At 38.7% G+C, this 71,175-nt stretch overlaps 6 protein-coding genes, 1 long non-coding RNA gene and 2 other non-coding genes across 14 annotated transcripts; 5 read left to right on the top strand and 4 right to left on the bottom strand.

Moving 5' to 3' along the window:
• Nucleotides 1-2,586: 2,586 nt before the first annotated feature.
• On the top strand, nt 2,587-5,422 carry LOC103421381 (actin-depolymerizing factor 1). Its single transcript, XM_008359406.4, has 3 exons — nt 2,587-2,800; nt 4,576-4,841; nt 4,916-5,422. Exons 1-3 carry the CDS (start codon nt 2,798-2,800, stop codon nt 5,064-5,066), a joined length of 420 nt encoding a protein of 139 aa, XP_008357628.1. The 5' UTR covers nt 2,587-2,797; the 3' UTR covers nt 5,067-5,422.
• Nucleotides 5,423-12,653: 7,231 nt separating this feature from the next.
• On the bottom strand, nt 12,654-12,989 carry LOC139194635 (putative glycine-rich cell wall structural protein 1). Its single transcript, XM_070819523.1, has one exon. The coding sequence runs from the start codon at nt 12,987-12,989 to the stop codon at nt 12,654-12,656; it is 336 nt and encodes a 111-aa protein (XP_070675624.1).
• A 31,104-nt stretch (nt 12,990-44,093) lies between these two features.
• LOC103407739 (probable histone H2B.1) lies at nt 44,094-44,805 on the top strand. The gene has a single exon (XM_008346621.4). The coding sequence runs from the start codon at nt 44,186-44,188 to the stop codon at nt 44,630-44,632; it is 447 nt and encodes a 148-aa protein (XP_008344843.1). The 5' UTR covers nt 44,094-44,185; the 3' UTR covers nt 44,633-44,805.
• Nucleotides 44,806-45,544: 739 nt separating this feature from the next.
• On the top strand, nt 45,545-47,520 carry LOC139194055 (uncharacterized). The gene is made up of 3 exons (XR_011578769.1): nt 45,545-45,665; nt 45,814-45,985; nt 46,181-47,520. It is a non-coding gene; the product is annotated as an uncharacterized lncRNA (long non-coding RNA).
• A 531-nt stretch (nt 47,521-48,051) lies between these two features.
• Nucleotides 48,052-48,123, top strand: TRNAC-GCA (transfer RNA cysteine (anticodon GCA)). The gene has a single exon. It is a non-coding gene; the product is annotated as a tRNA-Cys (tRNA).
• A 4,347-nt stretch (nt 48,124-52,470) lies between these two features.
• Nucleotides 52,471-52,544, bottom strand: TRNAV-AAC (transfer RNA valine (anticodon AAC)). Its single transcript has one exon. It is a non-coding gene; the product is annotated as a tRNA-Val (tRNA).
• Nucleotides 52,545-52,617: 73 nt separating this feature from the next.
• On the top strand, nt 52,618-55,448 carry LOC103407737 (THO complex subunit 4A-like). The gene is made up of 5 exons (XM_008346619.4): nt 52,618-52,932; nt 53,024-53,173; nt 53,689-53,757; nt 53,844-54,037; nt 54,646-55,448. The coding sequence occupies exons 1-5, from the start codon at nt 52,762-52,764 to the stop codon at nt 54,881-54,883; spliced, it is 822 nt and encodes a 273-aa protein (XP_008344841.1). The 5' UTR covers nt 52,618-52,761; the 3' UTR covers nt 54,884-55,448.
• Nucleotides 55,449-61,659: 6,211 nt separating this feature from the next.
• Nucleotides 61,660-66,876, bottom strand: LOC114823925 (uncharacterized). 6 transcript variants are annotated; one of them, XR_011578768.1, is made up of 13 exons: nt 66,198-66,514; nt 65,646-65,730; nt 64,918-65,114; nt 64,421-64,503; nt 63,541-63,586; nt 63,383-63,439; nt 63,180-63,234; nt 63,001-63,101; nt 62,823-62,886; nt 62,583-62,716; nt 62,324-62,425; nt 62,125-62,218; nt 61,660-62,018 (listed from the first exon to the last, which is right to left on the bottom strand). XR_011578768.1 is itself a non-coding variant. In XM_029099735.2 (12 exons), the coding sequence occupies exons 1-11, from the start codon at nt 66,276-66,278 to the stop codon at nt 62,126-62,128; spliced, it is 996 nt and encodes a 331-aa protein (XP_028955568.1). In that variant the 5' UTR covers nt 66,279-66,514; the 3' UTR covers nt 61,660-62,018; nt 62,125. The 6 variants fall into 6 exon arrangements, 3 of the variants coding, with proteins under 3 accessions (XP_028955568.1, XP_028955567.1, XP_028955569.1); XR_011578767.1 differs by having other exon boundaries at nt 62,125-62,204; XR_003771994.2 differs by lacking the exon at nt 62,324-62,425 and having other exon boundaries at nt 62,125-62,204; nt 66,198-66,652.
• Nucleotides 66,877-67,757: 881 nt separating this feature from the next.
• LOC114823924 (histone H4-like) lies at nt 67,758-68,293 on the bottom strand. The gene has a single exon (XM_029099733.2). The coding sequence runs from the start codon at nt 68,207-68,209 to the stop codon at nt 67,898-67,900; it is 312 nt and encodes a 103-aa protein (XP_028955566.1). The 5' UTR covers nt 68,210-68,293; the 3' UTR covers nt 67,758-67,897.
• Nucleotides 68,294-71,175: the final 2,882 nt, after the last annotated feature.

Raw genomic sequence — 71,175 nt, 5'->3', positions numbered from 1 at the left:
GTGCTTCCAAGAATGATTATGCAAAGTATATGGAAGAACTTGCTCGCCAAGGTGAATTGACTTTGGCGCGAGAAATGGCTAAATTTAAGGCTAATAAGGCTAGAGAGGAGGCAAAAGCTACAGCTGCTGTGAGAGAATTTCAAGCTAATGAGAGAGAAAGAGAGCTACTTAGGCAAGACAGGGAAGAGATTAGAGAATAAGGGCTCAATGAGATTGTGACATTATGAACACACCTTTAGAAGGGAAGTCTCCGAATTCTAAATATTTTTGGAATTCAGAGAAAGCAGACTTGGTGCAAAGGAGGCGTGCAAGAGAAGCAAGAGCAAGAGGAGATGGTCATAGCACCACATGAGAAGATGATCCTAGCACCACAAATTGGTTAGGTGATGATTTTCCATTCACGAGCCCATAATTTTCCCATCACTTTGTTTGTAATCAGAGCCCATAATTTTCCAATCACTTTGGATTGTAATTTCTTATTTATTTAATATAGTACTTTATTTAAACTAAGAGTATATTTATTTAATTTGGTAATTTATTTAAACTAAGACAATCTTTATTCAAAGGACATAAACACACCAAATAAAATTACATAAACATACTAAATAATTAAAAACTCACTAAATGAACTTAAAAAACACACCAAATAAAAACAAACACACTAAATGAACTTAAGTATCTTGAACTTATTTCAATTTCCACTGGTGCTCTATCAAGTCAATTTGTCGGGCATTGTGCATATATGGCCTTTGAAGTACAGTATATCGTTGAATGAGCATTTAATTGTAACGTCCATCCCTTTCTAATGGCTCATGCTGCATGGGTTATTCGGTAACGTCATGAGCACAATATATTTGTGTTCTGGAATTGTTCATCGTGTCTGGCTCATATTCATCAATGGCATCATAATCATACTCATCTTCCACAATCATGTTGTGGAGAATGATGCACGTCATCATGATGGATCGAAGTGACTCTAAATCAAACATTTTGGTGAAGAATGAAGCAGAAACTATGAATAATGATAGAGATCTTGAGAAAATTGGTGTGAGATTTCTAAGGATTGATGGTGGATTATATGGAGGATTTAGAAAGAATTAGGTTGTAGATAATGTCACGTGGCATGCCATCATTCGTTAAAAATCTGATCGAAATCTATTCTCAAAGATCGTAAACAGATTGTGATACGTGGCGCGACATATTTGGTTAAAAATCTTATCGGAAATCTATCCTCAACGATTTTAAAAAGGTAACGGCACGTGGCACGATGACATTGGATACAAATCTTATCAAAATTCATCACCAATAATTGTCTTTTTGGATAATGACACGTGGCACAACGAGAACGATTAAAATTTTTATTCGAAATTACAAATAAAATTATTTTGTATTATTTTATTGCATATTGTGATGGCTATTCAGTGTAGGGGTAGAGATGCAAAAGACGGTTACTGTTGATTAAGGCAGTTACTGTTTACTTGATGGATTAAATAATGAATAGTCCTAGGGGCCTTTGCAATGGTGGAGTTGCTCTAACAAAATTGGCATTTGAAAATGACCATTTTTGAGGGGAGAGAGAGTGAAACGTCGGATGCGAGGCTTTTTGTTTTTAGTTTTTTTTTTTTTTAAAGAAAAACTATTAAGAAATGGTACGTCTATTTTGGATATTTTACCAAAGGAGATGTCAAATTTTAAACCTAAAATTTAAATTTGAAGGCTTACGTGACACTTTGACATCTTTTAAACTTTTGATCTCCAATTGATAAGTCAAATTTTAAACATAAAATAATAATTTATATGTATTTTCTTTGCATTGGGAATGGAAAGAAACAAAAGGATAATGATTTAAACCAATAAAAAAAATGAATAAAAAGCATTTAATAATTAATTAAAAAAATTTGAAGGTGCTGTTAAATTTGGCAGCAAGGGGGAGATATATCAATCCATGTCATGCCATATCATATTTGGCTTCTCGATTGAAAAACATTAATGCTCTATTTGTTACCGTTATTGCTGATTTGGACATTTTGACATCTCCTTTGGAGATGTCCTCAGCTAGTACGACATTGCACCGAATGGTTCATTATTTTTATCTTACTTAGTCCAAGTCAAGCTAATATAACTTAGTCCCTAAAACAAACCCAATCTAAGATAGTTCGGCGCAACAAATACATCTTTTATTTTATTTTTTCTTTTCTCTCTAAGGTACTAAAAAAACATTATTAATTATTTTTATACTTTTCTACGGTCTCATTTATTCAATTAGGATAATGCTAGAGAGATCAAATTTCTAAACTAAATTTGCAAATCAAATTAGATGTCACCAATAAAATAATAACTATATTAACTAATACTTAATTAATAATCTAATCATCAATAATTACATTACAATTTAATTTAAAATTTTAATCTTCTTAACATTACAGATTCAATAAACTTCCATTTCAGTACGGCAATAAAAAAGCCCCTCCAATTGCCAACTGGATGGGCGAGTGGGAAGAAACGCCACATAAACCAAGGGCCTATCAGTCTTTTCGCAACCTCCCTCACACGCGTCAAGCCACGATAGGGACAGACCTACTTTTTCTTTTCCCCGTTGTCACGCATGGCATGCCCTCCATGATGATATTTACTATTTAGAGAGAAGTGGGAGGCGGATGAAAGAGAAGCCTCAGCCACCACCGTCTCCGTAGCAGAAGCTCTCCAGCTCCGAAGCACACACAAAACACCGGAAGAGCACTCAGTCCTCCATTGTCTGCCATAGTCGAAGCAACTCAGCTCATTGTCTGCAACAGCAATGGTCAGCATCTCTCTCCTGCTTCCCTTTCCCTGCCCATTGCTTTTGTTTTTATTTTTATTTTTTTTTTAATTTTTAATGTGTTTTGGGTTATGATCTTTGATCTCTGGGTTATCATCTGTGATGGGTTTTAGATGCACTTGTTTCAATCGATTGTAATTTGTTGTGGATCTGAATTTGGGTTTTTGTATCATTTTAATTTTGCAGTAGCTGAAGATATTTGCTTAAAGTTTTAAAATTTTCTTTTGATTTTTGGTTCATAAAATAATTTTGATCACATTCATATATATTCTTCGTTTGTTGAGTTTTGATTATTTTTTATTTTTGGTTCTTTGTGGTGGGTTTGTGTGTTGTTTTGTGTTTGATATTTTGGTAATCTGATTGTGTTGGTGTTGGTGGCAAACTGGCAATGCTGTCATGTTGATTGTGAAATTTGAACATAGTTGCGTTGTACCGATTCCATTAGTCTAACAGTTGATGTGGGTGTCAATATTTAGATGCATTGAGATTTAAATCTGATTAGAAAGCTGTTAATTGATCGAGAGTTGGGATTCAAGTGCTCGGTATTGGAATAGTGTCAACCAGCTGATCACTGATCAGAACTAATTGCGGGGGTCCAATTTGATTCCGTACGGATGTTGCGATGCTGAATTGTATTTGATCTTATTCTTGCAAGTATAGCACTAGTGCATAGTGTATGGAATTGGGATTTGACAGTGTGTAACTTGGACGCATCACAGAGGAGACTGTGGTCTACGGTTGAAGCTAAACTAAAGAAGAAATGTACCTCAAGTAGTCTTATTCCTTTTTTGGCCATTTGTTATGCTAAAACTGGCACATTCTTGGTTTCTCGGTTTCAGATTGCTGGTCCATTCCTGTTTAGTTTAGATATCTAATCTATAGCCCAACCTGCATGGTACATGCTTAAATTGAAAGATTCAAGTTGAATCCTGTATCATTACGCACTACTCTTTAAGAAATTGGGTGAGACAGAACGTCTACAATCGGAGAGAAAGAGGGAGAGAAAAAAGAGAAGGAAGGATGGGAGGGAAGGAGGTTTCAGACTTTGAAATTCTTTTCAAAATCAGTCTGCCTATTTTAATTGCCTGACCAAACCTCAAGGATCGGAAATGAAATAAGTATCTAGAATAGTCTCTTGGGATCTCCATCGGATGTTTTATAATGATCATTGCATCTAAGTTGTCTTCCTTTTGTGACCAGAAAAATTGCAGCCTTTGTTGCCCGTTTGATAACCATTTCGTTTTTAGTTCTTAGTTGTCATTTTTTGTGCTAAAGTAGAGGGAGAGTATACGGGAGAAATAAGGAATGTAAAGGATGAAGGGAGGTGGTGGGAGGGGTGATGGGAGGGGGAGAAATGAAGGAGATTATATGAAAACAAAACTAGAAAGCGAAAACAACTTCAAAATTGTTTTCAGTTTCCATTGTGTGCCATTACACATTTGTTCCACTATCCCTTGTTCACCCTTGCTCCTCCTTTCTCCCTCATACTTCTCTATCTATAGAATTAAAATTGGTTATTAAACGGGCCCTTACATTCAAGGAGAGGCACCGTGGCATTTTAATATCTGATTCCGTTGTTTGATTACTTTGGCACAACATTGCAGATTAATTGTTTTCTTGAGAATTTCTGAGCTTAATTTTTTTGGCTGAGTAGGAGAGTGAATACATGTTTATTGTTTCAAAACCAGTGTGTGTTGGGTTTGTGGAAATAAGTTGCATAAGAATAACATCTATCTTCTGTTTCATCATATGATCAGGCTAATGCAGCATCCGGATTTGCTGTGAATGATGACTGCAAGCTGAAGTTTCTGGAATTGAAGGCTAAGAGAACATATCGCTTCATAGTGTTCAAGATTGACGAGAAGAAAAATGAGGTGATTGTGGAGAAACTCGGTGAGCCAGCTGAAAGCTATGAAGACTTTACTGCAAACCTTCCTGATAATGAATGCAGATATGCTGTCTATGATTTTGACTTTGTGACTGTAGAGAACTGTCAGAAAAGCAGGATTTTCTTCGTCGGATGGTACTATTATAACCCAAAAACGCGTCTCTTTTTTTTCCCGTCATTTTTGCTTATGTTCTTTACCATATTCATAGGTCTCCCGACACAGCAAGGGTGAGAAACAAGATGATTTATGCAAGCTCCAAGGACAGGTTCAAGAGAGAATTGGACGGCATACAAGTCGAGCTGCAGGCCACTGATCCATCTGAGATAGGTCTCGATGTTATCAAAAGTCGTGCAAACTAAGAAGCTTGGTCTTGTTATGCCCGTTTTTCTCAAGCTCTGCTTTACTTTTATGTGATATGTTCATAGTTTGTGGGGTTGTGAGCTTTGACTAGATTATAATTCTCGGTTTGAATTTACCTTACAGTCTTTCTTCATTTTGAACGAGTCCTGCGATCTCGGTTTTAGACGAGGTGAAGGAACTTATGCAGTGTGTGTCCTTATGGTTACATCTAGAAGCTAAGTTGTGTCATCTCCTGAAGGAAGAAAAACTGGGTTTGTTCTGTTAAACCTCAAACGCGTCTTACTCTTTTTAACCATGTAGAAAAAGAGCTGTTATGCTGTTAGTTTTGGTTCGGAAATGAGTTTGTTTTTCGTTCTTTTTGTGTGCCTGCATTACCATTTTGGTTCTTGCTATTCAGACACGGGATTAATAGGTATGACTCTCTCTGAACGGATAGCCGCCGGTTTTTTTGCCAAAAACCTAGTGTTGCATGAGCGCATTGTGTAACTCCGTCACTGTTTATTGAGAGATCCACCTGCATGTTGAGCTCATATATTGTCGACTAGATTATAAACTCGCTGGTGGCTCTGATACCTTCTCCAACCGAGAAGTTTTCCTCACTCGGAAAATTAAGGGAACACTACCTCAACCTACATGCTCCACTCACAAAGCTTCAACATACAAGCTTCAACAAAAGAAAATTCAAAGAACTTAGCGAAGAAGGCTTTGGTGTATTTAACACAATACGTTGAAATGAAGGAAAGCTTATTTATTGATATCCCCGATAAGTTACAAATATGTACATATACTTGAGTCAAAATAAATAAACAAGAAGGAGCATTCACAAAGGTTGCTTAGGAGAAGTCTCAGCAGTCGGTAGAGCCCCAGAAAGAGAAGGCACCGGAGGGGGATCATTCGGAGCCTCAGTACTGGACAAAACCCTAGAAGGAGGAGGCATCAGAGGTTGATCATTTGGAGCTTCATTACGCGGTACAGCCCCAGAAGACGAAGGCAATAAATGCCTTTGGAACAAACCCACAAATATCTGATGATCAAGTAAAACCTGACCATCAGATTCCTTCATCTGGTCAAGCTTCCTCTTCATGTTTGTAGCATAGTCATGTGCGAGCCGGTGCAACTGTTTATTCTCATGCTTGAGCCCTCTAATCTCCTGTTTGAGACTCATCACTTCAGCTGCCAATGATTCAACTTGGCGGGTTCGAGCAAATAGGCGTTGGGCCATATTAGACACAGAACCTGTACACTGAACACTGAGAGCCAGAGAATCCTTAACAGCCAACTCATCAGACCGTTTGGAAAGTAGTTTGTTATCTTTGGGAGTGAGAAGGTTCCTGGCCACTACCGCAGCGGTCATATCATTCTTCATCACGGAATCCCCAACGGTACGAGGACCAGTAGGGGAGACGAAGGATGGGCGCCATATGTTGTCTGGAGAAGGCGGGGCTGCCTCTTCAACAAGGTTCAAGTCAAAACGACGGTCGGAGGGGCCAGACATTTTCAAAGGTGTTGAAGAGAGAAGAGGTCGGACAAATCAAGATCTTAGAAGTGCAAGAATGGAGCTTTTACTGGTGGATATTCAAGTGTGCTTTGGAACTTAATGTCAGCCCTTATAAAAATCTGCACTCGACGAAGCTTCAGAAATCGAAGAGGCGCCTGCTCAGAAATCGAAGAGGCGTTTGCTTTCTCAAAAGCAAGGCTGCTCAGAGACCACGAGGGTCGATCTCAGAAACCGAAGAGGCGTTTGCTTTCTCAAAAGCTGGGCTGCTCAAAGACCACGAAGGCCGATCTCAGAAATCGAAGAGGCTTGCTTTCTCAAAAGCTGGGCTGCTAAGAAACCACGAGGGCCGATCTCAGAAATCGAAGAGGCACCTACTTTTCCAGCCTTGTCAGCACCTGTCACACGCACACTCAGCTTTGCGGAAATTATGGGCATTCTGTCGAAGATTTCTGGCGAAGTAGAAAGCACATGAATCGTACTGTTCAATCACCCACTTCCCACACGCAACAATAACTCATGGGTACCACAGATAACTTTGCCAAAGTTCTCTGACAAAGTTGAGACACGTGAAGCTTGCAGCTTCCGCTACATCGCTCTGACCAAGAAGGGTAAAAGAATTGCAAAGAAACAACACTAACAAAGTTTAGACACATAAATTTTGAAGGTCTAGCTACTATATTATTACCCACAAGGGTAAAGGAACAGTACCACTGCTGGATAATTGGAAAGTCCCGGTGTGTCAACCTCTGTGCTTCGTGGCAAGGTAGACTAGCAAACATGCCCAACCTTTACTCACATTCGAGAAAACACTCCCAACAGGATTGCTTGCTCCAAAATCGAAGAGGCACCGCCCTCCGAATCTCGAGAGCCAGACTCCCAACATGATTACTTTCTCAAAAATCGAAGAGAGGGTAAAGGAACAGTACCACTGCTGGATAATTGGAAAGTCCCTGTGTGTCAACCTCTGTGCTTCGTGGCAAGGTAGACTAGCAAACATGCCCAACCTTTACTCACATTCGAGAAAACACTCCCAACAAGATTGCTTGCTCCAAAATCGAAGAGGCACCGCCCTCCGAATCTCGAGAGCCAGACTCCCAACATGATTACTTTCTCAAAAATCGAAGAGACACCGCTCTCCGAATCTCGAGAGCCAGACCCCCAGCAAGATTGTTTTCTCAAAAATCGAAGAGGCATCGTTCTCCGAATCTCGAGAGCCAGATCCCCGACATGATTGCTTGTTCGAAAACCGAAGAGGCACCACTTTCCCAACTTCAAGAGCTGGATCTCCTTGGATAAAGCTTGTCTGTAATCTTCACACGCAACATCAGCTTTCCAGATACCACAGACCACTTTTTCAAAGTGCTCTGACAGAGTTAAAACATGTAAAGCTGGCAGCTCCCACTACCGTGCTATGACCAAGTAGGGTAAAGGAATAACATTATTACTTGATGTTAGGGAGACTCCTATATATGTCGACCTCCATCCCTAACGGACAGGCAGACCTGCAAAAATGCTCAACCCTTTCTCTTATCTGAGAGGGCACTCCCAACGAAGCCTTTCGAAATATTCAGCTTTCTTTCCCCCCGATAATACCTCTGTAAACAAGCTATACTAGAGCAAGAATATCTCATATCATCAGGGTTAAAAGCAAGAGTATCCCATATCATGCTTTTTCCCTGTCTTTTCCTTTAGCCTTGTTCTTACCTGCAAGACAAGGAGAAAGAGAGCAATCAGTCAGCACTTGGAATCAAGCTTCCAGCCAGGAACTGACTGCCTGGAACCCCTTACCTGATTACTTACCTGGCATTGCTCTCGAGTACTCATCTTCAACATCTTATGCTTCCAGGGAAGATACCGCATCTGCCTGAGGAACAGATAGGGCAAGTGAGAAGGATACAAGGAAGCATGTGGAGACAAGCGTAACAGCACACGTGCCGATACATCCACTACTCTGTCAAAAGAAAAAGTATCCCATATCAGCAGGGTCAAACGTACTCTAGATTTGATGGACTTGTTTTGACCCTCAAATTCTTCAGTCGGCCTTTTACTCTGGAGGAAACCAGAAAACCCTCCAGCCCGGTTCAAGAATAAGCCTGTGGAAAGTTACTTCTTCAAAAGCAAAAGTATCCCATATCATCTCTTCTCATTTTTCTTCTCTTTATCCTTCATGCTGCCTGCAAGATAGGGAGAATGTGAACAATCAGCCGGAGCTCTGATTGCTTACCTTGTCTATCACCTCTTTCAGCAGATCCCCTAGCCCGGCGACTTGGGGGACTCCTACTACATGGTTTGTATCGCGCTTGACCAAGCCTGAAACTACAAGTAAGCTTCAAGTGAAATTGATACATTACCTTGTGCATCTCCACCAGTTACAGATACCACCCCTGGATGGAGGAAGAGTACTTCCAGAGAAGATGCCACATCTACCTATGAGACAGATAAGGCAAGTCAAGACGATACCACACTCCGGTACTTAGAAGTTTCGTGGTTACGAGATCATTATCCCACAATATTTTCTAATGTCATTTGTACTAAATCATTCACTTGTACTCACTAAAGGAGAGCTTGAACCTATGTACTTGTGTAAACCCTTCACAATTAATGAGAACTCCTCTATTCCGTGGACGTAGCCAATCTGGGTGAACCACGTACATCTTGTGTTTGCTTTCCTATCTCTATCCATTTATATACTTATCCACACTAATGACCGGAGCAATCTAGCGAAGATCACAAAAAGTGACCGTTTTCGCTACCTAGGATCTATCTTGCAAGAGAACGGAGAATTAGATGGAGATCTCAACCATAGAATACAAGCTGGATGGATGAAGTGTAAGAGTGCATCCGGCGTGTTGTGTGACCATCGTAGGCCACTGAAGTTCAAGGGAAAATTTTATAGGACGGCAATAAGGCCAGCGATGTTGTATGGCACATAATGTTGGGCGGTGAAGCATCAACACGTACACAAAATGGGTGTAGCGGAGATGAGGATGCTTCGTGGGATGTATGGGCACACGATAAAGGATAAGATTGGGAATGAGATATCCGAGGTAAAGTAGGAGTAGCCAAAATTGAAGGAAATATGAGAGAAAATCGGTTCCGGTGGTTTGGACATGTGCAAAGAAGGCCTACTGACGCTCCGGTTCGAAAATGTGACTACGGGACAGAGGTTCAGGGCCGAAGGGGTAGAGGAAGACCTAGGAAAACTTTGGAAGAGACCCTAAGAAAAGACTTGAGTACTTGGATCTAACGGAGGACATGACACAAAACCGAGCGCAATGACATTCTAGGATTCATATAGCCGACCCCACTTAGTGGGAAAATGCTTTGTTGTTGTTGTTGTTGTTGTGGTGGTGGCTTTGATACCTTGAGTTTGGCAAGAACAATACTTTGTTAAAGTTGACTAGGGACTCCTACTCAAAATTTTTCAAAATTGTTTGTTGTCAATTTATGGAACTTCGTGTTTATAATTAGAACTGTTCATATTATAAATCATCATATAAAGATCGCATTTGCAAAAAATCAATTAAAACTAAGGTCATTTGGTCATCAAACTATTTAAAAACAAATGAACGGTAGTGGTAAAAGTATTATGAACCGTTTATGTATCTGCTACAATACATTGACTAAACGGTCTTATTTTTAATTTAATATTTGCAGAGATAATCTTTACAATGTGATTCATAGTATCAACGATTCTGATCATAAACACAAAGCTTCGCGATTAAAACACTAAGAATTTTGAGTAGGAGTTCATACTCATCTTTCAGTAAATTGTGCGTTTGGCAAAGACCAGGGCCATTCCCGGGTAGTTGTTTGTTCCTGTTGTTAGCCTCTCCGCCGTTGTACCGGAAAATAAATATTTTAAAGTTGCGGGACATAAGGAAAAATATGTGCAAGTGCAACTTAGAGTCTCAGTTCACCTTCTCTTAACTAGCTAACCAACCAAATTTCTAGAAAAAGCAGCGTCTGGCAGATCGGAGTGTTGGAAATTTTGAGAAGAAATTTCATTGTCCCACATTGGTCACTACCAAAAGGTTCTCTCACTTTATAAGGCTTTGTTCTTTATAGATAGTGATTGAAGTGATGAACCATGGATAATGAAATTGGGATCAACCTTGGAGTTAGACTTTGTGGTGTACTAATTAATATATATAATCAAAAGATGGGTCTTGAGCCTTGGGGCTCTAAAAATTAAATTCTTTAATTAATTAATTTTTTTTATCAACAAACTTCATTTGAAAGTGATGAAAGAATGCTGAGCAAAGCACACATTTGGGAAAGATATCTTCCAACAGACGCACCCCATTCTCATACCTATTGCGAACATGTATAAACCTACTATATATACATTCATCTGCATGACATTTTGAACACAAAAAAAATCAAATTCTTCTTCTACAATCCCAAACATCCTTACTGAGAGAACCACAAAGAAATTCGCCAGAAGTCAAGTTTTCCGGTGCTGGAATTTTGACTTAGATCGTTGAATCCTGGTGAAGTCGACGTCTGTAGAACTACAAGCACTGAGAAGGGACGAAATTTTTTTTTCAAGGACATTGTGGTACGCAAGCCTCGATCTTCAAGTTGTCTGTTTAATATTTTTGTTTTGTTCATACTCTGTTAATTTATCTATTCGCATTTATTATTTATTAGCATATATAATTTATTATTGATTGTTGATATTTATCCAACACGGAGATCATATACATGACACAAACATCGAGTGTGGCCAAATCAAAGAGATGCAACTAAAGGAAAGGGATCCTTTCCGTATCCCTTCCACCTAAGCCAACTGAGCAAAAAAACCGGACTCTTAAAATTTGATTTAACGGCTAAATTTATTATAACTTTTAATGGGACCTTCTGTTTTAGGACGTTGGATCAAATTTCGAGAGCCCGGATTTCGTGCTCAGTGTCTCAGGTGGAAGGGATTCAGAGGATCCCTTTACCCAACTAAATTCCAGGTAAATCTTGTTAGACATTAAATGTATGTAAAACATGACAACAATAACTTACATCCCCAAGAGAAGACACGTTTTTACAGGCTTAGTTCGCGTTGCTGAACACAATCAGTTAAAGGATTCCCACCATCCCTTCTTAATAAATCAGCATATAGGGTGGAAAAAGTGTACATAAAACGAATAACTGGTCATGTTGTCAAGTTAGATGTGTGTGTATCTAATCTAAAAACAAAATGTGAATGTTGAACCATCAATCATCATGGCTCCGCGATGTATTGAAAGCATGCCTGGTTCCGTAATCCGTATACAACAAAAGAACGACTCTTCCTGCATAAGTTGCAGCTGATGGACAGAACCTAACTTGTCAGGCAAGTCCCACGGATGAGTGTGTTATATGTAACTCGATTTGGCTTCAATCCTCTACTCATCATGTCATCACGCAACTCGAAAGCCTTGGTTAGTTCTCCAGTCACACAACAACCATATATAAAAAGCTGTATGCTAAAATATCAGGTTTCAGACCCCTAACTAGCATAACATCCCACAGCTTGATAGCTTCTAGCAAATTGCCCCTCCTACAGTACTCATAGTACGTGATTGGGAAGGGCATCACCACGACCATATACTTCAAAAGAAGCTCTGCTTTATCCACAAATATAAATCATGTCAAGCAAAACCACAGCTGCCAGAGGGGAGGAAAGAGCTAGCAAGTTTCTTCCTCTTTCTCCTGGCATTTGATTTTCGTATTAGCGAATAACGAGTTCATTGCGAGGTCTGATATATGGCTAAAATGGGATCTCTCCTCTTAAAGAACCATGTATATTATCTTTAAAGTCTTTATCAATCATTTTATAAATAGACAAACTTGTAATTAAAATTTTAACTAAGTAAGTATAGAGATAAGATATTGGAGTGAAAATAACAGCAATTTATTATAGTAACGATATTACACACAAATTTAGAGGTCTTGCTATAAACCTCGGATTTTGGATGGGCTCTTATTTTAGGCAATATGTTTAATTACAATCATGCATGCAACGAGGTTAAATCCCTCTTATTTAGGATCGGCTCTTAAGGGCCTATTCAGTAGTAGTTGCCAACGTCGTTGAATCCCTCAGCTGGCTTATTTATTTGTTGGCACTGTCATTTCGAGCAGGATGTCCACTGGCACGAGCACCGGTACTGGCACCGGCACTGGCACCGGCACCTGCACCGCCATATCCACCGGCACCGGCATATCCACCAGCACCGGTATATCCATCGGCACCTGCACTGCTACCTCCACCGCCACCGCCACCTCCACCACCACCGCCACCACCGCCACCACCACCGCCAGTGCCATCGCTAGCGCCAGCCTTTTCAGGTTTCTTGTCATCCTTTACAGGTTTCTTGTCATCCTTTGCAGGTTTCTTGTCATCCTTTACAGGATCTGTCCTCTCATTTTTCGCTTCTTTATTCGACATTGTCTCTCACTTATGTTAAATCGGATCTATATATTTTCTGTGTGCTTTGAATCTTTGCTGATCAACATATCAATGACCTCCTTTCTTTTTATAGTTGTGAGCATGCGCATATGCTTAGTTGGATAATTGTTTAGACTCAGATTTATGCTATTAGCCCCCGCAATCAAGGCCGTTGAATGAGCATGATTTTAGACCGTTGAAAAATAAAGTGGTACAAATGGTTTTTAATTATTATTAAGAAATGATATTGTGATTTTAATCATGATATTATCTCTTAGTAATATATTAAATTATTTATACCTGATATTTATCTAAATCCCAATTTGAATGATGATGGGATATTTTGTATCTAGCAATGCAGCTAATACTGGATTAATTTCATGCAATTAATCCATGCATGGGATAAATGTGAAAGATGGTGATGTGATTAGGATGGTGATGTGATTAGGATGCAATTAATCCATGCATGGCAAAAATCATTTGCCAACATGTTGAGAATAAAAGCTCCTGTTACCCTACAAGAGCAATGGGTAAACGAAGACAGGGCTCGATTTAATGCCTGGCTAGATGAAGAACGTTTTCCTTACATTTTTTTTACTACAGATCAATTCCATTTGAAAAATGATTAAGTCTAAAGGCTGAGGAGCAATTTTCCGCTTCGGCCACAATCAGACTTTGGCCTAAAAAAATTGTTCATTTGGCCGAAGAAACACCTAGGCCACCTGTTGTCTCGGTCGAGACTGAAAGTGTGGTAGTAAGCCTAGAAGAAAGAGTTCAAGTTTCTGAGTCAAAATTCGACTCAGAAAATGACTTGTCAGAGGAGTGTTCCAATGACGAACAAGACCAATACACGGCTTCAAACCATAAAACCACATCAATTGATATGGTAGTTGGAGACATGGTCGTAAACGCATAAACTACACCACTTGATATGATTATTGGTGATACAGCCAATATGGAGAAATCCCGTTTGGCTAAGTTATTTGAGTTAAAAGCCGAAATTAATGAAGTAATTATGCATGGGGGGCATAATAATTGTTCAACACATTCGGCAGCTGATGAAAAATATTTCACAAGGTCAAAAATATTTGGAGGTCATTTTTTATTCGACTTAGTGCAAAACCTGATTAGCAATATTAGTATTGAAAGATCTCGGCAAGGAATAAAGATCTAGGCATGAATAAATTATTTTCTTAACCATTTGGCCTTTTAGGCCGATGCATAAGAACATAAGGGGAGCAACAAGATGGTGCGACAATCCAAAAGATGGTGTGCTCAGCTTGGAAAGTTGTTCTTTAGCCTGGCCAAGAAAAGATGTTCGCAGAAGGTCACCCGTGCTAGGTGGTAGGCCTTCGCGACGATTGGTTTTGGAGTTGGCCGAATGAAATGTTACACATAAGTACACTTTCTCCATTTGACCAATGCCATGTAGACCTTGACAGTGATCAGGACAAGTAGGTTTGGTTGCCAATGTTGTAGGCCCTTATACGCGTGCATGCAACGTTCTTCCTGGTAGTTTTTCTCGACCATATGTTTTTCTCGACTAGCAGAGATTTTGCTACGCAGTCATGGCATTTGTAGCATGAGCTCGTGTTAGAGGACATAGTGCTTAGGCCGAGGGCCAAGAAGGATTTGGTTGGATCATAAATGACTTGATCTTAACGATCGAGGATTGTTGGTTGAGCTCGACCATAGTATAATTCGGAGGCAATGTTTACAATAGGACAAATCTGTCGAATTGAAATCTCGGCCAAAAAGTATGGCATGCAAAGATTGGCATTTGTTTGGAATTTCTTAGTCATGGCCGACAACATCATTTAATAGGCCACGATGTGATTTCTTTTATGACCTTGGTTTTAACAAAGCCATGTTTCTCAGTTTTACTTTCTTTTTCTCTTGAATGGAGTCGGTAGCCGAGTAACATGTCTAACGGTTGAGAGCCATGCATAAATGATTCATTTCCTTAACCATTCGGCTTAAGAGCCGAAGCTCAAGGAAACTAGGGAGCAATGTTTAGACTCAAATTTACGCTATCAGCCCCCACAATCAAGACCGTTGAATGAGCAGGATTTTAGACCGTTGAAAGATAAAGTGGTTGAAATGGTTTTTAATTATTATTAAGAAATGATATTGTGATTTTAATCATGATATTATCTCTTAGTAATATATTAAATTATTTAAACCTGATATTTATCTAAATCCCAATTTGAATGATGATGGGATATTATGTATCTGGCAATGCAGCTAATACTGGATTAATTTCATGCAATTAATCCATGCATGGGTTAAAGGTGAAAGATGGTGATGTGATGTGTTTAGGCTTTAGCCTATGGACATGATGGAAAAGCAAATTAACAGAAGATAGTGACATGGTAATTTCTTGACCATTAATCACATGATGATGGGATAAGGAGTAGACGTGTTTGGTCAGATGTGGTGTATTTAAATATTAAAGATTCGTAAGGAGACTGAGGGATTGCTTCAATTTGGTAGTCGTGATACATCAAAAGACTAAGAGATTATTTTCTAGTAGCCGTGACACATCAGGAGACTCAGAGATTTATGGCTTGGCCATCAGTGAGAGCAGCATTATAAATACAGGGGCACTGTGCATCGTAAAACCTCTCGAACTCAACACTCTGCCCTACGCAAACTCTCGCTCTATGCGAAACCTCTCAACAACCTTGAGATTTTTATTTTATTTTCGCCGACACAACTTTAGTTTGGATAAACAACACTGTGAAGGCAACCAGTGACATCTTTAGTTTGGATAAACAGCACTATTGCCGTAGAATCAGTCGACGGCGGAGCACCTTCAGTTTGGATAAACAGTACTGCGTCGAGACCAACTGGTTATCTATCCAAGTCTTGGTCGAGAAGGATTTTCGAATTCTTATTGACAGAGGTCATCTCATTCAGTGGCGAAGCTACAGAGGGACTGTGAGGGGCGGCCGCCCCTCCCATCATCGGAAATTAAGCCCATGAATGTGGTTCCGCCCCTCTGGTCTTGTTGGAATGAATGGTTGCACTGTAGTCTACAGATCGGTTTCTGCTGCTGCACAGTAGCAGCTTATGTACTTTTTTTTTTTTTTTAAATCCCTTAAATGAAACAGCATCGTTTCATTTAGTATTGAAAAAAAAAAAAAAAAAACCTCCTCAAACAAACGACGCTGTTTCATTAATTGGTTAAAAAAAATAGAAAAATTTAAAGGGGACCACTGTCCCCGTGCCTTCCATTTTTCAAAGCAGACCTTCACTTTTTGAAAACCAATCCCTTTTTAACCAATCAGAAGACCCTTGTTTAAAAATTGGGGTAGACAAAAACCCATTCAACAAAAGATAAAACAACAAAAATAAAAATTCTAATCTCTATCCCGCAAAGGCAAAATGCAGCTGCCGCCACCGCCGTTACCACCTCGTCAGTAGTCACAAGGGTAGTGCCCTAAGAAAACCAACTCTGCATTGAATTTGATGAATGGTATCGCAACACAAAATTTACCAACACGCAACAAGCAACTTCAACAAGCAAATCTGCATTGAATTTGATGAATGGTATCCCTTTTAACCAATCAGCAGGCCTTCATTTTTTGTGCTAAAGTAGAGGGAGAGTATACGGGAGAAATGAGGAATGTAAAGGATGAAGGGAGGTGGTGGGAGGGGTGATGGGAGGGGGAGAAATGAAGGAGATTATATGAAAACAAAACTAGAAAGCGAAAACAACTTCAAAATTGTTTTCAGTTTCCATTGTGTGCCATTACATACACATCCCTTCACATTTGTTCCACCATCCCTTGTTCACCCTTGCTCCTCCTTTCTCCCGCATACTTCTCTATCTATAGAATTAAAATTGGTTATTAAACGGGCCCTTACATTCAAGGAGAGGCACCGTGGCATTTTAATATCTGATTCCGTTGTTTGATAACTTTGGCACAACATTGTAGATTAATTGTTTTCTTGAGAATTTCTGAGCTTAATTTTTTTGGCTGAGTAGGAGAGTGAATACATGTTTATTGTTTCAAAACCAGTGTGTGTTGGGTTTGTGGAAATAAGTTGCATAAGAATAACATCTATCTTCTGTTTCATCATATGATCAGGCTGATGCAGCGTCCGGATTTGCTGTGAATGATGACTGCAAGCTGAAGTTCCTGGAATTGAAGGCTAAGAGAACATATCGCTTCATAGTGTTCAAGATTGACGAGAAGAAAAATGAGGTGATTGTGGAGAAGCTCGGTGAGCCAGCTGAAAGCTATGAAGACTTTACTGCAAACCTTCCTGATAATGAATGCAGATATGCTGTCTATGATTTTGACTTTGTGACTGTAGAGAACTGTCAGAAAAGCAGGATTTTCTTCGTCGGATGGTACTTTTCTAACCTAAAAACGCGTCTCTCTTTTTCTCGTCATTTTTGCTTATGTTCTTTATGCAAGCTCCAAGGACAGGTTCAAGAGAGAATTGGACGGCATACAAGTCGAGCTGCAGGCTACTGATCCGACTGAGATAGGTCTCGATGTTATCAAAAGTCGTGCAAACTAAGAAGCTTGGTCTTGTTATGTCCGTTTTTCTCATGCTCTGCTTTACTTTTATGTGATATGTTCATAGTTTGTGGGGTTGTGAACTTTGACTAGATTATAATTCTCGGTTTGAATTTACCTTTCAGTCTCTCTTCATTTTGAACGAGTCCTGCGATCTCGGTTTTAGACGAGGTGAAGGAACTTATGCAGTGTATGTCCTTATGGTTACATCTAGAAGCTAAGTCGTGTCATCTCCTGAAGGAAGAAAAACTGGGTTTGTACTGTTAAACCTCAAACGCGTCTTACTCTTTTTAACCATGTAGAAAAAGAGCTGTTATGCTGTTAGTTTTGGTTCGGAAATGAGTTTGTTTTTCGTTTTTTTGTGTGCCTGTATTACACCATTTTGGTTCTAGCTATTCAGACACTGGATTAATAGGTATGACTCTCTCTGAGGAGAGATTTTTCAGTGTTCCCGTCACACAAAGTAGTACACTACGTGTCTCAATATAAATGGTAGGTTATGTGTGTTAAAAGGTTAATAACTTAAAAATTAAAATTTTCCTCCCCTTGCATAAAAACACGTGGTGTACATCCGTATTTCCGTCACAACTGAAATTTTTTGCTCTCTGAGCGGATAGCCGCCCGTTTTTTTTTCCAAAAACCTAGTGTTGCATGAGCGCATTGTGTAACTCCTTCACTGTTTATTGAGAGATCCACCTGCATGTTGAGCTCATATATTGTCGATTAGATTATAAACTCGCTGGTGGCTTCTGATACCTTGAGTTTGGCAAGAATAATACTTTGTTAAAGATGAGTAGGAACTCCTACTCAAAAATTTTCAAAATAGTTTGTTGTCAATTTATAGAACTTTGTATTTATAATCAGAACTGTTCATATTATAAATCACCATATAAATATCGCATTTGCAAACAATCAATTAAAACTAAGGTCGTTTAGTCATCAAACTATTTAAAAACAAATGAACGGTAGTGGTAAAAGTATTATGAACTGTCTATATATTTACTCCAATAGATTGACTAAACGGCTTTAGTTTTAATTTAATTTTTGCGGAGATAATCTTTACAATGTGATTCATAGTATGAACGATTCTAATCATAAACACAAAGCTCCGTGATTCAAACACTAAGAATTTTGAGTAGGAGTTCACACTCATCTTTTAGTAACCAAGTATTGTTCGTTTGGCAAAGTCCAGGGCCATTCCCGGGTAGTTGTTAGGCTCTCCGCCGTTGTACCGGAAAAAAAATATTATAAAGTTGCAGGACATAAGGAAAAATATGTGCAAGTGCAACTTAGAGGCTCAGTTCACCTTCTCTTAACTAGCTAACCAACCAAATTTCTAGAAAAAGCAGCATCTGGCATATCGGAGTGTTGAAAATTTTGAGTAGAAATTTTATTGTCCCATATTGGTCACTACCAAAAGGTTCCCTCACATTAGAAGGCTTTATTCCTTATAGATAGTGATTGAAATGATGGACCATGGAGAATGAAATTGGGCTCAACTTTAGAGTTGGGCTTTGGAGTGTACTAATTAATATATATAATCGAAAGATGAGCCTTGAGCCTTGGGGCTCTAAAAGTTAAATTCTTTAATTAATTTTATTTTTTTTATTACCAGACTCATCTTTTCAGATAAAGTCTGAAGTGATGAAAGAACGCAGAGCAAAGCACGAATTTGGGAAAGATGTCTTCCAAAAGACGCACCCAATCTCATACCTGTTGCGAACTTGTATAAACTTACAATAAATACATCCATCTACATGACATTTTAAACACAGAAAAATCAAATTCTTCTTCTACAATCCCAAACATCCTTACTGAGAGAACCACAAAGAAATTCGCTAGAAGTCAAGTTTTTCGGTGCTGGAATTCTGACTTAGATCGTTGAATCATGGTGAAGTCGACGTCCGTAGAACTACAAGCACTGAGTAGGGACGAAATTTCTGTTTCAAGGACATTGTGGTACGCAAGCCTCGATCTTCAAGTTGTCTATTTAATATTTTTGTTTTGTTCATACTCTGTTAATTTATCTATTCGCATTTATTATTTATTAGCATATATAAATTTATCATTGATTGTTGATATTTATCCAACACGGAGATCATATACGTGACACAAACATGGAGTGTGGCCAAATCAAAGAGATGCAACTAAAGGAAATGGATCTTCTCCGGATCCCTTCCACCTAAGCCAACTGAGCAAAAAATCCGGACACTTGAAATTTGATTTAACGGCTAAAGTTATTATAACTTTTAATGGGACCTCCTGTTTTTAGTTGTTGAATCAAATTTCAAGGGCCGTGCTCAATGTCTTAGGTGGAAGGGATCCAGAACAAAAATCCAGGTAAATCTTGTTAGAGATTAAATGTATGTAAAACATGACAACAATAACCTACATCCCCACAGGCTTAGTTCGCGTTGCTGAACACAATCAGTTAAAGGATTCCCACCATCCCTTCTTAATAAATCAGCATATAGGGTGGAAAAAGTGTACATAAAACGAATAACTGGTCATGTTGTCAAGTTAGATGTGTGTGTATCTAATCTAAAAACAAAATGTGAATGTTGAACCATCAATCATCATGGCTCCGCGATGTATTGAAAGCATGCCTGGTTCCGTAATCCGTATACAACAAAAGAACGACTCTTCCTGCATAAGTTGCAGCTGATGGACAGAACCTAACTTGTCAGGCAAGTCCCACGGATGAGTGTTTTATATGTAACTCGATTTGGCTTCAATCCTCTACTCATCATGTCATCACGCAACTCGAAAGCCTTGGTTAGAGTTGAATATCAGAGCGCAACGAACAAGATTAACAAAATAATAAGAATATTATTAAACAAACTGAGAATGCAAAAACGGCTACAAAACCCTAAAAGACTACATTGCGACTAACTTATTCTCAAACTAAATTACAAGCTCTATTATATATAGTGAAAACTAAAGCAAAATCCTAATCCTTAAAGGATATAGAAAACTCTAATAAACCCTAAATCCTAACCCTTAAAGGATATAGAAAATTCTAATATCCTTGTCCCACAAGAAAACCATAAACAAAAATAAACTAATAACTAATTTTCCAACACCCCCTGTCAAACTCATGGCGGTACACATCATGAGTTTGCCAACAAGTAGATGCGAATGCAAGACTCCAAATTCTAGTGCTAGAGCCAATGCCAATTCCAATGCCAATGTCAGTGCCAATGTCAATATCAATGCCGATGCTAATGCCAATACCGATGCCGATGCCGATGCCGATGCCGAAGCCAATACCGATGCCAATGCCAATGCAAATTCCAACTTCCGAACAAACTTGAACAAAAACAAAAAATCTAACTTTCATAACTTCACTTGAGTGATCACCAGTCCAAGCACTCGAGCGATCGTCGCGGTGAGAACGATAGACAAACCAAACAAATCATATTTCTTTCTTGCCTGTGGGCCTAAGCCTCAAACAATCAACCAATTTTTTCTTTTTCTTTTTCTTGTTTCTTCCTTTTTTTACTCCCCTTTTTTCATTCTTTTTATTCCATTCTCCTTTTTCCTCTTTTTTCCTTTGCAGCCATACAGATTTGTGGGATGCTCCTGCAGGTTGCAGCGTTCAAAGGTGTAGAAGCAGAGTCAGTGTAAGTGGTTTCACCAAATCCAGTGCGGCCGGGGAGCTGCAGACCAGAGCGGAGCGATGCAGGTGGTGCAGCGTCGTTTACGGATTCGTTCAACAACAGGTCAGATTGCAGTGATGGTATAACGGATATGGGTGCGAGCAGATGGTGGTGCGGTATGCAGACTAGGTGCATAAACTAATAACTAATTTTCCAACAGTTAGTTCTCCAGTCACACAACAACCATGTATAAAAAGCTGTATGCTAAAATATCAGGTTTCAGACCCCTAACTAGCATAACATCCCACAGCTTGATAGCTTCTAGCAAATTGCCCCTCCTACAGTACTCATAGTACGTGATTGGGAAGGGCATCACCACGACCATATACTTCAAAAGAAGCTCTGCTTTATCCACAAATATAAATCATGTCAAGCAAAACCACAGCTGCCAGAGGGGAGGAAAGAGCTAGCAAGTTTCTTCCTCTTTCTCCTGGCATTTGATTTTCGTATTAGCGAATAACGAGTTCATTGCGAGGTCTGATCTATGGCTCAAATGGGATCTCTCCTCTTAAAGAACTATGTATATTATCTTTAAAGTCTTTATCAATCATTTTATAAATAGACAAACTTGTAATTAAAATTTTAACTAAGAAGTAAGTATAGAGATAAGACATTGGAGTGAAAATAATAGCACTCTTAATTTATTATAGTAACGATATTACACACAAATTTAGAGGTCTTGCTATAAACCTTGGATTTTGGATCAACTCTTATTTTAGGCAATATGTTTAATTACGATCATGCATGCAACGAGGTTAAATCCCTCTTATTTAGGATCGGCTCTTAAGGGCCTATTCAGTAGTAGTTGCCAACGTCGTTGAATCCCTCAGCTGGCTTATTTGTTGGCACTGTCATTTCGAGCAGGATGTCCACCGGCACGGGCACCGGCACTGGCGCCGGCACTGGTACCGGTACCTGCACCTGCACCGCCATATCCACCTTCACCGGCATATCCACCGGCACCGGTATATCCATCGGCACCTCCACCGCCACCGCCACCTCCACCACCGCCACCACCGCCGCCGCCACCATCGCCAGCGCCAGCGTTAGCGCCAGCCTTTTCAGATTTCTTGTCATCCTTTACAGGATCTGTCCTTTCATTTTTTGCTTCTTTATTCGACATTGTCTCTCACTTATGTTAAATCGGATCTATATATTTTCTGTGTGCTTTGAATCTTTGCTGATCAACATATCAATGACCTCCTTTACTTTTATAGTTGTGAGCATGCGCATATGCTTAGTTGGATAATTGTTTAGACTCAAATTTATGCTATCAGCCCCCGCAATCAAGGTCGTTGAATGAGCATGATTTTAGACCGTTGAAAAATAAAGTGGTTGAAATGGTTTTTAATTATTATTAAGAAATGATATTGTGATTTTAATCATGATATTATCTCATAGTAATATATGAAATTATTTAAACCTGATATTTATCTAAATCCCAATTTGAATGATGATGGGATATTTTGTATCTGGCAGTGCAGCTAATACTGGATTAATTTCATGCAATTAATCCATGCATGGGATAAATGTGAAAGATAGTGATGTGATTAGGATAGTGATGTGATTAGGATGCAATTAATCCATGCATGGCAAAAATCATTCGCCCACATGTTGAGAATAAAAGCTCATGTTACCCTACAAGAGCAATGGGTAAACGAAGACAAGGCTTGATTTAAAGCCTGGCTAAATGAAGAACGTTTTCCTTATGTTTTTTACTATAGATCAATTCCATTTGAAAAATGGTTAAGTCTAAAGGCTGAGGGGCAATTTTCCACCTCGGCCACAATCAGACTTTGGCCTAAAAAAATTGTTCATTTGGCCGAAGAAACACCTAGGCCACCTGTTGTCTCGGTCGAGACTAAAAGTGTGGTAGTAAGCCTAGAAGAAAGAATTCAAGTTTTTGAGCCAAAATTCGACTCAGAAAATGACTTGTCAGAGGAGTGTTCCAATGACGAACAAGACCGATACACGGCTTCAAACCATAAAACCACTTCAATTGATGTGGTAGTTGGAGACATGGTCTTAGACGCAGAAACTACACCACTTGATATGATTATTGGTGATACAACCAATATGAAGAAATCCTGTTTGGCTAAGTTATTTGAGTTAAAAGCCGAAATTAATGAAGTAATTATGCATGGGGAGCATAATAATTGTTCAACACATTCGGCGGCCGATGAAAAATATTTGACCAAGTCAAAAATATTTGGAGGTCATTTTTTATTCGGCTTAGTGCAAAACCTGATTAGCAATATTAGTATTGAAAGATCTCGGCAAGGAATAAAGATCTAGGCATGAATAAATTATTTTCTTAACCATTCGGCCTTTTAGGCCGATACATAAGAAAATAAGGGGGGCAACAAGATGGTGCAGCAATCCAAAAGATAGTATGCTTGGCTTGGAAAGTTGTTCTTTAGCCGGGCTGAGAAAAGATGTTCGCAGAAGGTCACCCGTGCTAGGTGGTAGGCCTTTGCGGCGAGATTGGTTTTGGAGTTGGCCGAATGAAATGTTATGTATAAGTACACTTTCTCCATTTGACCAATGCCATGCAGACCTTGGCAGTGATCAGGACAAGTGGGTTTGGTTGCCAATGTTGCATGCCCTTAGACGTGTGCATCCAACGTTCTTCCTAGTAGTTTTTCTCGACCATATGTTTTTCTCGACTAGCAGAGATTTTGCTAAGCGGTCATGGCATTTGTAGCATGAGCTCGTGTTAGAGGACATAGTGCTTAGGCTGAGGGCCAAGAAGGATTTGGTTGGATCAGAAAGGACTTGATCTTAATGACCGAGGATTGTTGGTCGAGCTCGACCATAGTATAATTCGGAGGCAATGTTTACAATAGGACAAATCCTGTCGAATTGAAATCTCGGCCAAAAAGTATGGCATGCAAAGATTGGCATTTGTTTGGAATTTCTTAGTCATGGCCGACAACATCATTTAATAGGCCACGATGTGATTTCTTTTATGACCTTGTTTTTAACAAAGCCATGTTTCTCAGTTTTGCTTTCTTTTTCTCTTGAATGGAGTCGGTAGCTGAGTAACATGTCTAACGGTTGAGAGCCACACATAAATGCTTAATTTCCTTAACCATTCGGCTTAAGAGCCGAAGCTCAATGAAACTAGGGAGCAATCAAATTTACGCTATCAGCCCCCGCAATCAAGGTCGTTGAATGAGCAGGATTTTAGACTGTTGAAAAATAAAGTGGTTGAAATGGTTTTTAATTATTATTAAGAAATGATATTGTGATTTTAATCATGATATTATCTCTTAGTAATATATTAAATTATTTAAACATGATATTTATCTAAATCCCAATTTGAATGATGATGGGATATTTTGTATCTGGCAATGCAGCTAATATTGGATTAATTTCATGCAATTAATCCATGCATGGGATAAAGGTGAAAGATGGTGATGTGATGTGTTTAGGCTTTAACCTATGGACATGATGGAAAAGCAAATTAACAGAAGATAGTGACATGGTAATTTCTTGACCATTGATCACATGATGATGGGATAAGGAGTAGACGTGTTTGGTCAGATGTGGTGTATTTAAATATTAAAGATTTATGGCGTAAGAAGACTCAGGGATTGCTTCAATTTGGTAGTCGTGATACATCAAAAGACTAAGAGATTATTTTCTAGTAGCCGTGACACATCAGGAGACTTAGAGATTTACGGCTTGGCCATCAACGAGAGCAGCATTATAAATATAGAGGCATTGTGCATCGTAAAACCTCTCGAACTCAAGACACAAACTGCCCTACGCAAACTCTCGCTCTATGCGAAACCTCTCAACAACCTTGAGATTTTTATTTTCTTTTCGCCGGCACATCTTTAGTTTGGATAAACAGCACTGTGAACACAACCAGTGACATCTTCAGTTTGGATAAACAACACTGTTGCCGTAGAATCAGTCGACGGTGGAGCACCTTCAGTTTGGATAAACAGTACTGCGTCGAGGCCAACTGGTTATCTATCCAAGTCTCGGTCGAGAAAGATTTTCGAATCCTTATTGGCAGAGGTCATTTCATTCAGTGGTGAAGCTACAGAGGGACTGTGAGGGGCGGTCGCCCCTCCCATCGTCGGAAATTAAGCCCATGAACATGGTTCTGCCCTTCTGGTCTCGTCGGAATGAATGGATGCACTGTAGTCTGCAGATTGATTTCTGCTGCTGCACAACAGCAGCTTATGTAATTTTTTTTTAAAACCCTTAAATGAAACGGCATCGTTTCATTTAGTATTGAAAAAAAAAACTCCTTAAACAAACGACGCCGTTTCGTTAATTGGTTAAAAAAAAAAAATATTTGAAGAGGACCATTGTCCTCGTGCCTTACATTTTTCAAAGCAGACCTTCACTTTTTGAAAACCAATCCCCTTTTAACCAATCAGAAGACCTTTGCCCCCCCCCCTAAAATCCCAGCAGCTTTCACGTTTCAGGCTTTCAACGCCCTCCTCCCTCCATCTCATTCCGTTGTCCCTTATTTCTCCTTCAAGCATAGTCAGCTACCAACCTCCAACATAGTAGCCAACCTGTTGGGTTGGTTTTCCACTTCTCTCTCAATTTTAGGTAGATTTTTTAACTTTCTAATTTATATTATCCCTAACCCTAATTGATTAATTAATACAAAATTTTAGTTAATTAATATAGAATCATAGAGTAATACACTAATATAGTTATTGATTATTGATTTTTGCATATAAATATGAATCCTATGAATGATTATTGATGAATGAAATTATAGTCTAGAATAAAAATTGAATTGTTGATTATTGATATTAATTTATTACTTGAATTTTTGTGTATTAAATAATTTATATGAATATTTGTATTGATTAATTGAATTGTTGGTTTAATTAGTTAGTACTCATATTAACTATAGTATAGCTTACTCTAGAATTAAGAGTCTAAGACTTTTTTTTTCTTTTCCATATACAGTTAAACAATGGAACGATACTATAAGAAACAATACTTAAATCCTCCTTCAAATATTCCGGCCAGTCCTTCTTAGAATATTCTAAGTAGTCCTTCTTCGAATATTCCAAATATTCATTCTTCGAGTATTCCGAGTAGTTCCCAACAAAGTGAGGTCACTGAGTTGGATGAAATACTAACTAATCTTCCTATAGACCCTGGACCATAGACGTCGAATGCTTGATTCCTAATTATTGTGAAGCAATTCGTCGACACTATCTCCAAAATAATCCTTGTCAACCTAAAGATCACATTATGTCTAAAAAAGTTAGCAACAATCGATGTTTTGTCACCCGTTGGTTTGATAATTTTAAGTGGTTGGAGTATAGTATAGTAAAAGATGTCGCATTTTGCCGTTATTGCTATCTATTCAATTGTGATTTTGATAAAGAGTTAGTGAAGACCGGAATGTGTGAAAGCTATATGTTAGTGTATAAGCTTCTTACATTGGCTTTGGTGTTACTAGTTGCAACCACTTCGGTAGAGAGAGCTTTTTCTGCTATGAAGATTGTGAAAACACTATTGCGTAACAAAATGAGAGATCAATGGTTGAGTGATAGCATGGTTGTTTACATTGAGAAAGATGTATTTGCTTTTATTGATAATGAGCCTATTATGCGACGTTTTCATGATATGAAACCTCGCCAGCAACAATTGTAATTTGTTTGTATTGATTAATTACGGAAGACATTACTATATAAAAAGATTTAGTTGCTGCAATTTTTCTTTAACCTTGCACTCTTTTGAGTTCGCCCATCCCCTCAAGAAATCATGGCTTCGCCACTGATCTCATTAGCCTTCTCGGCGAAGTGAGGTGTTACAAGTTACTACATTTGGCACATTGAAAGCCGAATTTGATATTGAACTTCGTAGAACTAGCAATCTTGTCTTCAGGCTCTAGAACCCGAAGGCCGAGACGTGTTCCTTCCTTAGTCGCAGTCACAAGATCAAGAAGTCAACAGCACGCCCAACGCGACATCAACACATTTTAATCCCCGGCCGACGAGTTGGCACGCCCCGCACATAATCGAAGGACGTAGTTAGCTCATTAGTTACTCGGCCTGCATGCCACGTAAGCTTGGTAGTTTTTAGGGTCAACAATAATGCAAAATGAACTTTATGTCTATTCAATATTAACTTACTAGAAAACTGACCAAGCATACGTAAACCATGTTACGTAAGTTCGTATGGGGTGGGAGAGACCCGGGTGGAGGGGGATGAGTGTGGGGTGCAAGGAGGGGGATGAGTGTGGGGTGCAAGGAGAGGGATGGGGTGGGGAGGGGCCGGGAGTGGCGATGTCTAGTGGCAGAGTCAGCATTAGATCATTAGTTGTTCTTGATCCCAATAACTTCAAAAACTCCTTGTATATTTGTTTGTATAGTGTATTTGACCCCTATTAGTAATTAAGGCAAACAAAATTACAATCTCCTCTTCATACTTCTTTTATTTTCTTCTATCATATTTGTCTTTTTTTTCTCTCTTCTTGTATGAAATATTTGAATTGAAAAGCCTTTGCAGTCTTATGAAGTTTTTTTGTTGATATTATGATCCTATTATTTAAAAATTATGACTACGTCACTAGCGATGTCATACAAAGAAACTCATAGAATGGTAAGGGCAAACACTAAAAGAATTCCAGCGTAGCTATAGGACACCTTTCTTTAGTCTTTACACACCAAAAAAACCAGTGCCTTTCTAACTTTGCATGCATCAAAGTATATTATCGGTGGCTGTTAATACTCGGACACGAAAAATAGTGCTGTTAAACAAATTATGATTTTCATCTAGAATTTTTAAGGAAAAAAAAAGGTTTTTTTTTTTAAATTTTTAAATTTTAATTTTAATCCTTGAAGAAGATTGAAATTTAATAAAAATTTGGTGTTAGATTACACATTTAATTTTATTTTTTGACCAAAAAAAAGTTTTTTTTTTTAAATTTATTACTTTTATTTAACATTTTTTAAACTTGAAAGACTTAGTTAATGTACCTAAATGTTCGTACTGAAATGTATGTACCGACATGTTAGTACCGAAAAGCTACATTGTGAGTTAATGTACCTAAATGTGTGTACCAAAATGTATGCACAAAAATGTTTGTACCAAAATGTATTACATTGAATTAATTTATCTACATGTTTGTACTGAAATGTGTATACCTAAATGGATGCACCGAAATGTATTATAATGAATTTAATGTATCTAAATAAGAAAACAAAGTATATCAAAATATATTGTATAACAAAAATTAGTTTAGTTATTACAACAAAATATATTACGATGAATGAAATGAAAATGAAAATTATAATGAAATATAATTAATACATTAAAATTAGAAAGAAATAGAGAAATAATTAAAACATCAAGCTATAATTAATAAATGAGGTGATTAATGTATCAAGGGACTAAAATTAGATTTTGATCTTATTCATAATTTAAGTCTAAAAATCATCTTTGCAAAAAATTAGAATAACAATTTCTTAAAAAAAAAAAAAAGGGTAAATTACATTTTCGTACTTCAGGTTTGGGGCCTATTTCAATTCCTTACAACATCTTCAAAACATTTCACTTTCATACCTTAAGTACTATTTTATTTCAAAATAATACATCCGTTACATTTTTCATCCATTGATCTGTTAAATGCTGATGTCGCTGCCACATATATGCCACGTGGCTGCCAAATGTTAGCCACGTGGCAAATAAAATAATTTTTAAAAAAAAAAAAAAAACCTGAATATTTTTCTTCTTCTTCTTCTTCTTCCTCCTCCTTCTCCTCCTCCTTCTTCTCTTCTTCTTCTTTTTCCTTCTTCTTCTTCTTCTGGATTGCAGGGGGTTCGGTCCTTTTTGTTTTGTTTTTTTTTTCTTCTTCCTCCTTCTTCTGGGTTGCAGGGGGTTTGGTCCCTTTTGTTTTTGTTTTTCCTTCTTCTTCTTCTTCCTCATCCTCCTCCTCATCCTCATTCTTCTTCTTCTGGGTTGCAGGGTGCTCCTTTTTTTTTTTCTTCTTCTTCTTCTTCCTCCTTCTCCTCCTCATTCTTCTTCTCTTCTTCTTCTTCCTCCTTCTTCTTCTAGGTTGCAGGGGGTTCGGTTCCTTTTTTTTTTTTCTTCTTTTTCCTCATTCTTCCTCCTTCTTCTTCTGGGTTGCAGAGGGTTCAGTCCTTTTTTTTCTTCTTCTTCCTCCTCCTCCTCCTCCTCCTCCTCCTTCTTCTTCTTCTTCTTCTTCTTCTTCTTCTTCTTCTGGGTTGTAGGGCGTTCCTTTTTTTTCTTTTCTTTTTCTTGTTCTTCTTGTTCTTCTCCTCCTCTGGCTTCTTCCCCCCAACGACCCACATCCCTGAAGAACCCAAAAACCTGCAAGGGGACTCGAACCCCCTACAACCCAGAGGAAGAAGAAGAAGGAGGAGGAAGAAGAAGAAGAAGAAAAAAAAAAGGAACCCCCTGCAACCTAGAAGAAGAAGAAGAAGAAGAAGAAGAAAAAAAGGGAACTCCCTACAACCCAAAAGAATAAGAAGAAGAAGAAAAAAAAAATTCAGGTTTAAAAAAAAATTATTTTATTTGCCACGTGGCAGACATTTGGCAGCCACGTCATCATTTAACAAATCCATGGATGGAAAATGTAACGGATGTATTATTTTGAAATAAAATAGTACTTAAGGTATGAAAGTGAAATGTTTGGAAGATGTTGTAAGGAATTGAAATAGACCCCAAACCTGAGGTATGAAAATGTAATTTACCCAAAAAAAAACTGGAATTTTTATAATTTTTACATCTCTTTTATGTGGCAACTTGCAAGTTTCTGCATTCAAGTTTGTGCATAGGTACTAAACTTTTACTATACAAATATTTTCTTGTAGTAATTTATTTTCTTTTAATAATGAAAGAAACCAAAAATTTATTCATTAACTTGGACCCATCCACAACCCACTGAACTGGCCCCACGCACGAGAGATTTTTCAATGTGACCGGTACATGGGGTGATACATCACGTGTCATTAAACAAATGATGGAATATGTGTGCTAAAAAGTTAATAACTTAAAAAATAAAATTTCCTACCATTCCTATTAAAACACGTAGTGTACCACTTGTGTTTCCGTTACAACTAAAAATTTCTCCCCACCCACAACAACCAACCGAGAAATTTTTCCAGATGACGGGCATAGTTGCTGAGCTGGAGTACCACCTATTAACATATGACACCTAAGATGACTTATGACACTTATTATTTATTTTTAGAATATAATTCAAATTAATTAAATAAAGAACCTAGATTCCTCCCATCATCTTTTGTTACACCCCATCCCACTCTTCCCTTTTCCATCATCTCTTTATGTTTTTTTTTTCTTTCTGAGATAAAACTTATGATTTTGTGGGTTGTAGAAAATGCAGTGGGTCGTGAATCCCAGGATTCTACAAATGCAGCGGGTCGTAAAGCCCGGGACTTTGTGGCTGCTGAAAATTGCAGCTTTCATAGGTTGGAGTTTGTGGGTTGTAGAAGTTGTGGGTTGCAGAAGCTTGAGGAGTGGGTGAAGGTTCAGAGCCTCCAACATCGCCATCTTCTGAGCCTTCATCGCCTAATCAACGACAAGATCTTGTCGTCCATCAACTTCCCCACTCTCCTCACCAGCCTAAAATCGACAGCACCAGATCGCCTTTCCCTTCACAACCTTCATCTTGGTCGCCTGCTCTCTGTCAAATCCTCGGTCAAGTTGTCCACCATGCGCAACACCAACAAGGGCTTGAACCCAGCAAAGAAAAAGGATTTTGTATGTTTAGGAGTTGGGCGAATCTGCAATCTACCAAGAAAGAAGATGAACAGGTTGAGAAATTAATGGAGTTTAACCTTTTTTTTTCTTTTTCCCACATATGAAGAGTAATGCTATTCATACCATGTTTTTATACCATATTTCTATGCCATCTTAGGTGATATTTGATGTGGATAGTCACATCATTTGAATTAATCAGATTTTTAAATTTAGTTCATTATTTAATAAATTAATAATTAAGAAAAATTAGTTAATTAAATGATGATTGTGGTATACGATGAGTTTTCTTTTATTAACTCTTCCTTCATATTCATTAATTAACCTGACCCCACCCACAACCACCAACCTCCTATTTCTTTCTGCAAACACCATTATTAAAAGGGCAAAAGCCCAAAGAGAACAACATCAGAAAGCTGGGCAAAGAAGAAAATTCAAGGCACCATCAAACAAAAGGGAAAGCCTAATCCACCAGGGGAAGGCAACAAACAACTTAGAGACTAAGGCAGCAAACGCCCATCTCTTATTAACTCTTCCTTCATATTCATTAATTAACTTGGCCCCACCCACAACTACCAACCTCCCATCTCTTTCTGCAAACACTCATATAATTGCAAAAGTTACGTGCGGATTACCAAAAAAAAAGCTGAAATAAAAATTACAATGTCCGTTGTTATCTGTTTAATCCTCCACTTAAATTGCCTTCAAGGTCATTTAATAGTTGTTTTTCTTCTTGCGTTTTTTTTTTTTTTTAACTAAGTCAAGGGTATCCCAAAGTCGTCCTAGGCCCAAGGACGAATCCCTCATTCGCATGTGAAATGCTCCAACTATGCATTGCAGCATAATGCCTAGCCACTTTGAAAGCTTCAGGGTTCGAACCTAGGCTGGGGTTCGAACCTAGGCTGGGGAGCAAACCTAACTAGGCAAGAACCACTAGGCCACTTGCAGTGGTTTCTTTTTGCGCTTGTTTGGTAGAAACTTTTTTACATCACAGTGCACTGCGCACAAGCGCAAAAAGAAACCACTACAAGTGGCCTAGTGGTTCTTGCCTCGTCAGATTCTCTTTGTGAGAATCTCGAGAATTCGTGAATCGTATTCGTTCATCGTACATCGTGCAGTCAGAAATCATTTTAAATATTTTTATTTAAAAATAAATATAAAAAGTACTTGACAAAAATTGACCGTACGATGTACGATGAACATACACGATTTACGGATCCCCATCATCCTCACCAAAAGGATCCAGAGAGGATCCTGTTGGTGGTGGAAGCTTGCAAGTGCTTCCTTTAATTGGAAAGGAAATTAAAAGCTCATTTGGATATGCTTTTAAAATGATTGAAATCACTTTTGGTGAAAATATTTTTGGAACCAATTCTTAGTAAAAATACAAGTAAATTATGGAAAAGCACTTAAAGTGCTTCCTTAAATAAGCACATAACTTGTGCTTTTACAGAAAGCATTTAAGTGCTTTTGAAACCAAAAAACATTTTCTTTAAAAGCACTTTCAGTCATTTTAAAAGTACATCCAAACGAGTTCTAAAGTAATGAATTTGTTGGTTATGAACTAAACCATAAAATGAAGTGAGGCAACAGAGTCACATTTCAAACATGGATAGCGTAAATTTTAAATCAAAATTCAGCATCTCGTGGCAGACCAAGGATTGCTTTTGCCTAATTGCTTAATGAATAAATAAAAAAGCGTACCAGATGAAGTAAAAAGTCTTAAGACACTACTTCCCTTTAGAGCAACTCCATCCTTAGTGGTTGCTCGGGGGACAAGCGAAGGGAAAGGGCCAGAGGGCCGGTGGATAGGCCTCTAGCCTTGGACAGCCCGAGTGAATGTGGGAGCCCGAGGGCCAGGCCCGTGGAGAGTTGACAGGCCTGCAGCCTGAGTTGGGTATGATTTTTTAATTTTTTTTGTGTCATCAATAGCCGACCCCACTTAGTGGGAAAAGGCTTTGTTGTTGTTGTTGTTGTCAGGCGCGTGCCCCTCACTCACAAGTGGGGGCGCGTCAGCCGACAAGTTTACAGGGCACAGGGCCCGCACGCTAGGAAATGCAGGTGACCGTTGGGAAGCCACGTGGCATCCCACGGTGCGTTCGATCCCAACGGCTCTTTAATACGAGCCGTCCGATTTCCAACGGTAATAAAAAAATAAACTGATTTAATATCAACCGTTCGATTTGAGATCAACGATTGATGTTAATCTGCTTTATAAATTAAAAAAAAAAGAAAAAATAGTTTTAAAATTAAGAAAAGTTACCGTTGTGACATGTGGCACAATCTGAAGTGTTGGATTTCAATTTTTTTTAAATCCAACACCAGAGATTAATTATTTGAATAAAAGAATTTAAAAAATTGTAAAAAATCCGAAAAAAAATATTTGAAAATTAAAAAAAAATGTTTCTACTTTTCTATAAATACTTTCTCATTATCATCTACCTTACACCACAATTTCATATTTTCTCAACTACTTTCAATCAAATTCCTATCTTTCTCTCAAAGTTTCAATCCAATTTTTTTCAACAAAATGACTACTGCTGCAGGTACGAATTGGTCGCTTCTTGAAGATGTTGCGTTGTGTACTAGCTGTGTTGAAGTTACTCATAGTTCGCTTACGGGTAATGAGATGCAGTTGCGAGAAATGTGGAGTCTTATTCATACCAATTATCTTGAGAAAATGGGTGGGAGTAGAACCAAAGAATCGATGTCTAGTCGTTGGAAATTACTTAGCCAATCGTTTACTATTTGGAGAGACGCCTTGGTACAAGCTAGTAGTAATCTTCGAAGTGGGGAAAATTACACGGATCAGGTAACAATATATTATTTATTTGTTTGTACTATACCCAAATTTACATTGTAATTATTTGTTTGTATTATTTATTTGTTACCTACTTTAATTATAATTATGTTTTGGGTAAATGACACATGGCGCAACGAAAACGATTTAAAATATCTTATCCGAAATTACAAAAAAAATTATTTAGTATTATTTTGTAAAAAAAAAAATAATAAATATTTTATTGCCTATTGTCAGGGCTATTCAAGTGCAAGGGTGGATATGCAAAAGGTAGTTACTGTTCATTATGACAGTTACTGTTCCCAGGGTGGATTGAATAGTGGATTGCCTGGAGGAAGGGCTCCAAGGGTGGAGTTGCTCTTAATGAAAATCCCATCCCTCAACTGCTCTACAACAATATGGTCGTCTGCAAGTCAAAACTCTAACTAAAAAGCTAAAAGTCGATCATAAAAGAAATTAGAAATTTAAAACTTACAGAAGCAATGAAAATATTTATGGAAGGATATTGGTAGTTCAATTTGAAGAAATTGCTTTATGTGTTGCAGTTTTTCAGTTTTCACGTTCTAATTTCTTTTGAGGGGTTCAACACGTTCTCTTTTTTATTTACTTTTTTTCTTCTTCTCTTTTTCAATAAAACGAATTTTAAGTTTCTTTTTTTCCCTACATTATTATCACTGTGTTTTATTTGTATTTTCTTATTTTATTTCTGTAATATTAGGGAAATCAAATTTCTAAACTAAATTTTATTAATCAAATGATATGGATGTTGGTGATTAGATTATTACTTAAACGTTGATTAACGTGTCTATTTACTATTGGTGACACATAATTTGGTTTGTAAATTTGGTTTAAAATTTTGGTCTCCCCAGCATTAACCGAGATATTAATCGCTCCCTCTCTTACAATGGAGGAGTGGTATTGGTTGGGTTAGATTCATTTTGGAAAGAGATCCTCCCCGGATGCCTTTCCACCAAATCCACCTAGTCCAGGATCCAGATCTTTGGAATTTGATCTAATGACTACAATTATTATCACTTTAAAGGGGGGCCCTGTTTGTAGCCGTTTGATCAAATTTCAATGGTCCGGATCCTGGACTAGGTGGATTAGGTGGAAAGGAGTCCGGATAGGATCTCTTTCCATACATTTTTTTTTTTGGGACAAAGGGTAAATTCATTACCAACAAACACAAGTACAACAAAGGCCAAAACAAGTTATACACAAACAAAAATGGGCCACACACAAGCAAAAGGCAAAGCCCCAAGCCCAACCTTAGAGTACAGCACACACAAACAAACAACACAAAAAAGACCTAAATATCCAGTCTTCCAGAAGCTGGAGACGCCGAAACCAACACCGGAGAGCCACCCAACAAACGTCACGATCAACCTCCAATCACGATCACTTAAGATCACACCACCAAAACCCTAGAAATGATGAATACAAAAGCAATAACTTCCTTAAAGTACTAGCAAGAACCGTCGCCAGGAGAACAAAGAAGCAGGCAGGAAGAACCCACGAGCAACAACGCCAACAAGGGCAAACTACGGGAAGGACCAACAATGGTCAACAAGGGTGGTGGTGCGAACACCCGAGCTAAAGCTCTACACACCCTCCCAAAGATCTGCGACAGATTGCGGTAAACGGAGACGAGAACCAACCAAAATTAAGGACAGAGGTAAAGGTGAAAGGGGGGGATGTATGGCGGGCCAAGATGATGCAGTAGATGGAGGGGTGGGTCAAAGAGGGGGAAATGGTCAAAGAGGATGGAGGAAACAGGGGATTGGAGGTTTGGTCTCAAAAAGGTGAGATCAAAAGCAAAAGGAGAAAGGATAGTAACAAATCGTGAAAGTGGCAGAGAAGGAGAGGAAAACATACATGCAACAGAAAAAGCAAGAAAAAATTGAAACCCCACAAACCACAAAAACAAAGAACACATGAAAAACAAAGGACTGGCACCGACCCTAACCAAAGTTAGGGCCGGCGACGACGAAAATCAAAGAGAGCAAAAAACCACTTACACAACAGTGAGAAAGACTCTCACAGGGGAGAGAAATGTTTTCTTTCCATACATTTTATCTCATTTTAATTTGGCAGTTACGTGCCACGTCCCTGATTTATTTTCTTATAAAATTAAAAAAAAAAAAGATTCATGTTGTGGTTTGTAATTCGATTTAATTTACTTGGGTTTTGACAATCAGTTCATCGAATAAGAAACCCAAAGAAGGCAAGTTGAGTGAGGAGCGAAGAGCTGCTGTCTAGAAATTGAGAAGAAAAAAAATCCAAATTAATTGAACCAATTCTCTATAACGGGAACGGGAATTTAAAAAAAATCAAAAAAATGATCTTTGCAATTTGAATCAAGAAGGAAGGACACCCAAATCCATTCTCCAAAAAAAGTAGTACTTCAAAAACCAACAATTCCAATTCCTTGAACCCCTATATGAATTTGAAAGACAGCACACGAAGATCTCCTATTTGTCTTCAATTCAAGATCGGTGTTCGATTTTTCTAAGAGCCAAGTTTATAATTGCAGATATATATTAGAGGTTAGTTAAGAAATAGTAGCATGTGGGGAAATATCATTTTGTTTCAGTCATATTTAATATAGGAATGCGATTATGAAAATCCTAGTATATTTGGGATATCTAAGAATATTCTCTAGGGTTAGATATTATTATTTAGAGTTGTAATCCTATTAGGGTAATGAATTAACCTCCCCACTATTATAAATAAATGCACAATGGGGTGAAATACAACACACCTCACAATTAAATCTCTCTCTTCTCTTTCTTGTCGTCGGCATCCTCCTTTTTATTACCTTAGAATATTTCAGTAAATTAGGACTACAACACGTTATCAGCACGCTCTTACCAGAAGCTAAAGAACTGAAGGATCGTGGAGGAGGCTTTTTTCTACAAAATTCAAAGGCTTTTATTTGTTTTTTGCCAATCAGGTGCGCTTAAAATAAAGTAAGATATTTGAAATGACCACGAAGCATGAAAACATTCCCCATGATGCATGAACCCCTACATTTATATTTAGCTTCCAATATATATTGTATATGTTTCATATATTTGTCAATATATATATATATATATATATATATGTGTGTGTGTGTGTGTGTGTGTGTGTATGTTTCATGCATTACACAATTATTTATTTTGCTATGTGAAATTTGTGAGTCAAACATCGAAATAAATTAGAAGCAATTAGGGTTCTTCAAACCCTAGAAAAATAAAAAAAATTAAAAATTGGGATTTTTTTGCTGCACAAGCCGCGGTTCATGCCGCACCATCGCTGGCCTATAGCCCAACCATGTGGAGCACCCCACCAGGATGACGTCGTTTGATGTCTGGACCACAAGGCAGCAGCCCTTTGGGCTTTGCTGCACACGCAAGACACCCCAAGCCCTCGGCCTAGTAGGGTTTTCACAGGCCTGCAGCTCCAGCCCAAACCAAGAAGGCATGTAGCTCTTCTTGGACTTGTCCAATGCATCGTTAGCCCAAAACCAGGAGCCCCATGTTGTAGAGCCTTGTCCCGTACCCTATACCTACCTGCAGCAATGTTCTTCCGGAATGGGGAGAATAAATGGCTTCTTTAATGGTTAATTCAGTACCACAACATTATACGGGCCTTGTTGTTTCCTTCTATTAGGTTGGATGAGCCTGAGAAAGTTGTTAGAGATGCATTTTTAGGTATGAAGTTAGTAAAATAGTGTTGCTCACACAAGATAATGTGCGTGGTAGAACTATCAGCCAGGCAACTAACTTCTCCACTAGTCATACCTAGAAATAAATTAATTGAATCGATCACATGGATAATTATAATCCCATTCATTCAATTAATCAATCGAGAAAATGATATCCATAAAAATAATTATCCATAATTCAAAATAAACCAAAACCAAACAAATTATTCCAAAGACTTAGAAAAATTGTCCCAAAAATTAAACCAGAAACCGAGAAAAATAGGGGGTTCACCCCCTAGGGGTGAAAAACACCCTAACATGTCTAGAAAAATAAAAGTTTATTCTTCCACAGGAGCGAATGCCTCTTGAAAATCTAAAACCTCTATAGTTGTGGTAGTATCGTCGGGATGTACCACATATGCAAAGTTAGACTCATGACGAGAATGATACTTAGCAATGGCCTCGGGGGTAGCTCGGTATATGCGTGACCAATGATCTTTTGATCCACAGCGGTAACACATGTCCAATTCAGTGGAAGGCAATTGAACAGTAGCTTTTCCCTTGTTCTTGAAGTTTGGGGTCTTAAGGGCAAGGGGTTGGCGCTTCTGGGTCAAATTTCCTCCATTGGTTAGGCCTACTGCCTATTTCCACGACCACGACGGGGTTTCCATTGGTTGTGGTTGCTAGAATTAGTCGCATGCGCTTCAGAATGAGCGTTCGAGCCAGTAAGTCGAGCTTGATGATTCTTCATCAAAATATGGTTCTGCTTTTCAACGAGAAGTAAAACAAAGATCAAATCTGAAAATTTGGTGAACTTATGTGCCCTATATTATTGCTACATGACAATGTTGGTGGCATTCAAGGTCGAATATGTCTTCTCCAGGAGATTCTATTCGGTTAAGTCATCTTTATAGAACTTAAGCAATGAGCGGATTCTACAAACTTCATAGTTGTATTCATTCACAAACTTAAAGTCTTGGAAACATAAATGCTACTAGTTGTGTCTTGCTTCAGGCAAGTAAATGTCTTTTTGGTGATCGACTGCGAGGTACGTGGATCATCCTTTGCGAGGTACTCGACTTGCAACATCATAGATGTGTCTTCGGATGAAATCATAGTAATAGCTTTCTGAACTTCGTCAACTGGGTCGTCGGTAGGTTTCTCGATAGTACCTTGAAGTGTGATATCCCGTCCCCAAAATTAGTATTTAATTCTTTTAAACGTATTTTCGAAGATTTAATTGAAGCTAGTTCGTTAATTCTCCAATTTCGAGAAAAATGAAGTGAAGGGTGTTTTTGTCATTTTGAATCTCAACCTTTTCTGTCAAATCTTAAGTTGTTTAGGTAAAGCTTGATTCCATGAGTGTGTAGGCACAAATGGATCTCAATTTTGAGTTAGAATGAAGAAGTTAGAGACATTTGAAGTTGGAGGGTATTTTGGTAATTTGGCCAAAATGCTATAAATGGAGGGGCAACTCCCAAAAAGTTCCAGAAGGTTTCCAAAAATAGGGCGTCCAATTGTAGATCCATTTTGGGTGTGATCCGGTCGCCGACCTGCCAACTTGACCTGCTCGTTTCTCTTCCGTCCAAGCTTCGTTTTGGGTGATCTTGGTGTCCATGGATAGCTTTTGACGAATCCTACATCTTTGTAGTGTTAGATTTCCCATTTTCTTATCCATTTTTCCATTTTGAGGCAACAAAGTCCCGTGAGTTTTTCGGTGATTTTGTCATTTTTCCGGTGATTTCGGCGACCATTTCCTTCAAGTGAGGTATGAAACTTCATTTACTCTTCATAATCTTCAAGTTGGTATGCTTGGTTCGTGCTTTTGTAGTTGTTTTAGTGTTGGGTGTTTAGAAACCTAGAAATCTTGTTTTCCCCAATGAAATTGGACGGTTTACGGCTTGAATTTGTCGTTTGCTTAGTTGTGAAAAGTGTTTCCCTTCTTGAGTTCTATCTACCTCGTAAATTTGAGCCCTTTTGGTTAAGATTGAAAACTCAAGTTTTCTAAACCCTCCACCTTGGCTACCATCGCGTGTGGTGGTGCGTGGGCCTGTCCACAAGTGTTAGCTAACTACCAAAGACCTTTTTGCGACCTTGTGAACCTGTGTCTAACTCGGCTTTTCGAAATTCAATTGGTTGGTGTGGTGATCAAATTGGACCCCTACTCGTTTGTATGATTGACGACAATCCGATCATTGGATTGTCGTGCAATTTTGTGAGCATCCTAGTTACTAGTTGTTGGACCTTTGAGAACCTACATATCATAAATCTGATGTGCGGATCTTTGGATTGAATAACCTTAGTTTGTTGACCTTAGTGAGACCTAGTTTGACCGTTCTAATGTGTCGTTATTTTTAGAATGTTGTTGAGGCTTGATGGAGCTTAGTTGGCTTACCACGATGACGTGTCATTCTTTGTTGACGTGCTCTCAATTTACGTGCAAGTGACACTTGGCCTCGGTTTGTGTCTCAGTCTTACTAAGTTTCCTAAGTGAGATTTGCATGTTGTATTAGGTTCCTTTGAGGTGTTGGTGAATCTGGAAGTGTGAAGAACTCCATATTATATGATATGGTTATTACCCATGAAATTCCTTGTTATATACTATGTGGATATAACATGGATTTACAAATGATTTTATAGAAATGTGTGTTACTATGCTATGTTTACTTGATGATGTTATCGAAAATATATATTTATGATATGCTTGATATGATTGTGATATGTGAGGGCTAGTATATAACCGTTAACCCAATACATAAGGTGATGTGGGATAAAATCAGAATCTGCACCATGTAGCAGTGGTACATGGATGGTCATGCTTGGTTAATCCGCAACGGGGGACCATACTACTTTGGGATCATGCTTGGTTAATTCGCGATGGGCGATCCCTATTATTTAGGTATAGCCATACATTTTAAAAGTGATCATGCTTGGTTAATCCGTTATGAGTGATCATGCATTTTAAAAGTGATCATGCTTGGTTAATCCGTTATGAGTGATCATGATTGGTTAATCCGTTATGAGTGACTTTGCTTGGTTAATCCGCAATGGGAGGTCTTTACCTACACAGTTGGTATGCTTGGTTAATCCGTAATGGGGAACCACATCTTGATCAGTTGCCTATTATAGGCTTTGACCGAACTGTGTCTCTCTATAGCCCTAGACTATTGTTTATTACATATATGAAAGATAAGAAGGCATGTGTAGCTCAATCTAGAAAGTGACAATTAAATCAAATAGTTTACATGATAGTGTTGCCTAAAAGAGATCGGATCCGGATGTGAATCATTCTTACTCATAACGAAGAGATGCAATGATGAAAAAGATACCAATCTCATTCCTACACATGGTTGAATTATTGATGGTGCGTTATTCTTACATAACTTTGGGTTGTGTGATGACTGAATGTTATCACGATAGATGTGTGGTGAGATTCAAAATTGAATAACCATTCCTATAAGTATTAATGAGGTGTATGGTGGTTAAATTATAATATATGTGGAGACTGGACCCTTGTGATTACTCGGAATTGATGAAAGGTGAGTGGTGAGTCACAATTCGAAGAAAATAACGGAATAATATTGATGGTGATTGGATTGACACGATATTTAGAGAAAAGTCATGTGTGGACGTAGCACTACTTTTCATTAATCATTTGATGATATTTATTTTCACATATGTTGTATTATTGTCACTTACACAAGCTTCGTAGCTTATCCAGATTTTTCTTTGCCTAGTGCGCCATTTCCACGGCGTATGGTTATTTTGCAGAGTAACTGGTAGCGGTTGGAGGAGAAGATTGCATGTGGTGTTGCTGTGTGGACAGCGCACTCGAGAGTAAGTATTACCTCCCTTTGTTATAAGTATTTTTTTTCCGCTGAGCTTTGATGTATATTATATGTATGAGTCTTAGTGACTCTATGTATTTTATATTGTACCGATACTGTCCTATCGTCGCTTGTTGATTCCGAGCGTATCTCGGGATCGGGGCGTGACACGAAGACTTTTTGCGGTAAGATGGAGCTTCATGTCTTGAACTCACTTTAGGTAATTTCTTCCAGATACTTCCAAAGCGGTGAAATCGAGCTTATTCAAGTTCAACATGTCCCTAAAACATAAGGTACAACAAAACATGGTTAGTCGTATGGAATGTCATAGGCATACATCGTAGAACATTCGGGTTTTATAGACATGTATAGGTTTAATTTAAAACATGAAAGCTACGAGTTTCATGCTGTAAGTTTTGAATGAAAACTTTCGATTTCAAATGCGCTAAATTTGAAACCACAAGTTTGATAATTATGAACTTCTAGTTCATGTATAGGGGTACCTGCAAGAACAAAGAATACAATATACAACTAAGTGTAATGAATTTGGGGAATTGCTTTAGGAACCCAAGTGTGAGTGCATCGAGACTACGAAAGATAGTCAACGGTTCAAAGAAAAGAAATAATTTATTGAATCGTTAATTGCCAAAAAGTAGGCTTCAAGCCAATAATTTTGGATGTCTTGTCAGATTAATGGACTGTTGGTCATTTTAATTAATTTAATAGATTGTAACCATCGTATGAGCAAAATAATAACATTCGGGTTAATAGTAGCTTGAATTTTGGCTTCGAGCCAAGCGACAATAAAATTATCGCTTGATAAGTGTTAACCAAATGTCTTAAAAATTATAGGAGTATAGTTATGAAGTGGGGATGCCAAAAACATAGCATTGGGTTCGAAAAAATCACAGCCAGCATGGTGGCTGGCTGCAGTGTATGGGGTTTTGCTCTGCAAGAGTTGCAGGCCTATTTGAGCCACGGGGAAAGGCTGCAAAGGAGCCCAAATCTTAGCTGCAGGCCATGGGCTGTTTCTAGGATGAAGCCTAGCAGCATAAGCTGTTGGTTTTAGGCAAAAAAATGGACCGAAGGAATAAGCCCAGCACGTAGGCTGGTCTGGGGTATGCGCGCAAGGCCCAACCAAGGGCTTGCTTTGATTTGGCCAGGTTCTAGGCAAGCCCATCCACAAGGGCTGGCTTTTATGGTCGCGGGCCAGGGAAAAAGACGACCCCAGCAAGCAAAGCTTACTGCATGCGGGCCGAATCATATGCGGGCAAAGTCTAGCAAGCATAAGCTTGCTGGCATGATGGGCCGAGGCAAGGACAAAGCCCAACAAGGCTTGCAAGCTTGCTGGTGGACTTAGGGCTTTAGGCCCGTGAGGAATCCAACCCAGGCCGAGGCCTGGTTGTTGGTGCATTGGCAACAAGCCCACGGGGCTACTACGAGCGGTCTATGATGTCGAAACGACGTCGTCCGAGTAATGATGTGGCTGCAGACCAGTTGGCTTAGCTCAGTAGTGCAACGTGGAGCCGCGAGAAATCCATAAAAAAAAAAAAATTTATTTTTTCGATTTCCGGGGTTAAAAATCATAATTGCTTCTAAATTAATTGCGATGCTTTGACTCACAAATTCCACATAGCATAATTTCATATTGCATGAACAAGTATATATATTGACAAATTATATGAAAACATATGCAATATATATAATTGGAAGGAAAATATAAATATAGAGCATTTATGCGTCATGGGGAATATTTTCATGCTTCAAGGTCATTTGAAATATTTTAATTTATTTTAAAAGAACCTGATTGACATAAAACAATTGAGCCTTTGATTTTGTAGAAGAGCCTCATCCACGATCCTTCAGTTCCTTAGCTTTTGGCAAGAGCGTGCTAATAATGTATTATAGACCTAATTTACTGAACTGTATTTACGGCTAGGGAGAGAAGGGTCGGGGGCACAGAGAGAGAAGAGAGAGATGTGTTTGTGAGGTGTGTGTTATATCACCTCATTGTGCCTTTATTTATAATAGAAGGGAAGGTTAAATCTTAAGGGAATACTGTTAATTCCTAAACTAAAAGCTCACTTGCATATATAAAACATCATTACATTAATACAAAAATAATTTATTCCATAAAAAATATGAAATTTCTCTTCTAGAAAATACTCATTCATGTAGTTCTACAAGCTGTCAAGCATCCTTGTAAGAGTATCTCGAATGATATAGACAATGGAATAAGTAAACTCGTTTTGATGAGTTACGTATGCAAACAAAAGAAAGTAATGAAAGTACAATTTTTGATTATCTATTGAACTGATAAATCATTTTTAATGAGACAAGTAAGCAACATACCACGTCACTCATAACCTATACCATTGGAAATGCTCTAACTTTCAAAATGAAAATTCTGTTGTCAAGAAAGATAAAATAAAAAAGATAATACTAGAGAGATCAAAATTTTAATCCAAATTTTATAAATTAAATGCAGTAATTGTTGATGATTAGGTTATCAACTTAAATATCAATTAACGTTTTTATTTTTTTTTAGTGAAATATTATTTGATTGTAAATTTTATTTTTTACAAATCATTAGTTTAAAAATTTCGTGTCATTAACATTATCCAAATATAAATAAGCATTGCGATCGCCCATACAGGCGAGGTCATCGATCCGCACCATTTAATGATTACCAATCATAACGCACCACGTATACAGCCTAATCAACTAGCAAACCGCTCCTTTACGCTTCAATTCGAGCCGTCGATCTCCCAGTACACTCCACCGCATCCAACGGGCACTTTTCGCCACGTCATCGATCTGCGTCTGCCCCTTATCAACGACGTATATAAATACCAGACCTTGCCCGCATCACCTTTTATCCCACAAATTCCAAGTCCGCCCAATTTTCGTCTTCTCAAAGTTTCCGTTCGCTTTCCGAGAAAGAAAAGCCAAGAAGATATGGCGCCCAAAGCTGAGAAGAAGCCCGCCGAGAAGAAGCCCGCGGAGGAAAAGAAGTCCGCCGTGGCGGAGAAAGCCCCCGCCGAGAAGAAGCCCAAGGCCGGGAAGAAGCTCCCGAAGGAGGCCGGAGCCGCCGCCGGAGACAAGAAGAAGAAGAGATCGAAGAAGAGCGTGGAGACCTACAAGATCTACATCTTCAAGGTGCTGAAGCAGGTCCACCCTGACATCGGGATCTCCAGCAAGGCCATGGGAATCATGAACAGCTTCATCAACGACATCTTCGAGAAGCTCGCCCAGGAGTCATCCAGGCTCGCGAGGTACAACAAGAAGCCGACGATTACTTCCCGGGAGATCCAGACTGCTGTGAGATTGGTGCTGCCTGGTGAGCTTGCTAAGCATGCGGTGTCTGAGGGGACTAAGGCGGTGACTAAGTTTACTAGCTCTTGAAGAGTTAGGGTTAATGTGTTTAATTCTGTGGATTTGGGTTTGAGATTGGTTGTGAAGGAATTAGGGTTAGGGTTAGGGGTTTATGGGTTTTAATGCTTTTGATTATGTAAGTATTAAGTACTGATATTGTGCTATTGCGGTTTAAATTCTAAATGAAAGTACGATTTACCTAATTGATCCATTTCCTCTGTTAGTGTTTACCCATTTGATTATTTTCTTCAATTTCTGATTTAAGTTGGTATTTCAATTATTAATGATTTGATTAAGTTGGGGGAAAAAATGCTCAAATTTTCCCAAAATTATGTTGCAATATGTGTCCCTTTTTTTGTTCTAGGATTCCTTCAAACCATTTTGTTCTATCTTGTATGTTAGGGTTGGATCTTTCAATTATGTCAATTGTGGGTCTTGTTAGATATATGATATTTGATGCAGAGCTTCGAGATCCATATGAATGAAGTATGAAATGGTTGGTTGAGACACTGGTGTATGCAGAGCTTCGAATTGGGTTTAACATTTTCCTTGCTTTTATCTGTTCTGTTAAACGAGTTCATTTTTGTTCATCACTTTTCATATAGGTGAAGAAGTACGTTATCGGATTGGTAAGTGCTTTTGCAAAACGTGGATTAGCAGGATATGTTGGTATCCAGCCTTCCTGTGAACCGTGCTTTAATTCAGAAGCTCTTTCCATAATACACATAATTGGGTGAATCTCTGCCGAATGTGAAGAGTTTGCACTCATCAGCATTGTTGTGAGGTAGGAATATGCATCCATCTAAATTTTGTAGGTTGCATGTGGTTAGGTGTGTTGTGTTGTGTCCAAATCATGAATTTGGATGTATGCCTGAGGTGTTGTTTGTACCATGTATGCTGCAAAAGTTGTTTTATCCTTGTCTGTAGACATAATAAAGTGTTGGGTTTGGCCCTGGCCTGGCCTCTATATGCTGCATCATCTTGTGGTGTTTATTTTCCGATGTGACATGAACCGGATACTATTGGAGATTAGCTCTGCTACTAGTTTTGAGAAGCATCATTGGTGAGTATACTATTTTACCATATGCTGTGTAATTTAGAGTCGAAGTTGTGACGTATATAAGCAATGTTACTAGTTTTATTCTAGCTCTGATACTAGTTTGGTTTCTGGTTTGTTGCTCCTCATTTGCCCTTTGGTTGATGCCTGAAAGTAAAAGACTGCTCCAGTGGCAAGGCATAAGTGGTCGCTTCCTCAGTATTGGGAAGCTTTCTTGAAATAACTGTGTCAATGACCGTCAGGGCAATTACAGGAAGAGAACTTGGCTGCTATTGACTGCTCTTTAACTCTATTTCCCACATTTCATACAGTAGCTGAGCAATGTGGTAACATATTTCATCCCGGCAAAACCTTATTTTCGTTAATTTTCCAGTTTATCTCTTTTACTCATTCGCCTTAAAGAAAATCGCAATTGCACCCCTACATTTATCTGCTCATTGCTGTTTATGTTTGCTGCTATAACCATTTTCCCATTTACTTGATATATCCTAACTTTGTTGCCCATTGCTAATGTAAAACAGGTGCAGGAAATTATCTTCAGATCATTTGACTTGGAGCCTTTATCAGGAAGGGCCTTGTTAAAACAGATGGTGCAGTTTGGTCTGACCAAAGAAACACGAGAGCTCCAGTCCCCCGCGTTACAAGATCTAAGTTCAGATAAACTTCAATGATGGGTTCTGTTCTCTTGATTTGGAATTTGACACTCAAATGCTTGGTGGAATCAATAAGGTTTGTACAAACTCTTCTCTGATTCGAACTTGGTAGAAAGTTTGGTGTTGGCAGGCATCTGCAGATTTGTTCCAACTGGGAGAATAGAGTGGTCTGGAGATAAGGGAGAGATCATGAACATTGTGAAGGAGCTAAGAATGGTGAGTTTGGGTAACCCGCAGCTGTACAACTCGTAGTTAATAACCGCTAAGGCTTCAACGCGCGGCATTCTTCTGAAGTCATTAACATTATTGCCGCAGTATGCTTGGCAAGTTCTAAACGGGTTCGTAATGATTGCCGCAGTATTCTTATGAAGTTTAGTTAGCGCCAAAGCCAAACATTTCCCAGTACCTAGATCACGTTGGGGTAAATTGACGTGGTGTTCCTATCCGCCCCCATACAATCACAGAAGAAAATCGTGACCCCCTCTACGGACGAGAACATGCAACTGAACCAACAGATGAGGACAATTTCGTCATAACACCAAAAACTTGGACAAATGGTTCAACATACAACGTGCTTCCACCCCCTTCTATTGCTCCCTTAAGTGTTGTCTACAACCTAACACCCTAAAGCCACCTTCTTCCACAACTCTGTGAAATGTCTCTCTCGTTCTTCCACCCCATCCTCCAAGCTGCTGCGTCCAGGTGGCCGGTGTTTCTCTACATGACCACCTGGACGCTTCTTTTGTCAGTCACAGTGGCCTTGGCGTCTTTCTCTCCTGAGATTGCGTTCCTCACGGCGATATCACCCTTCTCACCCTTAGCCAAGTCTTGCACCGGAGAGGGGTTTGTTAGGTTACCCTTGGATTATCCGAGAGAGTCAATGTGCTTCCCGGCTCACATGATTCAGCGGTCTAGCTTGGATTTCTTCGTGCCGACGGTGTTTGCCGCCTTGATCGTGGCGGGGTCGGTTTTGGTCGTGCGGTCCTTGGGCTTATGGGAGGGTGAGAGACGCAGAGAGGTTGATCATGAATTGGTGTAGAGAAACCCAATTATATGATGAATTGGTTTCCTTTTTTTTATTTATTTTTATTTTTATTTTTTATTTTTTAATTTTGGCTGTTTTGAATGTTTGAATTTTTCTGATATCTGCGGGTTTCTGGGAAAGCTCAAAATACCATTTCATACAATATTATCATCCAGTGTGAGCAGCTTCTAAATGCACATAAGAATTTAATTAGCACAACCAGTGAAAAAACTAAAATTTGACAATGACTAACTGGAATTTAGACATATAAGTCTATTTGTCTAAACAAATTTATATGATTTAGCAGCCTTGTTTATAAAGGGTTTTTTTTGTTGTTGTAATTTTTAACAAAGGATATTATCTACGCTAAAGGAGATGAGATGAGTTTTGCCTCGCAATGGGCTACCAATGTAGTTCAAATTCGCATTTGGTGAGAATCGAACCTAAGACCTCTCACTTATAAATGAACAGGAATATCATTGGACTGTAGTACTAAGTAGTTATAAAGGGTTATTAATGTTTTTTTTTTCTTTTAACAAACAATATTATCTACACTAAAGGATGGAGAAGTGGACTAAGTCTCACACCCGTTAGCTATAATAATGTGGTTTAAATTCATATTTGGCGAAAATCGAACCTAAATCTCTTACTTACAAATAAAGAGAAATATTATACCAAAGGTTATTAATGTTAACACTGGAATTAAGAAACAATTGGGTCCATAGCTCAGTGGTAGAGCATTTGACTGCAGATCAAGAGGTCACCGGTTCGAACCCGGTTGGGCCCTCATATATTTTAATGTTGTTCTTATTTTTGCTGCTATTTACAGATAAATGCCCAATTTGATAATGTGGAGTGGATTTTTTTACAATAAAAAAAAAAAAATCTTTTTGGTTGAAATTTGCAAAGCATGATAAAATCACATGAAATGTGTAAACCCCCTCTAGCTAATACTTTGTCACATGAAAATATTGTTTACCTACTTATCACATAATCACATTTATCTTACAACATTGAAAATGCATATTTTCTCCAATTTCAGTTGTGTAAAAGATTTATAAAGATCCAATATTATTTTAAGTAACTATTCTATTTTAGTAAGGGAGATGATTTTCACGCATCCATTCTTATTTATGACCATCAGATTAAAGGTATCAAACGAAAACAATAGCAGAGATCAAATATGAGTGTGTGATGTTAAAAAGGGTGTGTGTTTTCCATTTGTCATTTACTAAATTTATATAAATCTTTTAAGTATGTATGTAAATGCACTCTTGAATGTAATCGTGTTTGCTTTAGTTGCTAGTTGAGATTTATAGATAAAACCAATTGGAACCACCGAACCTGATCACTCATGTTATTTGTTACATGATGCTACTTCTCATCGATCTACTTGTAAAATTCCGTATTAAAAAAATGATTATATATGTATGTGTGGGTAATTATTTTTACATAATGATTTTATTAGATTTCAAAATCTTTTTTGCAACGAAATTATTTCAAAAAAAACTAGCTAGTATTATTTCATGTTCATATGTAATTGGAAATGTTTTTAGTTTGACTTGGAGAAGGGTGATTATATGAGATTGGCTTGATATTTTTACCAAATAAGGGTGTGTTGACAAGTTAATGATTGGTGATTATTCACCATCTAAAATGAAAAGCTGGGAGTCTAGCATTGTATACGTTGGTATCTTGCAGGTGACAACATCTTGGGGTTATTAGGAGTGCGCAAGTGAAGAGGTGGAAGTCTTGCATTGTATACGTTGGTATCTTGCAGGTGGCAACATCTTGCCGTTATTAGGAGTGCGCAAGTGAAGACATGTGTAATATCCAGAAGTAGCAACTGGTGGTATGATTCCATTCCATATAAATTAATGAAGGAGAAGAGCTAGAAGGAAGGGAAGAACACATAGGAAAAAGAAGGAAAAACCTCCTCTCCGTTACAGACCATTCTTCTCACTCACCAGTTATTTTACCTTATGTAAAGGCTCTAAACCACCTTCACAATATTTTGTAAATCTCTTGTACATAATGAAATCCAAATGCATGTGCAAGTCGATTTACCGAACTACAAATGAAAGGAAGAAGATAGCATTAGAAAGCAAAGGAAACAAAAATGGATGCTCTTGGTCATCATCACGTCAAGCTCACATATCGTCAACTTATCTCTTTATCATCAACTTAGTCTCATCTTTCACATATCAAACTTCTACAAACCAAAACCACGAACTCACATATCGTCATAAAATGCTATCCTACATATTTATCACCACCAAAAGCTGCACTGCCAGCAAGAAGTTCGATGTATCAGGGACGCCAACCTGCAACGACAACGTGGCCTTTGGCCAGTCAACCTCACCAATGGGAGTCATGGCAGACGAAGACGATGTCGTGATTAAGACTCGTACAACTGAGAAAGCTATATTCTAACAGAATTGCTCTATGGAACTCAAATGAGGTTATGTATCAATATCACCTAGAGAGAGATGGAGTAAAATGGTAAAGTAATTTTTCTCAATTATATTATTGTGTGCGTTATCAATACTTTATTATTGATAATATAATACAATTTTGGCTACTAATTTTGATTAGTTTTGCAGATTGTATGATTATTATAGAGCATGCAATAATTGACATCCATATTACTTTGCATATACATAAGCATTTATGCAAAGTAAGAAAAAGAGCCGTGTTGCTGTAAACATGAATTTTCCGTAGCAAATAACAAAAGAACACATGTACAAAGTAAATTTGTATTAATGAATTAGTAGGGTTAACAATCTTTGTTTACAAATTTCCTCTTATTTGATCTCCGAAAGATGTGTAGATGTGTAGGTTATTGATCCAAGGGTCATGATGCCGTTGACTTGGTCTCGGATGAACGGTTGCCGAGAGGTTTTGGCTCTTGGTGAATGGAAGGATTGACACGGGTAATAGTGCTTGATGATTTTTCGAAGGTTGGGTGAAGAATGCATAGAACTTTATGAATTCTTCTAAGTTTTTTGGGGCTTTGGGTGCTTGAACTTTGGCAACGTCTGCTTGAATGATTTCTGGATCCTTTTCTTTGTCTTGGAACCTTAATATTTCTAAACTCTCCAAGCCTTGACTACGAATGGATTTGGCCTTGATTGTGGGCTTGATTAATTGACAAAAAACCAGGACTCGATTTGTGGGCCAGTTCATGATTTGACTCCATCAGTTAATATTTGATTTAATTAAATTAAAACCAAATAAATTAATTAATTCCTTTCAGCATAGTGTTGACACGTGTCTCTCTTGATGACTCTTTCGATTTTGATGAGTCACATCCATGTGTACGATTTGTGAGACACATGGCGTATGCCACTTATGCCCTAACATGTCGAAACCTTAATGTGTTGGTGAACATTTATTTCACTAAAATTTTGATGTCTACAGTTGTGTCAAGTACTCACTTGTGTTAAGTGTTTGACTTGTGAAGATATTCAATGGCTGAAGAATGCCTTAAATATAAAATAATGAAATCTTGTATATGCCAAGAGCCAGGGGAAAAGTTTGAATATACAATTGAGCATTAGGGGAAGTGCCTTTATAATAAAGTGAAAATTGAGAATTTAATTCTGAAAAATTGGTTTTAAGGGGTGAACGAGAGTTAACTCATATTTTAAGGTATTCAGAGTCAAGTGGTATAAGCATGATATGAGACGTGCAGGTTTGGGTGCCTTAGGTATGTGTTAGCGGAATTAGAAGGGAGTGAGTCCATGCATCTCATTGGCATATACTTTATGCATTTGAAAGAATTGTTACGATTTAATTATTATTTAGTTGGTAGTTTTGGTTGTTAAGTAACTTGTGCACTAATTTTTATTCTGATGCGTATTCGATAAATTTTACGTTGTAAACTCAAGTGTAAATTTAGTTACAAATTTTAAATAATATTTTCTTTCATCATGTCTTGATTATAGAATTTATTTCTATAACTAAGATACGGCTTTCACCCTAACTCGTGAATAGTTTTTATTCATGGGTCGAGACGTGACACTACCGTTGTTGTTATGCAATGACAAGGCCAGACTTCACCTTTGTTGTCAAAAGTTGTTATTCACTACAACTTTTTCAATCTCTCTCTACTTTCTACACAAGATGTGAAACGATTGAACATAATTTCTTGTTAGTAGAAATCCATTCTGGAGATTTTGGTTTTGATTTTCTATCACTTCCTTTTTTAACTTCTACATTATTTCTCTTAATTTTGTCTGTTGATTCTCGTTTGTTTTATTCAACCCAATTAAAAACATTTCCAATTTTGAGAATAAAAGAAAATAGTCTTGGACAAAAAGGAAAAAAAAAAGAAAAATGTGGCAATCATCCACCACCATTCAAACGAAAAATTGAAAGTTGTAAATGTAGTCTTAAAACTTTCATAAGAGGAAAATGCTTGTATCTGAGATCGTTATTCAAAGTCTCGACAACTCCTCGCTTTCACTCGCATATAAAACGTGATCTTACATGTTGGATAAGAAAATGCTTATTTTTTGCAGTGCTCTTGAGTCTTGATAACTCGTATATAATCGCACTTTCTCTTCTAGAACTCAAATTTGACAAAGTGGAACAAAATCTGATTTCTAGAGGGTTAAGTGGGAAGATTGATTTCTAGGGAAAAAGTGAGACTAGAATCGAGCTCCAAGGGCATTGCAAAAAAAAAAAATCCATAAAAATTTAGAGAATGTCAGTTTTGTGGGATTCACACTTAAGTGGCGAAAAAATTAAGTCCTAGAGAAAAGGAACATCAGAATCGGGTTTGAAGAGGCATTGCAAATGTAAACGCCAAGTGACAAACAAAGAACCAAAATACAATAGTGGCTTCATCTGGGTTTGAATCGGAGGTCTTTAGTGGCGAAATTTGAATTCCGAAAAAAAAATGAAAATGACTTGAAAACTTTGAGTTTTAATAATAAAGACAAAATAAAGGGTAACATGAATAGTACTATGTTTGATTTTTTAGTACAAAAATGTAGTTTTTCGTTAAATTGAATAGTATCGCGAATTTTTCGTTAAAACTCAAAAAAAAAAAAAAAGGAGATTAGAGTTGAGTTCCAAGAGCCATTGCATGTAAAGCACAAAGGGCAAACAAAGAACGAAAAAATAATAGTGGCTTCGCCCGGGTTCGAACCGGAGACCTTCAGTGTGTTAGACTGACGTGATAACCAACTACACCACGAAACCTTGACGGTCAGAATTTGCTTCTTAACATATATATATATAAAACACACAACCTTAATCCCTCTGTTTCCTCTCTCATCACCTTCGGTCCCTCACTTCAAACTCCCACCTCTAGAAAACCCTAACCCTCTCTCTCCACTAGAAAACCCTAACACCCCCCTCTCTCTCTCTCTCCACTTTCTCGCTCCTAGGGTTTCGTTTCTTGCTCTAGTCAAACAAGATGCAGGACCCTCTAAGCATGTCCCTGGACGACCTCATCAAGACCAGCAAGAAATCCGGATCCGGTAACAGCCGAGGTCGCGGCGGCCGGGGGCCCTCGGGACCCGGACCCGCCCGCCGCTTGCCCAATCGCGGCGCCAATCGCGCGGCGCCGTACGTGGCTGCGCCCAAGGTAGAAGCAAATCTCTGGCTTTGGCTCTGATCTGATCTTATCTTCTCCAATTGAAATAGAATTGAGTTAATAATATATTTTGGGGATTTAGGCGCCGGAGACTGCGTGGCAACACGACATGTATGGGGATCTTGGGGCGGCGGCGTACGCGGCTCCAGCTGGAAGAGCCTCGGCTATCGAAACTGGAACCAAGCTCTACATCTCCAATCTCGATTATGGCGTTTCCAACGAGGACATTAAGGTAGAGTTCCCTGTTATTTCAAAATTCTAATGAAAATTTGGATCTGTTTCTTTAGAAGCTGATTTCGATTTGTGATTTGTGAATCCATCAAAACTACATTAAGCTAGAGTTCCCTGTTATCGTATGGATTGTATTTGGATGTTGGATTTGAAACTAAAATTGTTCGAATTGAAATTCTTATTGTAAATGGTTTGAATTTGAATTCACATGTAGTTTTGATGGTTCAAGAATTGGTTTTTTAAGTCGGCGCTACATCGAAAATCCCTTTATTGCCTTCTTTCAACAGTCTAATCAAATAACTAAGAATTCGAATCTGCATATTCTGGTAACTTGGTGCTTTATCTTTTGGACTGAATCAAAAGTTTGCTTTTGCTGCTACGATCCTCATTTGTTCTGTTGCTTTGTATGGTATTTATTAGTTGGTTTCTGGTTACAAATTTGATGGATTCAATTGGAGTTTGAGTTTTATTACATTTTACAATTTGGATTTCCTAAAGTCGAATTGTTATGTACAGGAATTGTTTTCTGAGGTTGGTGACCTGAAACGTTATGGAGTACATTATGACAGAAGTGGGAGATCAAAGGTATCTTGTCAAGTTTCATATTATTGGTCCTTCTGGAGAATTTTTTGTGTCCTGCTGTAGTTTAAAACAAAAACCCTTTTCCATAGGGAACAGCAGACGTAGTTTTCTCACGACGAACGGATGCTGCGGCGGCTGTTAAAAGATACAACAATGTTCAACTTGATGGGAAGCCGATGAAGATTGAGATTGTAGGAACGAACATTGGGACACCTGGCGCCCCACCTGCTTACCCGCCTGCTCCTAATGTAGCTTTTGGAAATAGGAATGGACCACCCATGGGGTATGTTGTGTACCATACTTTTTACTATAGAATTAGCTCTCAATGATGTTTGCATTTATACATAATTCGTTTTTTAGTAAATGTCCACTCTCTATGACTTAAAGGATAAGAGGTTATTTGCTTTGTGATTGCTATAATAAGAAGCTCTTGGCATATGTTTGGAATAAGAATGCATCAAGGCGCAAGTTTTGATTTTACATGTGCCGGATGCTGTTGGCCTATTTAAGACCTTGCATTATTGGCTTGGGTCTATTATGGCTCTTTTGCAGGCCATATGTAGGGTCTCTATGGTCGTATTGTAGTGGGAAGTTCTAGAATTTGTAGTCTTTAATATCCTTGATAAAGTTGTAGTTGAGAATTAGTGACTTCGATACTTATTTATTTTGATTAGAATGCATTTGTATGATACTTAAACTGATGTTCCATCATGCCTTGGTTACCCCTTCAAATATAGATGATGTTTTGTCTAGTACTTGTGTCTGAGTCGTGAGATGTAGCAGTTGGGAAGACTGAACATATATTATTGTTGGATGTGTGAACACATTATCTGTGCCACATATTAATTTATCTGAAGTCCTGATTGTGTATTTGTTGTGGTTGTTGAGCAGTGGACAAAGTAGGGGTGGTGCATTTGGACGTATACGTGGCGGTGGTGGCGGCGGTGGTGGCAGTGGTGGTGGCAGTGGTGGTGGCGGTGGTGGCCGCGGTGGCCGTGGTCCTAGAAGGGGCGGTGGTGGACGTGGAAGTGGAAGAGGCCGTGGTGAAAAGGACCAAAAGGTTTCTGCTGAAGATCTTGATGCCGAGCTAGAGAAGTACCATGCAGCAGCAGAATCAATGCAAGAGTAAATTGAAATCAGCTGTGTGAAGCGTCAGCTATATTACATCTTTTATGGCTCATTAGGTGCTTGGTGATTTGACAACCTCATCTATTTTCTGTATTTCTATTGAAGCCAGAAATTCCTTGAGAGAGAAAAATCATGCTTAGGAACAACTCTTAGAATCTTGCTTACAGATGTTGGGCGCTTATTATGTTTGTTTAAACATGGGTATGAAATATGTGAGTTAATGGACAGTTTCAGTACTTGAACTGAATTCCTACTTCATTAGCTTCTTCGATCCCCTTTTATACATTCAACAAGTTGGTGGGATCGGGAAGCTTCTCTCTCTGCATCTCCACACGCAAAGACAAAACTGGCTGCAGAACGTGTGAAAGGATTGAGCCTTAGAGAATTCACACAATGCTGCAATGCGTTTGGTCGGTTCTACTGCATGTAAAGTGGCGTACTTCGCATGAGGTAGATATCTCTGTTTTCCTTGGCTTTGAAGTCTTGTTAACCATTTAAGTTATGTCCTTTGTATTTGGTGCAGTTGAGCTGGTTATTTCCTGCTATTTTATGGTAGCTTTCTCTAATATCCTGCCCCAGAAAATGATAGTTTCCATGTTTAACTGGCATTGATCCTGACATTATGCGTATAGAGAAATTGTATGGACTAAACAATAAGCCGGTTCTACATATAGAATTGGGTTACAGAAGTCACCCATGATATTCAGAGATGTGCAGTCCCTTCAGGCTTCCCAGCCCTGGAAGGAGTTCCAGGTATGGCTGTCTTTTGACCGTCTTTATTCGGTGACTCGGTAAAGACAGTGGGGGAGCATGAATCAGGTTCTATCATTCCATGGTTGGAGTTCCATATGCACTACGGAATATTCCATGGTTGGACGTAAAACCTACTTGACTAGGTTTTCCGTCCAAGCGACTGGTTTAACCTAGTCGAATTTTGAAATTGACATTCTTATTTTCTGCTATCATTTTCCTTTTCGTGTTTGGTTCATGAATTCTAAAAGTACCTCTCTGCACGCCATGTGAACTTTGTAAATCTTTGTGATTCATTTTTGTCTCGATAGTCGAGTGGAATTAGTATGCTAGATAGCGAAAGAGAAATGGCGAAAGACGGGGTTCATGCGCCGAAAAAAATCCTGGTTTCCAAATCTAACACATCACTTTCCTATGTTGTATATTCGTATCTATTTATTTTACCACGTGATTAGGGAGTATGTTCATATAGCCGATCCCACTCAGTGACTTGGATTTTCCAAGTCTCAAACCAAGAAGTTTTCCTCACTCGGGAAATTAAGGGAACACTACCCCAACCTACATGCTCCACTCAGAAAGCTTCAACATACAAGCTTCAACAAAAGAAAATTCAAAGAACTTAGCGAAGAAGGCTTTGGTGTATTTAACACAATACGTTGAAATGAAGGAAAGCTTATTTATTGATATCCCCGATAAGCTACAAATATGTACATATACATGAGTCAAAATAAACACACAAGAGGGAGCCTTCACAAAGGTTGCTTAGGAGAAGTCTCAGTAGTCGGTAGAGCCCCAGAAAGAGAAGGCACCGGAGGGGGATCATTTGGAGCCTCAGTACTGGACAGAACCCTAGAAGGAGGAGGCATCAGAGGTTGATCATTTGGAGCTTCATTACGCGGTACAGCCCCAGAAGACGAAGGCAATAAATGCCTTTGGAACAAACCCACAAATCTCTGATGATCAAGTAAAACCTGACCATCAGTTTCCTTCATCTGGTCAAGCTTCCTCTTCATGTTTGTAGCATAGTCATGTGCGAGCCGGTGCAACTGTTTATTCTCATGCTTGAGCCCTCTAATCTCCTGTTTGAGACTCATCACTTCAGCCGCCAATGATTCAACTTGGCGGGTTCGAGCAAATAGGCGTTGTGCCATATTAGACACAGAACCTGCACTCTGAACACTGAGAGCCAGCGAATCCTTAACAGCTAACTCATCAGACCGTTTGGAAAGTAGTCTGTTATCTTTGGGAGTGAGAAGGTTCCTGGCCACCACCGCAGCGGTCATATCATTCTTCATCACGGAATCCCCAACGGTAAGAGGACCAGTTGGGGAGACGAAGGATGGGCGCCATATGTTGTCTGGAGAAGGCGGGGCTGCCTCTTCAACAAGGTTCAAGTCAAAACGACGGTCGGAGGGGCCAGACATTTTCAAAGGTGTTGAAGAGAGAAGAGGTCGGACAAATCAAGATCTTAGAAGTGCAAGAATGAAGCTTCTACTAGTGGAGATTCAAGTGTGCTTTGGAACTTAATGCCAGCCCCTATAAAAATCTGCACTCGACGGAGCTTCAGAAATCAAAGAGGCGCCTGCTCAGAAATCGAAGAGGCGTTTGCTTTCTCAAAAGTTGGGCTGCTTAGAGATCACGAGGGTTGATCTCAGAAATCGAAGAGCCGTTTGCTTTCTCAAAAGTTGGGCTGCTCAAAGACCACGAAGGCCGATCTCAGAAATCGAAGAGGCGCTCGCTTTCTCAAAAGCTGGGCTCCCTAGAGACCACGAGGGCCGATCTCAGAAATCGAAGCGGCACCTACTTTTCCAGCTTTGTCAGCACCTGTCACACGCACACTCAGCTTTGCGGAAATTATGGGCATTCTGTCAAAGACTTCTGGGGAAGTAGAAAACACATGAATCTTACTGTTCAATCACCCACTTCCCACACGCAACAATAGCTCATGGGTACCACAGATAACTTTGCCAAAGTTCTCTGCCAAAGTTGAGCACGTGAAGCTTGCAGCTCCCACTACATCACTCTGACCAAGAAGGGTAAAAGAATAGCAAAGAAACAGCACTAACAAAGTTTAGACCCATAAATTTTGAAGGTCTAGCTACCATATTATTACCCACAAGGGTAAAGGAACAGTACCACTGCTGGATAATTGGAAAGTCCATGTATGTCAACCTCTGTGCTTCGTGGCAAGGTAGACTAGCAAACATGCCCAACCTTTACTCACATTCGAGAAAACACTCCCAATAAGATTGCTTGCTCCAAAATCGAAGAGGCACCGTCCTCCGAATCTAAAGAGCCAGACTCCCAACATGACTACTTTCTTAAAAATCGAAGAGAGGGTAAAGGAACAGTATCATTGCTGGATAATTGGAAAGTCCCTGTGTGTCAACCTCTGTGCTTCGTGGCAAGGTAGACTAGCAAACATGCCCAACCTTTACTCACATTCGAGAAAACACTCCCAACAAGATTGCTTGCTCCAAAATCGAAGAGGCACCGCCCTCCGAATCTCGAGAGCCACTCTCCCAACATGATTACTTTCTCAAAAATCGAAGAGACACTGCTCCCCGAATCTCGAGAGCCAGACCCCCAGCATGATTGCTTTCTCAAAAATCGGTGAGGCACCGTTCTCCGAATCAATCGAAGAGGCGCTCGCTTTCTCAAAAGCTGGGCTGCTCAGAGACCACGAGGGCCGATCTCAGAAATCAAAGAGGCACCTACTTTTCTAGCCTTGTCAGCACCTGTCACACGCACACTCAGCTTTGCAGAAATTATGGGCATTCTGTCGAAGACTTCTGGTGAAGTAGAAAGCACATGAATCTTACTGTTCAATCACCCACTTCCCACACGCAACAATAACTCATGGGTACCACAGATCACTTTGCCAAAGTTCTCTGCCAAAGTTGAGCACGTGAAGCTTGCAGCTCCCACTACATCGCTCTGACCAAGAAAGGTAAAAGAATAGCAAAGAAACAGCACTAACAAAGTTTAGACCCATAAATTTTGAAGGTCTAGCTACCATATTATTACCCACAAGGGTAAAGGAACAGTACCACTGCTGGATAATTGGAAAGTCCCTGTGTGTCAACCTCTGTGCTTCGTGGCAAGGTAGACTAGCAAACATGCCCAACCTTTACTCACATTCGAGAAAACAGTCCCAACAAGATTGCTTGCTCCAAAATCGAAGAGGCACCGTCCTCCGAATCTCGAGAGCCAGACTCCCAACATGACTACTTTCTCAAAATCGAAGAGAGGGTAAAGGAACAGTACCATTGCTGGATAATTGGAAAGTCCCTATGTGTCAACCTTTGTGCTTCGTGGCAAGGTAGACTAGCAAACATGTCCAACCTTTACTCACATTCGAGACAACACTCCCAACAAGATTGCTTGCTCCAAAATCGAAGAGGCACCGCCCTCCGAATCTCGAGAGCCAGACTCCCAACATGATTACTTCCTCAAAAATCGAAGAGACACTGCTCTCCGAATCTCGAGAGTCAGACCCCCAACATGATTGCTTTCTCAAAAATCGAAGAGGCATCGTTCTCCGAATCTCGAGAGCCAGATACCACAGACCACTTTTTCAAAGTGCTCTGACAGAGTTAAAACATGTGAAACTGGCAGCTCCCACTACCGTGCTATGACCAAGCAGGGTAAAGGAATAGCATTACTACTTGTTGTTAGGGAGACTCCTATATATGTCGACCTCCATCCCCAACGGACAGGCAGACCTGCAAAAATGCTCAACCCTTCATCATATCTGAGAGGGCACTCCCAACAAAGCCTTTCGAAATATTCAGCTTTCTTTCCCCCCGATAATACCTCTGCAAACAAGCTATACTAGAGCAAGAATATCTCATATCATCAGGGTTAAAAGCAAGAGTATCCCATATCATGCTTTTTTCCTATTTTTTCTTTTGGCCTTGTTTTTACCTGCAAGACAAGGAGAAAGAGAGCAATCAGTCAGCACTTGGAATCAAGCTTCCAGCCAGGAACTGACTGCCTGGAACCCCTTACCTGATTACTTACCTGGCATTGCTCTCGAGTACTCATCTTCAACATCTTATGTTTCCAGGGAAGATTCCGCATCTGCTTGAGGAACAGATAGGGCAAGTGCGAAGGATACAAGGAAGCATGTGGAGACAAGCGTAACAGCACACGTGCCGATACATCCATTACTCTGTCAAAAGCAAAAGTATCCCATATCAGCAGGGTGGAACGTACTCTAGATTTGATGGACTTGTTTTGACCCTCAAATTCTTCAGTCGGCCTTATACTCTGGAGGAAACCAGAAAACCCTCCAGCTCAGTTCAAGAATAAGCCTGTGGAAAGTTACTTCTTCAAAAGCAAAAGTATCTCATATCATCTCTTCTCATTTTTCTTCTCTTTATCCTTCATGCTGCTGCAAGATGGGGAGAAGGTGAACAATCAGTCGGAGCTCTGATTGCTTACCTTGTCTGTCACCTCTTTCAGCAGACCCCCTAGCTCGGCGACTTGGGGGACTCCTACTACATGGTTTGTATCGCGCTTGACCAAGCCTGAAACTACAAGTAAGCTTCAAGTGAAATTGATACATTACCTTGTGCATCTCCACCAGTTAAAGATACCACCCCTGGATGGAGGAAGAGTACTTCCAGAGAAGATGCCACATCTACCTATGAGACAGATAAGGCAAGTCAAGACGACACCACACTCCGATACTTAGAAGTTTCGTGATTACGAGATCATTCTCCCACAATATTTCCTAATGTCATTTGTACTAAATCATTCACTCGTACTCACTAAAGGAGAGCTTGAACCTATGTACTTGTGTAAACCCTTCACAATTAATGAGAACTCTTCTATTCCGTGGACGTAGCCAATCTGGGTGAACCACGTACATCTTGTGTTTGTTTTCCTATCTCTATCCATTTATTTACTTATCCACACTAATGACCGGAGCAATCTAGCGAAGATCACAAAAAGCGACCGTTTTCGTTACCTATGATCTATCTTGCAAGAGAACGGAGAATTAGATGGAGATCTCAACCATAGAATATGAGCTGGATGGAAAGAGTGCATCCGGCGTGTTGTGTGACCGTCGTAGGCCACTGAAGCTCAAGGGAAAATTTTATAGGACGGCAATAAGGCCAGCGATGTTGTATGGCAGAGAATGTTGGGTGGTGAAGCATCAACACGTACACAAAATGGGTGTAGCGGAGATGAGGATGCTTCGTGGGATGTGTGGGCACACGAGAAAGGATAAAATTGGGAATGAGGATATCCGAGGTACAGTAGGAGTAGCCGAAATTGTAGGAAAGATGAGAGAAAATCGGCTCTGGTGATTTGGACATGTGCAAAGAAGGCCGACTGACGCTCCGGTTCGAAGATGTGACTACGGGACAGAGGTTTAGGGCCGAAGGGGTAGAGGAAGACCTAGGAAAACTTTGGAAGAGACTCTAAGAAAAGACTTAGAGTACTTGGATCTAACGGAGGACATGACACAAAACCGAGCGCAATGGCGTTCTAGGATTCATATAGCCGACCCCACTTAGTGGGAAAAGGCTTTGTTGTTGTTGTTGTTGTTGATTAGGGAGTATGTAGCAAGATATTTAGTACTCCGTAATCGGAATTCAATTCTACATTCTCATTCCGATTACGGATACGTAAACACACCATAAGGGAGAGAAGGTGAACTTAATCTCATAATGGGCTAACAATAATGTGGTTCAAATTCGTCTTTGGCGAAAATTAAATTCAAGACCTCTCACTTGTAAAAGGATTCGAATGCAGGACCGCAATATTCTTTTCTGATTTGATTTCCTGTTTAGAAACCTATTGCCGCGACGTTCAAGTAGCGCCATAAACTCTCTGTTACAACTTGTCGATTTCAACCGGTTTTGTGAAGTTGTACGGAAACTCTCTCAACGCTATCTTCTCTTGTGGATCGATTACATGGTTCGGTTCATTTCAAAAGAAAGCTCACACTGAATAGAATCCGGCAAGGAAAAGCAGATCAAAAGGCAAACTAGTACTCCAAATGTGGAACAAACATTCAACCAAACCGAGCTATTGTTTGCAATCTAATTTAGAAGAAACAAATTTCAATTCCGCCGAAAGAGGGCAAGAAGGGAACAAAATCACTTACACAATGCACAACAAACAACTTTGAGCTTCGGTTCCTACTTCCTAGGGGTTCAGTTTTTACCTTTACAGGAAGCTACATCCTTCGAAATTCGCATCATCTAAAACTTTGGCCTTCTCAGCTTCTCCAAACTTGAAAAGATTAATCCCAACAGAGAGTACAATACTGCCTTCACGCAATCCATTACGAAATTCCAACAAGCGGGCCAGTACCATGGATATAGCAATCGGAAGAACAAGCTTATAAGATGTCGAGGGTATCTGCCAACCTGCACCATGGAATAAAAGTCATGCTCCATACGTGCTAACCAAAAGGCGTAACGTGTAGAAGTTATCTAATTGGTCTCTAGAAAATACTGGTAAGTCCTTGCATACATTACGTAATTATGTATAATCCATCTGAAGCCACGACCCACGAACACCGAGGATGACTTCTAAAAGCATCATGTAAGGTCCTATTAAGAATATTCTATCAGAATTACGGTCAGCAAATTAACAATAAAGATCTCCGCTTTGCTCACATCCAACCGGAGATGGAATGATTGGTAACACATTACTTGATTTAGATACTAACAAAAGCAGCAAATAATAGTGTTCCAAGCTATTCTCTCTGTTACATGCATGGGTAGGATTCCGTCTCTCTTTAGAAGTTGTTTCTTCCTGCTTTGGTTGGGGGCTAGCAGCACAAAGATGGAGATTACTAATATAATCTATATCATATTTAACAGCACATTATTCGAGATAACAAAGATGATAACTAGATACGATTGTGGTAAGACTGCAGTAAAATATCAAGTTTTAACAGACAACAGTTGAGGGAAATATATACTCACGGGAAAAAGCAAATCTAATGCATCCCATGCCGCATGACGAACAGCTCTTGTGGGGTACATTGGACCTCCAGGAGAAGTGAAGCTATACAAACACGCCTTTAACCTCGTACTTGTGGCCATTCTCAGCTCCATTCCTGTTAGATTAAAAATACATTAACCAGAATACGATGCGACTAAACTAGAATACCAGGTTCACATGATTCCTTAAATCTTAAACCTGAAGAATGGTTAGAATATTACCCTGGAGAAGTTTTATATGCGAAAGGTAATGCAGCAATACTGGTTCCACCTTCAGTTTTTGAAGCTGACCAGTAAAGATATATGAACTTCATATTAAATTGTTAATTTATGAATATCACTGCACTGTGTGAACGAAACTACACATAAGTTCTACTGCGTAGAGTGTTTTGAAATTTACCTGATCTGCAAGTTCAATAACAAAGAAGTCCGCTGAACTACCAACCAGAAAAGCGTTGGGAAAAAGAGGAAATGCCCTTAAGAAGCTGTCGAGCTTGTCAACTGCATGAATCAACACATTACTGGAGAATTTACAAATTCTTGATTCAGGGGCTGAAGATGCATTACCAGAAAACCCACCTGAGTTATAAAAAAATATAAACCTCGAGAGTAAAAGAAATAGATCTCGCTGGACCTGAGAATTAATGAAGAATTCTAAAGTTAATTTAAAATGTTGCTTCTACATCAGTACTGGTTCCTCAATCACTATCATGGCTAGAATGACAGTTATCCACACCAAGGAAAAAAAAATTCCCTGTAAAACTGAAAAGGGAAATTCTGACCTGTACAGGAATTTTATTTAACCGTTTGGGCTCCAAAGCAACATCCTCAAGCAGATACTGAAATACAAGGTGTGGTGAAACAACACAAATGTGATAATTATTTCCTACAGTTCTTCAACAACAGCAAATAAATTTCATCTTTAAAAGGGCTCTCTTACACGAAAGAGGGATTGGAATCTCCTTGCATTTGATTGTGTATCAATCCTGCAAATATGCATACAGTACCACTAATAAGCTTGTTAGACAAAATGGAACAAAAGCAGCAAATTAAATTTAGACCTTGGGTGGGGGCTTTCCCATTCCACAAAAGGAACAAAAGAACAAAATTATGAATGGAAAGTTGTCCTTATGTCAGTATATATCGATAGGATGAGCAGCAGCAGCGAAAAGAAAAAATGCTTAATTTTGAGTAAGAACAATGAGAACGGAGCAGATAGACCATTCAAAATGTCCACAAGAGTTTCTTTGTTAGATGACAATTAAATTGTCACACGAGGTTCCTTAAAATAAGTTATTTCTATCTATCTCTGCTAATTTTGAATTCAAAGACACATAAATTAAGGATAGTGCTTTTCACACACCATTTTTTCCTTCTCACACACCCTTGTTAATTTTTGGCCATTGATCTTCTTCAACTCATTCAATCTGACGGCCGAAAATTGGGAAGAGTGTGTGAGAAGTAAAAATGGATGTGTGGACAGAACAAGCAGTACCTACCTAGCACCATGTGATGGAGGAACATATAAACCAAGAGTACTAATTACACAATATATAAATATACATACATACATAAATAAGGAAAAAAGATGCAAAAGATTCATTTTTTTACATAGTATCATCAATCATGCGAGTCCTGTTGAAAAGTGAATAAAAGACATTAAGAATTCAATAGACATTTCACATTACTGGAATGCATCTACAACCACTTGTAAGTCCAATCAACAACAACAACAACAACAAAGCCTTATCCCACTAAGTGGGGTGTAAGTCCAATCAACCATTAAAAATAAACAAGTTGATACACACTTATATTCGTACCAGAAAACATTTGTTGCACCTTCAACAAGAGCAGATGAGTAACGAAGAAGTACTTCAGAGTTGTCAAGTTGGACTTCAAACAGCTGGTAAAAGAAAAATTATTAAATACTCTCGGCATCACAGTGGCATAATCAAGACAAAAGAGTGAAGAAGTAACTTCATTAAGTATGTGAACAAAAACTTCATTAATCGAATGTCTGAAAACCAACTGTGACTCATTTGATTAGAACTTTGTATATGAAGAATGTTGTTAACTTCCAAATCAATTTCAATGAGTTTGACAAAGCCATTCTACATGCATGTCCAGTTTAAGAAATATAATTTACGGCCTTTTGGTGCATCCACGTGATATCAGGTGAAAGCTCCAAAAGGTAAACAGAATTAAAGACAAAATTATATTCACAAAAAAAAACCAGCTAGAAGAGATTTTGCATCCTGAATGGCAACTTTTAAAATTGAATGGAAAAGATCAATACACTGGGTGCGAGTTTACATACCCATTTGTGGAACAACAAGGCAAAAATATGAGATGCGAATGACTGGCTCCATAGTTGGACAATCAAATCAAGGATGCGTTTTCCACTCTCAGGCACCCGAACATAATGATCAGTGAGCACATCATAAAAGCATAGCTGTCCTTCGATGCCATCTTCAGCAGGAGAAATTGCATTCTCTTCCCTGCTGAGAATCATTTCTGACATGCAATTTGAACTCCAAAAATGAGAACACCGTCATAAGTATTGCATGCAAAGCCTTACACTTTTAAACAACTTTCCACAACATGCAAAATTAGACTGCAATAAAATTGAAGGAAAACTAATGAAAAAGGCTTGAAAACTTTGAGTTTTAACTAAAATGACAAAACGGTGTTGTAAGTGAATAGTACCGGGATTCACTTTTTAGAGTAAAAATATGGTTTTTCATTAAAATAGACAGTACCGGAAGCTTTTCGTTAAAAGTTTCCATAAATCAATGACTACCCAATGTTCCTGTGAGGCACTTTTAGCCACAAGCTTATGCGGTAGTAAGTACTCATTTGACATGTATTACCAAGGTAGTAACGCAACCACATCTTCAAAACGATGAAAATCTAACACCATCAAATGTTCAGTCTAAAAAGTAAAAACTTTACTTTAAAATGCCAACCGATTGCAGCAGTATCAGACTGAAAACATTTGATTGTCAAATCCGAAAACTGGCAACTCCACGGAGAATTTCGACTCACCTTTGGCTCGCTCATCGATCTCCAAAGCAATGTCAGCAAACAACTCCTGCAACAAATTCCGCCGCTGCGACGGAGAAGCCAGCGCCTACATCACATTAAACACACACAAATCTCTACCAAGTTAGGCCAGAATTTCCCAAGTACTTTTCTTATGATTTAACTCCCAAATCCAAAATTAAATGCTCTCCAAATCCAAACTTTCTATACACAAATGCCAAATCAAACATTTCCATTACAATTACCAATTTACCTGCCAAAATTCGTAAGAAAGATTTTCAGTTTTTACCAAAGAAAAAATTCATAAAATTTTACAGTAATTTACGTACTGTGATATCCAACAATTTAATCAATTTACGAATTCTGACCACAATTAAAACAATGGTTTCTCAGCTAAATTCAAATAGCTGTAATTGTGACAGGAACTTGATTCAATTAACCAGAAATTAAATTTTTCATCAATTCATTTATTTTCCTAGATTTTCTGAGTAACCAAACAGGAAACAAAGAGTTTTTTTTTTTTTTGGAAAACGGGAAACAAAGAGTTTGATATACCCGCTGGAGCTTCTTCTCGATCTCTTGCGTCAGCGCGTCGAGATATGCAGAGCTTCGAGGCGAGGAAGAAGCTTGCGCCATGCTGATACAGAACGAAGAGTAATAGCATTACAGACGAACAGAGAGAGAGGTGCAGAAGTCCGAAACCCAAAATCCTTCCGATCCAAACGCGGCCTTAACCGAAACCGACACGGTCTTCGTCTCGGAATTATCGAACAAAGGCATGTGTCAACTCGTGTGTGTGTCGACAATAAGAGACCTGCAGAGATACAGTGGAGCTGCTTTTTGGTCTCCCAGTGAAAATTAATTAAAAAAATGAAAGTAATATTTATTTGGATTTATTTAATAAAAAGGGAGATTGGAAAGTGGGCTGGTGGTGATGTGGCGTGGCGTGGCGTGGCGGGGAGGCAATGTGGCGGACGGGCGGGCGGAGAGCAAGTGGTTGGCAATGGAGGTCGGGTCGAGTGCTCGACTGTACGGATTTACTACACGTTGTGCGTATCTAGTTTTTTTTTTTTTTTAATAAAGACAATATTGTATTTTATTCAACTTCACAAACAGTTACAAAGGTGACCAATTAGATACATAAACTTCAATGATCAATAAATTGATCTGAAATGAATTTACGTAGTAAAACAAATAATTGTAAACCCCCCTAAATTGCTACCACCATCACTGTTCTAACCCCACATACTGTCATCAATACAAATCCTAACCCCACGTATCTAGTTTTCTATTTGGGTAAGGAAGTTGGATAATTGAATGGGATTTGACTGAGTCACTTTGGAGAGGAAGTAATTGGCTGACTGGTGGAGTAGGATTGGACCACTTGTAAATAAGCATATATTTTTGGTATATACATAAAAAAGAGTTTACGGGAAAAGGAGGTTACGCCATCTCAAGGTTTGGGCATAGCACAAGTTTCGTTGAGGACTTTAGAGTACTTCCACATGTTTTGTCATTGTTGTGGCAAGGGTAGCCCTGCCCAATGGCAATGCCGTTCACTGTAAAAAGTAATTGACATTGTGATACTTCACCTGGTTTGCTATGACCATGACAAACCGGTTAGATTTTTTATTTTTTTTAATACATAGTTCAGTTGTTTAATAATTAGCAGACCGGTTAGATTTTTGCTCTCCATGAGTGGAAGTGCTCTTACGGTGGGGTCTTAGTCCATTTTTTATTTTTATAAATAGTTCACTAACAAAAATTGCTGACAGTAGAACTCGAACTTAAAACTTGTTTTAGCGAAGATAACAATTCTTATCAATTTAATCAACCCTTGTTGGCATAAATAAGCATATATACATAGTTCTTAAAGTAAAAGACCAAAATTCTGACTTTCCAACACGTTACTGGTCTTCTCAATCAGGTTGACGTTTTAACATAAATAAATAACGTCCACGCAAAGCACGTTGCCATTACGCAATTACTCTTCGAGAACAAGGTCAACTCTTTTTGAACCAGATAAGAAAACCCTAACCTATATGATTTTCTCAGCAACCAAACAGATATCAGAGATGAAAATTACCACAAAAACGAAAAAAATTGAGGCAAAGATTCACTAACAAATCAAACTTATATTACTTCAAACAAGGGTCCAAATTACATCACTACTATAATTGTTATCGACAGATCTAAAGACCAGATCTGAAGAACCCTAACCCTAATTCCCAAAATAAAGGCATAAAATTCCCAATTTAACCCCCGAAACCGTAGAGGGTCCTTCCCTGCCTCTTCAGAGCATACACCACGTCCATGGCGGTCACGGTCTTCCTCCTGGCGTGCTCGGTGTAGGTCACGGCATCACGAATCACGTTCTCCAAAAAGATCTTGAGAACCCCTCTGGTCTCCTCGTAGATCAGACCGCTGATACGCTTCACGCCACCTCTGCGAGCAAGACGGCGAATCGCAGGCTTGGTGATGCCCTGGATGTTGTCCCTCAGCACCTTACGATGTCGTTTCGCTCCTCCCTTGCCCAAGCCCTTGCCTCCCTTTCCACGGCCTGTCATTTCCTCGGAAAATTTTTGGGCGAAGAAGTTTTATTCTTAATTGGGAGGAGAAATTGGAGTTTGATTTGATGGGAAGGCAGACGGAGGGATTTTGTGTATTTATAGTGTTTGGGCTAGGGGTTTGGAATTGGGAAAGGTTGCCGGTGGTGATATCGGCCGTTCGATGCGGATGCTTATCGATGGCTGAGAGAGTCGATCCGCGTCGTATTGTAAAAGTGGATTTGCGTCGTTGATGGTGTGTGAATCTACGGTGTGGAATTCTACAATTTTTGTGTGGCACGGATTGTGCTTTTTCGTGAGAGTGGCGGTTTTTTGAAAGGCGAGCCCAAGAGAACAGAGGGAGTTGTCCGAATTTTGTGTTTGAAATTTGAGGTTTTTTTTTCGCTTGAAAATTGTGGGAAAAATAGGCGCGCAGCACGTAACAACAGCCTCAGAGTTCTCTCTCTTCTCTATCAAAACTAAAATGCGTATCAGGAAGAAATTGGGAGATATTATTTTAAAAAAAATGAGATTTTAAAATTTTGAGTTTTAACGATAAGGATAAAATAAATGATAAAGTGAATAATATCATGTTTGACTTTTTAGTGTAAAAATATGGTTTTTCGTTAAAATGAATAGTACTACAAGCTTTTCGTTAAAACTCATATTATTTTATCCTGGAAAAAGTCACTATAAATATATATAGTTCCATATAGGGTTTGAAAAAAAGAATTTGTTACTGGTCTAAAATATCCATAATATCCCGATATTTCCATCGAAATTTCCGTGTTTTTGAACTACCGATATTTTTTTGGACTACCGATATTTCCGATATCATCGATATTTTAGATCTTGCTAAGTCACTCATGTATCTTACCATGCAATGTATAAAGTGTAAAATATTGTACTAATTCATTATATATAAATGATTATGGTGTGTTTAAACTTCTTTCATTAATTACTATATATTTTCTACGCTCACAATGTTTGCCAGCTAGCTATATAATCAATTTAAATCAGTTATATTTATCATACAATGCATTTCCTTCCAATTTTTTTGTGATAAACTAATAGATAATTTACTAAATAAACATTCTGCAAAGTTTCAATAAAAATTTCCAAGTTTTTCTTACAATTTTCGTAGTTTTTATTTAATTTTTATCGATATCGATAATATCCCGATATTTCCATCGAAATTTTCGTGTTTTTGAACTACCGATATTTCCGATATCATCGATATTACTTGACTGAGAGAGATTCTTTTATAAAGATCTAAAGATATTTTTTTGAACCACATATAGAGCCTTTGACTGGGATGCTCTAATGAACACGAATTTTATAGTTGGGTTGTCGAATATTCAAATTGCTACAATACAAAATTATTCAGCTATTTGTATAAAATCATCGCACATTCAAATAATTAAATATCTGAAAAATTAAAATGCATTACAATTTGTACAATTAAAGCCATGAGCAAGAGATATGATTCCTTCTCTCGAAGCATCATGACACGCATTAAAATGATGCACGATCAAGGCTCAAATCTAGGAATTAAACAATACTCCTCTATGCTACAATGAAACCATGTAACGTATACAATGTGGCATGACTGCAACATATCAAAATTGGCTCATTCGTTACAGCCTAAACAAAGAAAATTAACAAAAAGAGAACAACTCGACAGAGGATACCTTCTTAAAGACGTTGTTCTATCGATTTTATTCAATTTGTGCCTTATGTGCATCCGACTTAGGTATCAGAGAGTGGTTACGCGCAGCTGGCTGGTAAATCGCACGATGGTGATCAGAATGAGGTTGAAACGCCTCTGTGAGTCTTTTCATTCTCGAAATGGTGGACCGCCATGACGAAGCCTTAGCTGATCCCTTTATAAATATAAAAAACAAAACAAACAAACTCTCTACATTTTCACATATTGAGTCTCGCTATTTGGTGATTTTCTCCATTTGGCAAGCATAACAAAAGACAACAGCCACATGCGCATCAACATCGACAGTTAGTATTTGAACCAGAAAAAAACATCAACGGTTGGTTTTTCTCTGCTCAACGATTGGGTTCAGGCAGGTTGAAGCCCACTATTTAAATTTTGATAGCTAGATTTTGTCATTTGCTCACTTAATCATACCTGGAGTAACTGAAAAGTCAAAAACAAAAAGATGCCTTTTAACTCTGTTACTTCCTCCGTTTATTTCATTCAATTGAAAAGCTCTTGAGCCGACAGGAAACTTTGAGGGAAGTTACATAGACTCAATTCCCTCTTTTCTTTCTTTGAAAAATAACAAGAATTCCCTCCATTTCTCTGTTTCTTAAAGTAAAAACCTTAAAAGTTAGAAGTTGTTTTCTCACAAACTCAAACCCATATTTCAATTGAAAAGCTCTTGAGCCGTTGGGCAATCACAATAAGGCTACCGCCAAAAATTTTTGCTTTTTCAGTTTAGGGTTTTTCCAATTTTGGATGGAGACTTAGCCTCATCACAACAGGGCTGCCAACAATCTGAAGTCCATCTTCTTCCTCATTCTTATCATAAGAAGGAGAGAAAATGGAGGAAAATTGCCCTACTAGAAAAGGGAAAAAAAGGGGGGAAAATAACCCTTCCATTGATGAAGTAATTTCTCTTTCTGAATGATTCGAAAAGTTTTTTTTTTGTTAAAATGCTTTGTTTGGGAATTGTCATTATCTTGGTCTTTAATTGAGTTTGTGTGAGGCAATGAAGTTTTGAAGCATATATAAATTTGGTTCAAATAAAACATTGGTTACCTGCTAAATGATATATGCTCAAGGTTCTAAAAAACGCTAGGCACTAGTCGGGCAGCGGGCTAGCGCCTAGTGCCTAGACAGCTAGGCTGTGCCTAGCGGATTTAGGTAAATTTCTTGTATATCTTGTAAATAAGTGCATATTGACACCTAAAAAAAGAACTATACTTGTATGAATAATAAAATAACGATAAAATGCAAATTAGGTACATTA

Source organism: Malus domestica, chromosome 03 (genome assembly GCF_042453785.1).
Source record: "Malus domestica chromosome 03, GDT2T_hap1".
NCBI classification, from domain to species: Eukaryota; Viridiplantae; Streptophyta; class Magnoliopsida; order Rosales; family Rosaceae; genus Malus; species Malus domestica.
The sequence above is the reverse complement of the archived record's forward strand: the minus strand, read 5'-3'. Positions and strand labels throughout refer to the sequence as shown.

Coding starts and splice junctions, on each gene's coding strand:
- LOC103407737 (XM_008346619.4), top strand. CDS start 52,762: ATGCAGGACCCTCTAAGCATGTCCCTGGACGACCTCATCAAGACCAGC. Junction 53,174..53,688: donor TTTCCAACGAGGACATTAAG/GTAGAGTTCCCT, acceptor TGTTATGTACAG/GAATTGTTTTCTGAGGTTGG. Junction 53,758..53,843: donor ACAGAAGTGGGAGATCAAAG/GTATCTTGTCAA, acceptor CCTTTTCCATAG/GGAACAGCAGACGTAGTTTT.
- LOC103407739 (XM_008346621.4), top strand. CDS start 44,186: ATGGCGCCCAAAGCTGAGAAGAAGCCCGCCGAGAAGAAGCCCGCGGAG.
- LOC139194635 (XM_070819523.1), bottom strand. CDS start 12,989: ATGTCGAATAAAGAAGCGAAAAATGAGAGGACAGATCCTGTAAAGGAT.
- LOC103421381 (XM_008359406.4), top strand. Junction 4,842..4,915: donor AGGATTTTCTTCGTCGGATG/GTACTATTATAA, acceptor CCATATTCATAG/GTCTCCCGACACAGCAAGGG.
- LOC114823925 (XM_029099734.2), bottom strand. CDS start 66,278: ATGGCGCAAGCTTCTTCCTCGCCTCGAAGCTCTGCATATCTCGACGCG. Junction 62,887..63,000: donor TTATTGAACTTGCAGATCAG/GTAAATTTCAAA, acceptor TTTACTGGTCAG/CTTCAAAAACTGAAGGTGGA. Junction 62,019..62,582: donor CATTAGATTTGCTTTTTCCC/GTGAGTATATAT, acceptor TCCATGGTGCAG/GTTGGCAGATACCCTCGACA.
- LOC114823924 (XM_029099733.2), bottom strand. CDS start 68,209: ATGACAGGCCGTGGAAAGGGAGGCAAGGGCTTGGGCAAGGGAGGAGCG.